Source organism: Vigna angularis, chromosome 9 (assembly GCF_016808095.1).
Source record: "Vigna angularis cultivar LongXiaoDou No.4 chromosome 9, ASM1680809v1, whole genome shotgun sequence".
Taxonomy (NCBI): Eukaryota; Viridiplantae; Streptophyta; class Magnoliopsida; order Fabales; family Fabaceae; genus Vigna; species Vigna angularis.
Window position 1 is genome coordinate 20,055,690 of NC_068978.1, and position 60,948 is coordinate 20,116,637.

Sequence of the window (60,948 nt, forward strand, 5' to 3'; positions counted from 1 at the left end):
TCCATCTTCTAACTCTCACTTTCTCTCTTTCTCCATATCGATTTTCACTTCTTCTCCATTTTGGTTTTGATTGGTGACAAAGATGGTATTTGAAAGATGAAGATATACTTGGACATAGTCTTTAGTTACAATCAGGGACAAATGCATAAACAAGTTAGGGAAGAGTCAATACTGGACAAACTTTAGCATATATAATTATATTTTTAAATATGTAAGTTTATATATATATATATTTTTTATAAAATTAGGCTATACATATAAAATTATTTAACAACAAAATTGAGTGGGTGGGGTTGCTTGCCAAACCTTGGAACTCATACGCTTTGAGCACGTTGCTAAAACATTGTAGAGTGTGTTTGGACTTTAGAGTTTGGGCTTCTAATATACCATTATATGATTCCTTCTTGCATATTTCTTTTTTCTTTTGTGTAAATGTGGTATAAGTGTAGGCTTTTTAACTACTTATAATTCTATTTTGTTCAGTAAGTATGAAAAAAGAATAGATAAACGATGGCAGGAGCAGAAGCAAGGGCTCTGTGGCAGAGAACGGCAAATAGTTGCTTTGTCCAAGAAGATGCGAAGAGAGCTCCCAAGTTAGCTTTTTTCCAATCTTCATGTGCAACATCAAAAGTGGTTGATATTGAGCCTGCCAGTACAGTAGATGAATCTGATCATATTGTAGTTAATGTTACCCATTTTAACAGGAAATCATCAGTTTCTAATCTGTCACCAGACTCTAAGTGGTGGTTGCATTTGTAGCCTAATTGCCAAAAGGGTCTAACATATGAACAATTAAACGGATTAGGTTGGAATTAAACGGATTTCAACATTCATGAACGGACGTCGACATCCGTTTGTCCTCAAACAGATAATGATATTCGTTTAAGAATACAACGCATATTCATATTCATTCAAATATTATTAAAGGATAAAAATGGAATGGGGAGATGAAGAGAACACTTTGCACTGGTGGAGGGAGTAACACCCCTAATTTGGATGATGGTTTAATTAAATATTAGTTTCTGGGTTATATAAAAATATGTCTGTTTTTTCATGATATATTTAATTAAATACCTTATTTAACGTGTAAAATATATTGCAATGAAAAGTTGTAATCAATAATTATACATAAATTATATCAATAATTTAAACTCTGCAATAACATCGATAGAAGAATATTAAAATTCGATTTAAACATAAAGGTAATAGATTAAAAATAGGATGATAAGGGAGTGATAGTGGCTTGAATTTGGCTATCACATCTTTATTTTTAAAATATAAATTAATTTTTATTCATGGTAAAATTTTTACTTTATCTTTATACTCATTGGATAAGGAGTATATCAATACTTACTTTTTCATTGTTTTAAATATTAATTAGTTATTTTGAAAAAATAAAATCACATAAAAAATATATGATTTCTTCTAGTTTAGGAGGTATGAATTTTGTTGAGAATGCTGCCTTTTATTTATTTTATGTGTTCTGCATAAGTTCATGGGATGCATAAGAGATTAGCCTTACAAGCACTTTTTATGTTAGTTGTGACTTTAATTCGTACAAAAAGGGAACTTTTTATACTAATCTTGGAACCGACATAGAAAAGTGAAAACTTTCTATATTGATTCTGGAACTAGTATAAAAAAGATTTTCTTCAGTAGTGTTTCGTACTTCTTTTTGAAGTAGAATTTAACTAACAAAGTTCTTTTAAAATAAAACATGGAAATAAAGAGAGAACGAACCTAAGATCTTGAACATAGAGAGATAGTGATTAACGAACTTTAGGTGGTCCAAATATGTTCTTATATAATTGATTATTAAAATTATATACATATATTGATTTGAATATATTCTTACAGAGCTAATAATGTATCCTACATTGACTTCAAACACTTCCTGAACGTCACCAACCTTCAATCTTTAAGGTATTCGTCTACCTCCTCAATACCATCCTCTGTAAGATGGAAGAGGGTTGTGCATGTAGAAGACACTCCAATGCTCAAGTCAACCTCTCACGTCAATAAATTAAAAAATGCATAATTAATGAAAGTGTTATTTATAGTATTGTTTATAGGTCCTTACCTGGATGAGTATGGTCTTAGACACGATGGCTCATTTACCTTAGTAAAGCGGAAGTGTTTGATCATATTCTAATGATAGCTACATGGTAGTCAATGAATTATAGGTATTGGCACTAGTGCAAAAAAGACCTTTAACGTCACCCTTTAGACGTCTGACCCTATGGAAGAGCCCAACGTCTAAATACTCATATACGTCGGCTCCCCCGAATAGACGCCAAAACTAAACGAAAAATTAAAAAATAATAATCTTTTATTCTATTTAGACGTCTGATCCCGCCACTCCTTCTTCTGAAGCACTTTAGACGTCTGTTAATTGGGGGAACTGACGTATAAACCCTAAATCCAAAAATTTAAAAAGTCACTTTTTGACTCCATTTAGACGTCTGATCTCGCCACTCCGACTTCTGAAGCACTTTAGACGTCTGTTAATTGGGGGAACCCCTAAATCCAGAAATTTAAAAAGTCACTTTTTGACTCCGTTTAGACGTCTGATCCCGCCACTCCGACTTTTGAAGCACTTAAGACGTCTGTTAATTGGGGGACCGATGTCTAAACCCTAAATCCAGAAATTTAAAAAGTCACTTTTTGACTCTATTTAGACGTCCGATCCCGCCACTCTGACTTCTAAAGCACTTTAGACGTCTGTTAATTGGGGGAACCGACGTCTAAATTTTTCCATTAAAACACCATGAACGCGAGACAACCGTTACGCGCACTCATTGTTCATCATCTTCATCGCGTTTTCTCTCTACGGGTTACGCTTTTCAGGTTCGTTTTCTCACTTTTGCACCGTTTTAAATTATTTTACTCCGATTACATCACTCTTTGATGCATTATCTTTCATTTGAACCGATTAAAATGTGTTTTCGTTGGGTTTTGGTGCAGTTATTCTCGTGTCTTTAGGCGGCGTTCTATGGCGGTGATTTCTTACGTTTTGTACTTCTCCAATTCCCTCCACTACGTTTTTAAAACCATCCAATAAAAAAAATGTACAATACATTCTCTTAAACTAAAATATAAAGTTGTAAATTGGAATCACCATGAGTTAGGAGCAACCTCAAAGACGTCTAACATGTATGGATCAAACGTCTATATAGACGTCAGACCTATATAGGTCCGACGTCTATAGAGACGTCTGACCTAAAGGGTTCGACGTCTCATTAACGTCACCCATATAGACGTCGGACAGAGATCAGACGTTAAAAGCCCAAAATAACAGACGTCTAAAGTCCTTTTTGCACTAGTGTGGTTTTGGTAGACCAACATGTAACCAATTAGACCGCTTAGTAGTAGTCACACGCCATGCAGACCAAACATGTTTAGGTGCATGTACTTACGACATATTCGTCCATGTAATATGCACTACATTATCCAAGGATGAGACCCATATATACTAGTATGTCTTAATGGTACTCAACCATATACAGTACACCAGTCCCCTAGTCTTTACATGTGACATGTTAAAGGATTGTATATAGCTTTAAAGAATAAAATTGGTAATCAACCCTCATCTTTTTACTTGTCAACCATGATATGAGTACTTGATAATTGTATTATAGAGCTTTGCAAAGAAAAATTGTATCTTTAGTCATAAACTTACAGGTACAATAACCCCCTAGCCTCGAGAAGCATAACGACCAAAAATGATGTGGTGAGGGAGGTGCAAAGGTATGACTGATGTGCTACACACAAAACGATGCATTACTTGGAAAAGGCAAAGTCAAAAACCTTAGTCCTTAAATTTGGAGAGATTTAACGATTGAGGAGGAAGAGTGGGGAGGTGAATCATTATAGAATTTCTTATAAGTAAGGGCTTCATTTGACCTAATTGATCACCAAGTTCCAAGAGATTGATTTGAGGTCGTTATCTCTATGAAAAGAGTTCGTTTCCAAAAGCCAATTACGTAAAAGCTAACTACTTTGAAAGGTATGTCCTGTAATGGATCAAACATGAGTTTTAGAGAATAGACGAGTAGCAATAGTAGTGCTAGTAGTCGGGTTTCAATGTCAACAATAGTAGTGCTAGTAGTCAGGTTTCAATGTTGTCAGATGTTTCTTCATCTAATGGCATGAGGGTGGAGATGAAGGTGATTATAAAGAATATGGAAGACACTATTGAGGAATTAAAAACCCTTTTAGGATGTCACGTGTAGTTTATAAAACATTCATTAACTTAAGAAAATTACAAACTTTGATAATAAAACTTTATTTAATTATTGCAAATGAAAACAAACCAAGTGGAAGCAACATTATTCCAAATCCAAACCATAAGATAATATTCAAAAATTACATTTTAAATAAAATATTGTCTTAATTGCATTTCAAAAATCCTTCATAAGATTTTCCAACGTGTCTCCTCGCTCTAGACAACATCAACATCATCTATAATATTATATGCCCCCATATAACAACACGAGTTATACGATCATCGCATATACACAAACAAATAAGGGTGAGCTAAATAGGAAACAATACCAGATAGTATGGAATAATCATACTCACTCACACTACTCAAAACATCCATTTCAATTAATGAATCTTACAAGATCCATATCACCTCCAAGTGATACCAACCAAAATCATACCAAGAACACATCACCTCCAAGTGATTCCAAACCATATGTCATTTTTTTAGCCTACTATACACAATCTGTTTTCCAAACAGGGTGGTTCGAGTCGTTCAACTATCATAACAAGGACTTGTCTCCCCTACTCCTAAAGGACTTACAATGCCTCACACACCGAGCACTATAATCAATTACAAACTGGAAACCTATGGCCAAAACATTCTTCCCTTGTCCACTACTTCACACAAGCTAAAAGGTGCAGTACTCGACATCTCATTTTCCCTAACCTTCACAGCCTCAAGTGAAAAGCAATAAACCCTAGCTTTACAAGTCACAACAATAAGACATGACAACCAAACATATCTTTCAACTTCACATTGAACAAACAAACATCACTCCACCACAATAGTAGAACCAATAACCAATATTACATCCATGTTCACGACAATCATCACAACAACTTAGCCAAAAACACGCATAGCCCGACAATCATGCAAACAATTCAGCCAAAAACACAAATAGCTCATAAATAATAAAAAATACAACTTGGAACTCATACAAACACCGCAAAAAAAAAATAAAAGAAACAACCTAGAAAACACAAGCACCAGCTCGACCAAGGTCAAAAACCTCATGACCGACCTCCAAAACACTTAGGCCAGAACAACTTGGCCAATACAACTCGCTAGAATAACTTAACCAACACAACCTAGCCCGACCTAAAACAACCTAGCTTGACCCAAAATAATAATAAGCATGGTAACACACCCAAATAACATGAATAGTCTATAAACATACTCAAACAACATGACAAGAATTAAAGTAGCATGACAACATAAAAATACAACATGACAAAGCCCAAAACATCATGGTAGCAATTTAAACAATTCGACACAGACCCAAAACATCATGGTAGCTTGTAAAACAACTTAGCATAAACTCAAAACATCATGGTGACCTTTAAAACAACTCGACACATGTTTTAAACATCAAGATAACAATTTTACCAACTCGGTACTGATAACGGTAATTCTTACCATTATCTGTGGTGCATTTTTATACCAAATCAACTCTCTTAAAGCTTGAAACCTACTTAATCCTCTCTTTTATCTAACTTTGTGAATAAGTTTAGTTTAGGTTACACTTAGGGGTTTTCATCACTAATTCCCTCAAATTCTTATAGGCAAATTTTGTGCATTGGAAGAGTATCAAAACCATCAAGAGTTGGAACCCGGGAAAAGATGCAAAAGCAATTATTTAGAAGACAAATAAAGGCAGTCTCATGCATGTGCGCCCCAAAAAGGGGGGTTGAGCCCCAATTGGTTCGCAACTCTCGCACTTGGGCGCCCTAGGAAGGGGGTTGAGCGCTAGTCTTTGCGCAACTCTCGCGCCTAGGCGCCCCAGAAAAGGGGGCTAAGATCGACACTTGCTGATGTGGCACCCTAGACCTATTTAAAGCTTTCATGCAACGAAGGTGGCATCTTTTTGGCGGCTGAAGCACGAAAACATCTTCTTGGACCTCTGGGAGCTAGTTTTGGGCAGTGAGAGCTCTCCATTCATCTTCCTTGGGTCTCCATCTCCTCCATTTTCTTCCATTGTAAGCTAAGTTCATTTTGTTGGGGAAATTATGTAACTATGAAACTCTCTTGTAAATGCACTTGTTTTGAATGAATATAAGCTTCTTTTAGTTATTGTAAGTGTTTATTTCCCTCTGTTAAAGCTTGTTGTGACTTGATCAACCATAGCATGATTCTTTGGTTTGCATAATATTGGGAGATATTGTGTGAACCTTGAACTGGACTAAACACCTAAAGGAAATTGTATCTAGGGATAGAACTTGGACCTTTAGTTTTCTTAAACCTCTTTTCTTAATGCGGATGAACTTGTTAGGTTTTCAAAGGGATTTGAGTTTAATGAGTAAGTCTAGGCTCTCTCTACCAAGGGATTGGGTTTGAGTAGATTAGTAGGTTGACTTGAGCAATTAAATGAAGAAGAAGTAAAGTGCATTTGCGTGTAGTAGGTAAAATCATTCCCCAACATTTCTTATCCATATCATCTTTAATCATTCCATTTCCAAGTGTTTTAACCAAAATAGTTCAATTTACAACTTATGCATTATGTTTATTTTTATTGCATCGAAATCACAATTAATGGAATCATTCTTTAGTCTAAATTAGTTAAGTAATTATACGATTGTTTAGTGTCACACGAGTCTCTTGGGATACATATCCGGTCTTACTGGTTTATTACTTAATACGATTCGGTACGTTTATCGAGATCTAAATAGGTACATGACTAAAACATCATGATAACAATTAAACACAACACGACACAACCCAATAATAGCATGTCAACACATTAACAACCCAACAACAACTTAAACACAATATGGCAATAGAACACACATCCATAATCATGTAAAAATAGATAAGTACAACATAATATATCATGGCAACATGTTAAAACCCAAGGTTTTGGGAGAAAAGGAACCCGTACACTTGATACAAGAAGGGATCACATGAAACAGAAAAGGAAAAGATATACCTCAAGCCCCTCCCTTGCTTGCACAACCATCACAAAGGGAAAAATAATGCAAATCAAGTATTCAATGTAGCTTATACTAGGTGACATAATAATTGAAAGGAAGAAAACCTCATATAACATAAACTTGTACAACACAAAAATTATGAATGACATGTAAGGATGGAACCAACGTGAAACAGTCCATGAACCAAGAGCCCAAAAATTTATCATGCAAGCAACAAATTCTCGCACCACACACATCACGGTCATCATGATCTCAAAAAGAGGACAACTGCATAATATATAATATAGCATGGACTTGCAACAAAATAACGTGAACTTGAAAGCCAACACATATTTAACATAGAACAAAACTAGAAGGATAACTCCCCATACCTTGGTTTCCACCAATGCTTTCCCTTAAACAGATAATGTCCTTCTATTACACCTTCGAGCTCTCACGAACCTTCACACAATTAATCTCTTTCCCTCACGACACACTCAATCTTTTGTCTCTTTTTCCTGATGGCTAGGGTTTCTATCTTAACAAATTATAGATAGTAGATATACCTAACCCTAAATTTAGAGTGTCTAGGTCCATTATTTTCAGAATATTTTAAGAACTGATATTATTTTAATTTCTGATTGATTTTGATTGCCAACTTATTTTAAATTTTCATTTCCTGCCTCACTTTCACACTAAGCCAAACTAACTATCACAATTACCTTGTCATACACATGCACAACAATAATTACAAAACAAAGAGCTATGAGAAAGAACATAATTCATGGGTCGAGGAGAAGAATGCCAAGTAGTCAAAAACTTGGAAGATTAGGTGCCTTAGTTTAGGACGAAACTTGAGGCCGATATAGTTAGGTTGCAAAAGTATATAATTATTTAGTATACCAACGGTTTCAACAAGGCAATTCATCAAGTCGAATTCCTATATCAGGAGGTCTCCTAAAAGGATGTGAGATTCAATGTAAACAAAGATCTTTGAAGGTCATATGCTGGATATCAACAAGATAACGACTACCAAGGCATTCAAGAACACAACTATGGCCGAAGATCTTGAGGTGAAGAGTTTAGAGAGGAGACCATCAAACCAGGTCCTTCAGTTGGTGTTTTCTACACCGAGACCACATTATCAGAAGTTTGCTTCTCCTTTTCCTTGCTAGTTGTTACCTCGACCTCAACCTTTTTTTCAACTTTGCATTTTCATCTCTCTAGGCATTAATTTCCTCAGCACTCTTCTTCTTAAACTCCATGAATTCTTGTTGCATCTTCACCTAAGCTTCCAAGATAACGGTTATGTCAATAGTGGAGGGTCCTATTTCTCTTTCTCCAACCATTCTGCTCCATGTGGACACCATAATGCTTCCTTCACTAAACTAATAGTTTCTTCACATAATGATAATTAACCCCATGGTAGGCGTCAATTGTTCTTTCAAAGCCGATAACATACCCTACAAAGACTTCAAACATTTCTTGAATGTCTCAAACCTTCGATCTTTAGTGTATTCGTCCACCTTCGTAAGACTTGTCTTCTGCAAGTGAGATTACTTGAGAAAGACACTTCGACGCTCAAGTGAGTCTCTCATGTCAACAAACTAATAAATGCGTAACTAACGAAAACATAAATCATATTCCTCGTAATAAGTGTTATTTATAGTACTATTTATGATGTTTATGTGACCTTATCTGGATGAGTTTGGACTTGGACCCAATGGTCCATTTATCTGAGTAAAGTGAGTGTGTTTGATGATACTTTGATGATAACTATAGGGTAGTTAGTGTGTCATTGGTATTAGATCGATATGTAATCAGTCAGGCCGTCTAATAATAATCATATATCATACATATTAAACATGTTTAAATATATCATACATATTAAACATGTTTAAATATATCATACATATTAAACATGTTTAAATGCAAGTAACTAGGACGTACTTAGCCATATAATATGCACTACATTGTTAAAAACAAGAATCATACTAATATGACCAATGGATACTCTCTTGTATACAGCTTGAAATACCTATAAATAAAAATCTTAATTGTATCGAACAGTAAAGCCCACTCCCTAGGAAGAACTCCTAGGTCAAAGTCAAAGTAGGGCGGTAAAGCCCTCTCAAAGCCGAACGGTAAAGCCCATTCACTAGGAAGAACTCCTAGCTCAAATACCGAGCGGTAAATCCCCTCAGCCGAGGGTAAATCCCTCTCGATGATGTTGAAGACCGAGCGGTAAAACCCTCTTGGCAGAGAGGTAAAGTCCTCTCGATGATGTTAAAAACCGAGCGGTAAAACCCTCTCGGTAGAGAGGTAAAGTCCTCTCGATGATATTGAAGATAAAGACCGAGAGGTAAATCCCTCTCGGCTAAGAGGTAAAACCCTCTCGCCAACAAACTGAAGTTATAAACCGAACGGTGAAGACAGTCCCCCGTGTACTATAGATCGAACGGTAAAACCTGCTCCCCAGGAGGAACTCCAAGGTCAAAGTCAAAGACCTAGAGGTAAATCCCTCTCGGTTCATGTTGAAGGTCGAGAGCTAGATCCCTCTCGGTTCATGTTGAAGGCCAAAAGGTAAATCCCTCTTGGTTCATGTTGAAGGCCGAGAGATAAATCCTTCCCGGTTCATGTTTACGTGGAAAGCAAACTCCTCACTACAGGAAAAACAACCTCCCTCAAACTCATAAGTCTTATAGTTAACCACGACTAAAGTCGAACGCTTAACTTGGACTTGGGGGGCATAATGTATCGTACCCAGCGGAGGTCGAATGGTTAACAATCATCACCGCTCGGTCCATCCACTCAGTTCAAAGATTCGGCTGCAATTGGGCCAATGCTTAAGCTATTCTTGGGCCAACAGTCCAGTAGATGATAAAATAATCAAAGAATATCTAATTAAAGATATTGATAAAGCAGGTTATAAATAACCAATCGAATTTTCAGGTAATCTGTTTATATCTTATTCTGTTTATATTTTATTGGGCTTGTATCAGCTCAGGATCCATGAGGTAAATTATAAATACAAAGCCAGAGCCAAAAGTCAGGTACGTTCCACCTACACATTATTCAGTCTCCACTATTCTCAAATACTCAATAGTGATAACCATTCACTAAACCAAGAGCCGAGGCTCTTCAAATCACACCCCTAACTTGAGCGACAGAGTGCCTTTTACAAGTACCTCCCCCTCCTGGAGCACGAAGACAACCGATCGACCAAGACCGACATGACCGAACGGTCCAGACTAAAGAAAGGCGAGCGGCTCAGACGATCCAAGTGTTCGAAGACGAGGAAGACATGTCAACAAAGATACGTCTCTCAGTCCCTCAAAATATCTACCGAAACATTAATCTATCAATCCTTCCATCGTCCATCCAATTTGGTGAGCCACCCTTTCAAATCCAACTAACATTAAAAGGTATAGTTATATAAAAATAATTCTTGTAACCTTTTTTTTTAATTGAACTATTATCACATTCTTGGAAGGGACGGGACAAGAGGATATCTAGTAAATAATGTGATATTAGAAAAAGGAAAAATTAAAATAGAAATATATAATAATAATAATAATAACAATAACATCATCATTATTGTAATAAAATAGCTTTAAATTCAATGTTAAGAGACAGTTTTGTAAACGTGAAATTTCGGCCCAATATATTTGATTTCAGTCTTTTAAAATTAAACTATTCAGCGACATGGTGGTTACCTTTTATAATTTCTAACAGAAAATATTGAATTGACCTGCCACTAATGGGAAAAACGTATATTACGTATTTATGTAGAATATTAGTAACTGTGATTAATAAAACGTTGAACCTTATTATACAAAAACATATATGATAATAATTTAGAGCAAGTAATAATTGATATAATATAGGCTGAATTTACGTAATTTTGAAAACTTATAAATCTAAATATGCTATTAAATTCGCTTAAGAATCAAAATTACACACGTTAAGGAAACAACAAGAATAAAAATTGGATTTAAGCAATAAGATAAATTTTTAGTTTTTTTAACATTATACTATTCGGTATTGTTTAGTCTTCCTAATTTTAAAACGTATTTTTTCTGATATCTCAAATATTATTTAAGTTACCTTTCTTTATTCTATAAAACTTTATCCAAACTATTTTGAAGATAAAGAATACTGTTTTTTTATCTAAACTATTTTGAATATAAGAAACATTTTTTTTATATAAACTATTTTGAAGACAAAAATACTTTTCTTTTATCAAACTATTTTGAAGATTAAAAATACTGTATATAAGTTAAAAATACTTTTTTCTTAAGAGACTAAAAGTCAAGTTTAATAATTTTTAAGGAATATTTATTATTTTATACACACTTTATATTTATTATTTTAGCTTCCAATTTTTCTTCTTCTTTATAAATACAAAAATTAACTTTTCTTTTTTTTTTTGTGACCATAAAATAAATAGATTGTCAAGTGGTGTGGTGCAGGTAAAAAGTGACATGCATTGTGTGATAATAAATTTACAGATGAAAAGAAAAGTGACATGCATTGGCACACTTTGCAGGAAACAGATGCGACAAGAGAGGAGAGGGAAGAAGATACCTTTCTTCCACAACCTATGAATCACACAAAACAACACAAAAGAACACAAACACAACACAACAACTACTAAACAAAAACCTTTGATTCTTAAGAAACACAACACATGAAAATGCATCCTTCTGTTCATTCTTTTCGTCGCTCATTCTTCTTCTGTTGCTTCCTCCTCCTTTCTCTTTTTCTTCTGCTCTTGCTCTTGGTGCCACCTTCTTCTTCATCATCTTCTTCTTCTGCCCCAAATGAAAAGGTAACTGTGTCACTCTACTATGAGAGTTTATGCCCCTATTGTGCTGATTTCATTGTGAACCGTCTTGTGAGGATCTTCCAAACGGATCTTATCTCCATTATCAACCTCAGATTGGTCCCTTGGGGCAATGCTTGGATTGCACCTGATGCTTCTGTCATTTGTCAGGTTACATTTCTTCCACTTTTTTTCTTTTCATATTGTTGAATTTTTTCTATCATTAACCTAATTATTGTAATGGGAAAATCTAGACTTAATTTTTAATATGTGTTATTGTTATTTTTAATTAAAATTTAGTTTTTTTTTCTTCTGATAATTTATAGTTATTATTAATGCAAACTTTTATTAGGAGGATTGTGAGTCAGAAGAGGTTCTAATTTTGATGAATGAGAATATTATATAAGTAGTGAGAGTTGGAATCAAATTTTATTCTTAATTTTGAATGAGTTTGGATAAATTTTTTCTTTATTAGAATTTTTAAGATGCCTTTTTGATGTATATATAAGTTAATATGTCAAATTTATTCTAACTTTTTTTCATTTATACATAAATTAATTTTAATTTATAGAAACATTTATATTTTTCTCTTAAAAGTTATTTGGGATAAGTTTGTGTAAACATACTTAGTTATGCTCTAAAATGTATTCTTGATTCATAAAGTCAGATACTAAATGTTGATATTTTTTAAAAATATAGATTTGAATATTAATTCATTGTGAGAATTTAATCTTTTTGAATTTTAATTAGTTGGCTACATTGTGATGATTAGAACATGCTTTTTTTTTATTGATTTTTACTTGTCATTTTACTATGAAATTCTCATTTGAACTCTTTGCACGATTTGTACAAAGTGGTTCCAGAACAAATCTGAAACCAGAAGTAGAAGTTATGATATTGAAAGAAAGTTGTAAGAGTTATGGGTCAATTTCTGGGATCCGTAAAACGTAATTTAAAGGCACTGTCACCCTAATAAATTCTTGCCCCTAAATTTTCTCAATTGATTCCTTGCCCGAATTCAATTCTTCAACAACCCACCACAATTATCAACCTTAAGGATAAGGTAAAAAGAAAGGAGTTAGGTCTAATGGCAAATACCCTTATTTGGGGCCTTTTAGCTCAGCCATCAAAAAGTGGATTGAGTTAAGATGGTCCACAAGTCCATATAAACTGAATTTTGTAACTTATTCTGTCATAAAACATGTTAGCGGGTTAGCAGATCCGCCAATTTTCAACGAACTGCTTTGCAGATTCATGTTTTGATTCGCCAACAAACAAACCAATTTTCAACAACTTTTGAATTAACTTTGCTTGTGATGATTAAAATCGTCGTCAACAATTGCTATTACCACAATACAAATTGAGGTGTTTAATAAAAACAAAATGAATTGTTTAAGAGCCAAAATGTGTATTCAATTGAAATCAATTGTACCCCATCACATGTAGCATTGAGAAAGGCATTGAAAACCTACAAATTTATTTCATGAACACCACCATATTCTTTTCATGTGACCCAGGTGAATCCACCAAAAACAACATGCTACTCAAAAGCATCGAATGAGAAAATGTGATTAAATATTAATAAATCAATGAAGTCCTAATTTTTTCCCAAATCAAATGGCTCTAGAAAGAAAAGAAGATTAGAAAAGCAAATAAGGGATGCAAACAAGATTAGAAAAGCAAATAAGGGATGCAAACGTAATTTTTCCCTAAACAAATTGCTTTGAGAAAGCAACTCTAATTTTCCTCCTAAATCAATTAACTCTTAGAAGAGATCGAGGTCTTGAAAAGTAGGATGAAGAAAGAATGATGCGATTAGGAGTATTGGTAGAGAAATATGTTTGCGTGAAACTAGTGTGTGAGGGAGATAATGTTATAAATGTCCAATAAAACTATGTAGAAGAAAGAGGGATATGTGCGTGATTTAGAATATTTTTTGAGCAATAACATGGAGTGAACCATTATGATTAGGCAGGTTGACAGGTTCAAAATTTTAACTTGTCATATCAAAATAAGGTCAGGTTGGTGGTTGATCCATCCGACCCGTTTTGTCACCCTTAATTAAAATATTCTTCAATATTTTATATTTTTAAAATTTATATAATTGCATTTTTTTTTTGTATATTATCATTTAAACTTAATTTAATCTTTTAAAATTTGGATTTTACAAGATGAGTTTTACATCTATTTATATTTATGATTTGACTTTAACAATACTCAATATGAATTTTTTATCAAATAACCTCCCTCTTTTGTTAGGAACATGCACTACAAAAACAAATTAGAATTATTAATGGGTAAAATCCATCAAGTAAATAAAAACTACAAATGACCTATCAATGACTATTTTTTGCTAAAATACTTGTAGATAAATTTGACCTATGTATAAAAAAAACAGTGATAATTATTGACAACCACAAATCATTCCTCCTAATTTTTCTCCTTCCTTTTTCTTCTTCTTCTTCTTCTTCTTCTTCTTTTTCTCCTCCTCCTTCTTCTTCCCCTTCTCCTTTTCATTCTCATTCTCCTTCTGCTTTTGTGGTTCTTCTTCATTTTTTCTTTGGGTTTTCTTATGTTCTTTTTCGGTTTTTCTTCTATTCTCGTGCGATTCTTCTTTTTCTTATGTTTTTTTTTCTTAATAATAAAAAATAGGAATACATAATTTAAATATTGTTTCCTATGCAAATATTGACTTTCAGATTGGATAATCTGAAAGTATCTTCCAAATTTCACAATTCAAAACATGTTGGTAATCTAAATATTCTTCTATCAATCCAAATGAACACATGAACAAGGGAGGACAATGATAAGAAGTGAGTGGTTGACAATAAGGGTGATGGTAGCAAAATCTTTTTCACATCCCATGAAGATTCAAGAAGAAACTATGGGGGTGTAAAACGAAGTAGCTTAGTGCAAGTTCAATGTTCATGCAATTTGTGTTAAGGGTTTATTCTAAGAATGACCAAATTAGGCATGCTAGCCACCCTTTTGTTTTGGCAGTTCTTCCTGTACCTCTACAAATTTATTTCTATGCTCTTATATAAAAAAATTCTTGTTTTGCCCTCTCCATATGACATAATCTAAAAGACTTTCAGATTGTGTAATTTGCAAGCCCAAAATGCCTTCTAGATTGACTTTGAGATTGTGCAATTAGAAATAAAATTTGACTTTCAAATTGTGAAATTTTGAACTAAAAATTGACTAATGGATTGTGCAATCTACAACCTATATTTTTAATCGTCTTGAAATTTTGGAAGTCAACTTTTACTTCTAGATTTCACAATATATAAGTCAATTTTAACTTTTGGATTATACAATTCAGAAACTTTTTTAAGGAAAAATAACTTTTAGATTACATACCTAAGTACAATTGCTCATTATTCAACCCTCTTTACTATCATATGCTCACGAATAGTAGACGATCATTGTAGGAAGGAAAAAACCACCACAATGAAAACACAAGGGTAAGCTGATGAAAAATTGTTGGTTTAAAATGAGAGCAGCAAGAAAAACAGAGAATGAAGGATTGAAATAGGAAGAGTATATAAATTGAATGAAAGATGATTGGGAACTCTTATATTATTCAAATGTCAATTGCGTACATTTATAATACTTTCCCTAACAAAAAAACTGACCAAGATAAAACATAATTGTTTTCTCCTAAAGTTTAGGAATAGAAAAGACTTATTCAATTAACAAAAATAATAAAGATAAATTAAATAAATTTGTCACATGCAACAATGTGCAGTTCAAAAACAAATATCTAACACTCCTCCTTGATTTTGCAACTGCAAACTCCAATCTTTTGTCTTAAGAACTCAAACTTGTTGACTGGAAGTGGTTTGGTGAACAGATCTCCAACCTGGTCTTCAGTTTTGCAATAAACAAGAACAATAGCTCCATTTTTCTGTACTTCTCTTAAGAAGAACAACTTAATGTTGAAATGCTTGGTTTTCCCATGAAATACAGGATTATAGGAAATAGCTATTGTAGCTTGGTTGTCAACAAAAACTTTTGTGCTTTCCTTCTCCTCCATGTTAAGATCAATTAATATTTTTCTCAACCACAAGGCTTGGTTAACAGCAGCTGTAGCAGCAACAAACTTAGCTTCTACTGTAGACTATGCAACAATTTCTTGTTTCTTCGAGCTCCACGAGAAAACACCCGATCCAAAGCTAAAATAGTACCCTGAGGTACTCTTCATGTCATCAATTGAACCACCCCAATCACTATCTGAGAATCCTGTTAACTTAAATTCTTCAGTCCATTTGAACTTGATGCCAAAGTTGTGAGTGCCTTTGACATATTAATCACCCTTTTTGCAGCCTTGAAATGCATTTCACTTGGGGAATGCATAAACTGGGATAAAATGCTTACAACATTTAAGATGTCAGGTCGAGTTGTTGTAAGGTACATCAAACACCTAACCATGCTTCTGAAATATGCTTGATCTATTTTTTCAGTTCCATCTTCCTTGCATAGCTTTTCCTTTTGATTCATTGGAGTGTTCATTTCTTTGTATTCTTCAAGTTTAAACTTCTTGAAAATCTCCTTGACATATTTCTTTTGACAAATGAAGACTTCATGTTCTCCTTGTTTGATCTCCATGCCAAGAAAGAAGGTCATTAAACCAAGGTCTGTCATCTCAAACTCCTCCATCATTTCTTTCTTAAACTTCTCTACAAGCCTTGTGTTGCTTCCTGTTACAAAGAGGTCATCCACATAAAGTGAGATGATAAGAATGTCAGTTCTATCATGCTTAACATACAGTGTTGATTCAGCTAAGGTTTTGACAAATCCCAACTTCAGCAAATGATCATCAATTCTACTATACCAAGATCTCAGGGCTTGTTTCAGCCCATAAAGAACCTTTTTGAGTAAATAAACCTTATCTTCTTCTCCTTCTTTCACAAAGCCTTGGGGTTGTTCAACATATATTTCTTCTTGCAAAAAACCATTTAAAAAAGTTGATTTAACATCAAGTTGATAAACCTTCCAATTCTTTTGAGCAGCTATAGCAAGTAACAACCTAATGGTGTCCAATCGAGCAACTGGTGCAAAGGTATCTGAGTAGTCTACACCAAAAATTTGTGCATAACCTTTCACTACGAGTCTTGCCTTGTGTTTGTTGATAGAACCGTCAACATTTAATTTAGTTCTATACACCCATTTGACCCCAATTACTTTTCTGCCTTGAGGTTTTTCCATAAGAATCCAGGTTTGGTTCTTCTCAATCATTGACAACTCCTCCTTCATTGCAGCCCTCCAATTTGAACTTTTCTTTGCTTCTTCATAATCTGTAGGTTCACAAACAGAAATATTGCATCTTTCATAAATCTCAAATAGCAATTGGGTACCTCTTACTGGATCATCATCTAGTAATTCATTTTGCCAGCTTTCATCTTCATTTTGTCTTGTGTTTGAAGATTTGAACTTCACATCTGTAGAAACCAGATTTGTCTTCCTTTTATCATCCCAATTTCATTCTTCATCTTCCAGAAAGTGAACATCCCTGCTAATAATTATTATTTTGGTTTGCGGCTGAAAGATTTTATAGGCTTTGCTGACTGTACTGTAGCCTATAAAGATACCTGGTGATGCTCTTTTATCCAGCTTATCTCGCTTGCTCTGTGGAACATGAGTAAAGCACAAACAACTAAATATTTTAAGAAATTTCAGAGATGGTTTGTAACCATGCCAAACCTCAAATGGTGTTTGATCGTTCAAAACTTTGGTGGGGAGTCTATTTTGAAGAAAAACAGTTGTATGTGCTGCCTCTGCCCAAAATTCTTTTGGTAAATTCTTTTCATACAACATGCATCTCGTCATCTCCATGATGTATCAGTTTATCCTCTCACTAACCCCATTTTTTTGTGGGGTATAGGGAGTAGTTAGTTGATGTTCAATGCCAGAATCCTCACAAAATTGATTAAATCTTTCAGATGTGTACTCAGTGCCATTGTCTGTCCTCAAAATCTGAATTTTGAAACCAGTTTCATTCTCAACCTTGGCTTTGAACTTCCAAAATATTCCAGCCATCTCTAATTTGTTCTTGAAGAAAAAGATCCAACACATTCTGGTAAAGTCATCAATAAAGAGAACATAATAAAGATTACCTTTCAATGAAGGTGTTCTTTGAGGCCCTACAACATCTGTGTGAATCAATTGCAGCTTCCTTGATGCTCTCCATATTGTCTCTGTAAAAGGTTTTCTACTTAGCTTCCCAAATTGACAGGCTTTGTAGTTTGAAGTTTGATTCTTAAGCACCGGAATATCAAGTGCTAGCTCTTTTCCACTCATTTGCAGTAGTCCTTGACGATGATAGTGTCCACGTCTCTTGTGCCAGATTTCTGTGACATTTTCCTTCAAAGAAAAAACAACCTGCTCCTCCTCCAATGGATTTAGAGAAAAGCTCTTTCCTTTCATTTTTACCTTAAACATATCTTGACCAACTGCATCTTTAATCAAACAATATTTATCTTCAAAAATAACTTTAAATCCTTTTTCAATCAATTGACCTACAGTTAATAAGTTCTGGTTAATTTCAGGAACAAAAAAAACATCATGAATGAACTTTGTGCCTGTACAACTTGTGATTGCAATTGTCCCCTTTCCTTTGACTGAGATATGATCATCGTTACCTATTCTGACTTTAGTGACATTAGTTGGCCTCAAATCTCTGAAAAGAGCCTTGTTGAAGGTCATGTGGTTGGTACAACCGCTATCTATCAGCCAACTTTCACTCGATTCACTGCTCAAGAAACAAGTAGCTACAAATAGCTGGTCCTCCTCCTCCTCCTAATCAGCAGCCTTAGCTTCTTCCTCTTGTTGCTGATTTTCGCTCTTACATATGATTGCTTCATGTCCCATTTGATTGCACTTGTTGCATTTAGCATCAGGTCTTTGCCAGCATCTGAATGGAGGGTGACCCATTTTGCCATAATGCTGACAAGGTGGGTAACTTTTCTTTCCACCTTTTCCTTTATCATAATTATTTGTATTGCTTTGACTATTGGCTGGATGATTCTTCTTGTAGTTTTTGGCTTGTTGGCTTTTGACTAGAAGAGCACCTTCAACAACATGATCTTCCCTCATCAAACTTTGTTGCTCTTGGGCTTGGAATGCATGTAGCACTTCTACAAATGTGATTTTAAACAAATCCCTTGTGTTCTCCAAGGAAGCAATAGATGCTTCATACTTTTCTGACACCGTTACGAGAATTTTCTCAACAATTCTGGAATCAGGAAAATTGTTGCCCAACAACCTTATCTTGTTGGATATACCCAACAATTTGTCTAAGTATTCTTTGATTTTTTCAGACTCTTTCATCCTTTGCAATTCAAATTCCCTCATTAAATTAAGCACCTACATGTTTCTTATTCTTTCATCCCTAGCGTACTCTTCCTTTAGATAATCCCAAATTTCTTTGGCTGATTTAAGAGTCATAATTCTTGTGAAGATGGTTTGAGAAACACCAGCAAATAGACATGATTTGACCTTTGCTTTTCTAGTTTTTCTCTCCTTGTGAATTTTGATCTGGGCCATGGTAGGATTATCTAGCAGTAAAAGAACTTCATACTCTGCTGCTACAGCTTCCCAAAGATCTAGAGCCTCCAGGTAAGCTTTCATTTTGACAGCCCAAAGATCGTAGCTTTCTCCATCAAAGACTGGAGCTGTAACTTGTGAGAAATTTGATTCAACATCCATTTTCACAGGTTCGTAAGAAAAGGGCTCAGGATACCAATTGTTGGTTTAAAATGAGAGCAACAAGAAAAACAAAGAATGAAGGATTGAAACAGGAACAATATATGAATTGAATGAAAGATGATTGGGAACTCTTATATTATTCAAATGTCAATTGCGTACATTTATAATACTTGCCCTAACAAACAAACTGACCAAGATAAATAGAATTGCTTTCTCCTAAAGTTTAGGAATAGAAAAGACTTATTCAATTAACAAAAATAATAAAGATAAATTAAATAAATTTGTCACGTGCAACAATGTGCAGTTCAAAAACAAATATCTAACAAAAATTAACAAGTTATGTGCTCACACACTTACTAATACAAAAACTTAAGAGACACATATATATCATACAATAACAATTCATCAATACAAATATGATCTAGACTCAATTTTAAAAATGACATGTATTAAGTTGAATGCTCATGAAGTCATACACCTATGAAATAACCTTGTAAAGCACTATAATAACCAAACTTGGTTCCACTTGGTCTAAAGTCTCTCATGATAGGGTTAATTTAGTATAGCCTAGTCAAAAATGTGTTCTCCCACACTAAATCTCTCTATAGAAACCTCCTTTAATTCGTACCACCTAAATTTCATTCTTTATATGCGTTAATAAGTTCAATAGAGTTAGGATGACTTCATTCTTTAGACTCCGACTCAGTATATACCCCAACACTAGACAATGTGACAATTCTCCTTATAATTAACCACATTCATACAATCTATAAATAAACCAAAATGTTTAATTATAATCCTCTTATAATCATGAAATCATCACCTTTATCACTTGAATCTCATTCATCCCTTCTCATAAAGCCTACATACGAGTTTAAAATTATGAAACAAATTGACTAAATGATGCATAATAGGCAATTCATCAATTACAAACTATGCACACCCCATGAGAAGCACTATCACTCATAGTGACCCAGAGTAGGTTATCTAAACAACATAGATACATGTAATGTCTATTTTGTTAATAAAATCATTTTCTATTTTATTTTTTTCTATAATTTATTTTCACCATCATCAATTTTATTTTATTTTTCTCTTAATTATTGCAGCATGGAGAGGATGAATGCTTCCTAAACACGATCCAGGCCTGCACTATTACAATCTATCCTGACGTGGTAGAGCTCCTATATAACAATTTTAATTTTCTCTTCTAACTTTGTAAACTTTATTTTACTTTTCTTTTAACTTTTAGTTTCTTAACAAACTCAATTCAACTCTAATTCAATCCTACAAATTATAAAATCGTAAAACGAAATTTACATTCATTTATCAGTTTCAATTGATACCTTTAAAATTGCTAAAAATGATTTTAAACAACTTAAAAAAAATCATCATACTAACCCTAAGTAGTCATGCATCTCATTTTCATGCATGGCTAATGCAGCATTTCAGATTCGTTGAGTGAATGAATTTAACACAGAATTACGATGCATGCAGATGCAACATTTCAGATTTATTGAGTGTTTGGAGCGTCTGAGTTTAGAAGGGAGACACAGGCAATGGATGAACTGCTTCCAAATGACTGGTTTGGGCACATCACCTATTGATTGCTACACAAGTGGCAACGGGAAAACTGTTAGTTCTTTTTATTTTCTAATTTCACTCTTCATTTCTGTTGTTAATTTATACGGGTAATTATTAATAAAATCAATAAATTTAATATATTAATAAGAAATATTTTCTGATAAAAAAAATATAATTTCATATTAACACCTTTTATGTGTCTACCAAGCAGATTCACCTAAAGTATGGAAAGGAAACATCTGAGCTTAAACCACCCCATAGATTTGTTCCATGGGTGGTTGTGAACAACCAAGCACTCCAAGAGGTTTGCGAGTGATGTCAAATTGAAGATTGCAGAACAGAACTGAATACTGAATTGTGGCTAAACTATTTTGCCTTTTCTTGTGGATGCAGGACTACAGAAATTTTGAGACCTATATTTGTAGGGCTTACAAAGGCAAAGTGAAGCCAAATGCTTGTAGATCATCATCCCTTACAGCAAGAACTTATGATGAGTCAAACGAAAAAGACAATAATTTCTTTATACCTGTTTGCTATGCAGATGAAGCAAAAAATCTGACCTTACACTTTGGCAACGAGATTAAGCAGTAAATCACCATTAAAATTAGGTGGGAATGTACTTTTAGTGTGGTTATTCATGTGGATGTATGAAGGTTTTATACTTTGGAAATAAGCTTAAGCTTCTTCTGACTAATCTATAACTTGAATTATGGAAGTGTAAATTATTATAATAAGATACTAGAAGGTGCAGATTTGTTTCATTTTAATTTTCTAATAATACACATTTTCAAAATGCTGAATTTTGTGATGTGAAAAAAATATAAGAAATTGCTACTACATTCGCTTAAATAGAAACTAAATAAATTGGAACATGTACTTTACACTTAATCAGTATTTATAATTTATCTCTGTAACGTGTGTATAAAACAAAAAGTCAGGGAAGAAAGAAGATAAACATCATCCCCATCTTTTTATTTCATTCTCGTGAGCCTTTACACCACCATTCTTCCTCTCTCGTTTCATCTCATCTTCGTCTCCAAATGTCATCCATTTCAAAATCAACTAGAACACGTAAAACCGTGTCAGTTTTCAACATTTTTATTTAGGAAGAGTAACAATTTTGTTAGTCTACATGCATTAGTGGAAAATATACTTTTTATAGCTAATTTTTATACCTATTAAAATTCATTAGCTATAGAAATTGATGTGGTGGCAATTTTGTAAATATGTGAAACTTTTTGGCAAAATTGTAAAAAATACAAATAGCTTTATACCGGTTGCAATGATAATAGGTATAAATAATCCTTTATTTTTATACCTCTTAACCTTAAAATAGGTATAAATTATTGATCTACACCACTTGAAAATTATAACAGGTATGGATTATTTACATATTCAATTTCTTTTCCCTCCCGCAACTCTTCTTCCTTAGTGCAATTTCTTTTTCGTTCTGTCTCCTGTTCTCCCTCCTTTCTTCCCCATCCTTCGTTCTCCCTCCTTCCTTCTCCTCCATTCTTCTTCATTCTCCTGCCATTGTTATCGTTCGTTATTATTATTGAAGTTGTCGAGGTGGTTGGGTGAAGCTATTGGTCCACGTTTGAAGTTGTTCGTCCGCGTTTCAAGCTGTGTAGGTGAAACCCTTGCCGTGGTGTGCCGTCGTCAGGTGGTCTGCCGTGGGTGGTACATTTTTATGAATTAGGGTTTATACTGATAATTCTTCTCCAAATTTTCTGTTAAGGCAATCAATTTCGCTTGTATCATTGTGTGCAAAATATTTATGTTGTTGCAGACATCTGTTTCGTTGTTTTATATGTTGTTTGGCTGAGGAAGTGTGCAACTGCATACATATTCTTTTAGATCTAAGCTAGGGTATCCCTCGGTGACTGCTCCATTATAAGAAACTAAAAACCTTATCCTAAAAGTAGTAGAGTAGAGAGGTTGGTGGCTAATATGGTGTTCAAGGTATTGAACTTAGGGTGCTACGACTGTTTTCTTTACTATTGTGAAGGCTATTCTTCATACCCAAAACCAACCACAGATTCATCAAACAGCTAGAGTAGCTTTTCGTGTTGCTCGTAGAAATCAGCACATCTGAGTTTTTTTGTATTCTTAGAAAGCCATTAACTATTCATGTCGTCTAATTAAGCTAGTATCATGGGTAATCTGAATAGCAGAATAGATCTAGCTAGTTAGCTTTAATTCTAATTTTACTTGTGTTGTTTATTTTGTACATCTTAGTTGATCAGGGACAAAACTTTTGATTAACTTTGTAAGATACTTTAGCTCACAAAGGAATAACAGAGGCAATTATTGTGGTATTATGTTGCAGACTTGTCATTTGAAATGCCTCTTATCGGATGATACTTTTACACCACAAAACACAAAATTTAATTTATTTAACTATTATATTTATATTATTAAAGAGGTGTTGAGTTTAAGAAGATCCTCAAACAAATTTTTTTCACTCTTATTTACTTTAAACAATAATACCATGAATTCCAAATAAATTTATACAATCACTTACATTCGTTGTTTTGTTCATTTTATTTTTAATTATAAAAATATGTTTTTGATAATTCCCTTATTCTTGAAAATAAGTTATCAAATAAATATATAATTATAAAAATATTAATTTTCAATGATAAAACATTCTTCAAGGTATCCAAATCACATGTGCAGTTCTTTTTTCAGCTTTGCCTTTTCCTAGTTTGATCAACTCACACAGCTTAAATTCGTTTCTGACCATTATACTAAGTAACAAGCATTTAAACAAGCTAGTTCTGCAATTTGGAATGTGAAGGAAAGGTCTGCAATGACTCTAGAACAGGTTGACAAGAATTTTAGCAATGAACTAATGTTAAACAAGATTAAAAACCAGAAAATGACTCACGTGGTATTAAGGAGTGATATTTATTCTCTTGAATCACATTTTGCTACTATAAAGTTATATATAATAGGAACTGATCATCAAGGACAATTATGGAAGTTATGTGTAGAATATAATTGTCAGTAGTTATGTATAAAGAGTATATATCTGACAGTAGGTTGTTTAAACAGGCGTGAAGTTTTTTGCTGTTTAACACTCAATATGTTGTTCACTCTAACTGTCAATGATACTTTGGTTAATCTTGGCTTATCTTTAGTAAATTTAAACGTATCAACTTGTGTACTTTAAATTTGTTTAAGATCCAAATTTCAAATTTCTTCCTTTGATGGATAGATCTTTGTTTAGTTGATATAAGGTAGAATTGCTACTCTCTTATATAACACTTTGAATCTAGTTTGGAATCTGAATTATGTGATGAAAACCTCTTGAAATTAGTCTTGGAAATGTGATTGGATCTTAGTTATGTTTAGACGTGAACCTTTGAGTTCATAAGTTCCTCCTTGTTTATGTTGGTTTGTTTGTTTGTTTGTTGAAGAAGTTAGTAAAAGTGAAGAAAGTTGAGAATACAAAATTTCAAGTGTTTGTTTGTTTGTGCTTTTCATATTTTTTCTTACTGGTTTTGGTTTTTTTGGGTTGTGTTGTGTGACTAATATGTAGTGTTATCTGTGTTGATGAGTGAGCAGAGAAATGAATTGTGGTACGGTCCAGACAGAGTGAAATACTTGGGACCCTTTTCGGCTCAAACTCCCTCTTATTTAACTAGAGAATTCCCAAGGGACTATGGATGGGACACTGCTGGATTATCTACTGATCCTGAAGCATTTGCCAAGAACAGGGCTCTTGAGGTCAGTCATTTTGCTTACACTGCTATGAAAACATTTCAGTTCTTCATATATAGGATCAAATTTCATAAGGTTTCATGTCAGCATAAACAAAACCATTCATCAAGTTTCTTTAACATGAAAAATATTTGCTTTTCTTGACACAACATTGTTGGCTCTAACTGGTTTTTCATCTAATCAAAGAAGCAATATCAGTAATGTTCCTTCATAAACATCTAGTTCTAGTATCCCTCCACACCATCAATTGCTCTCTGCAATAAAAGTCATCTTTCTTAAATGGCTTTTCTAATTTGCTTTAGATATAAATTCTAGTTGGAAAATGAATAAAATGCTCATTTCCCGTAAGTTTACAAGATTTTCTGGCTGAGATTTCATAATGTTAGAATTATTAATCAACCTTTTGGGATTAGTCAACCTTTGGTTCCAGCTAATCAAAGTTTAGTTCCCAAAAAATAATCAACTTAGCTAGAACTAAGAAGAACTAAGACAGGAAATCAGGAATTTTCTACCTTAAGTGGACCAGCTGAAAGATTTTATTCTAAATTAATATTTAAGATTAGTGAAAAGATTATATCCTGAATTGAGAGTAAAAATATTTCACTCTTCTTTTCAAGAACAGATTCTTGTATCTCAAATAATAAATCAAAGAAACTGGAAAAAATGGTCCATGAACTTTATCAATTGCATCCCCTGCTAAGATATGTATAATTTTTCATCTATTTTTATTCCGTCATTCAAGTAGGTATAATTTTTCATGCCAATTATTAGAATAAGAACCACAAAAGGGTTAATTTGTATTTTCTAATTTTTTTCTTCTTCTTTTTTAAGACATTTTTAAACTATAAGGATTCTTGACACGAAGAAGCATTCTTTGCCCAAGCTATCAGGTATGGTTTGTTTTACTTTGTGGCATGTTTCCTTTTGCTTGGATGGTGTGTTTAGTTGTGCAGGGGCTGTTTTTGGAAGTGCAGATTTGTAATATCTGGTTGCGCCAATCTCTTCCTTTGTAGGATTGCTGTTTTGGTACTTCCAATCATGAAATTATTGACTGGTTTGGAAGCCTGTTGAAAAGTGATTCCAATTTCACTGAAGCCTGTTGAAACGTGAACAAAGGTACTGTTCACATTTACTAAACAAAACAAACTATCGTTAATTATATTTCAGTGTAATTCAAATTTTTTCCATTTTACATAACAATAATTTTTTTCCTATAAATGTAGCCGTACATGCAATAAAAATAGACATATGTATATTAAAATTATTATCAAACAATAAATATAAATTAAAATGTAGAAACCAATTTAAGGTTAATATGATTAATTAAAGATTTGGTGAACAAGTCAGGTTAGTAAAACTCTAAAAAAGCACATGATAGATAATAACCTACATAATATAAGATCCCATCAAAACTCTACGATAAAGATATTATAAATAATATTGGTGAAGTTATGCATTCATAATTACATTTTTTGTGATTTTTTCATAAATATTTGACTTTGGTGTTAAAGTGTATTAACAAATATATTTTAGATCTATAAATACTTCGACTTAAATAAAACATATCAGCCTTCAAAGTAGGAAGATTTGATACAACTAGAAAATCATAACGAATGAGTATATTATGTGTTTAAATATAGCAAAAACATAATACTACTTGTATTTTATTTTACAAGGATATTAAGGTAGATATGAAAAAGTAAAAGTTGTAGAATTTTTTGTTGCTAACATAGATTTTAAAAAGTATATCATAGTATTTAAGTTAACAAATATATCATAGTTAATAATATGATGACTAATATGCTAAGCAAATTAACTTAACAATAAAAAATATCGCATCATTAAATATAACTAAATTAATATGAAATGTAAATTCATTTTATCTTAATTTTATCAACATATTCTTGAAATTCTCTCTTTCTTCATATGTCAAAGGGATATTTTTGAAATTCTCTCTGGCACTGATATGTTATGTATATCAATATTACAACTTTGGTTGTTGTAAGTAAATTTCTACATTTATGAAGTTTAAATATATTCAATATTTTATTCTAACATTATTCATTTTCAATGTTTAAGGTATTTACATCGGTTGACCATTGAAAAGAAGAATGATCACATTTATGGTTTTATTGACCCTGTTGCCATTCAAGGAGTTGGGAATAAAGGTGAAGAGGTCCAAAACTACCTCTTAGAGGCTTTTGTAAACGGAAAAAAGCAAGTGTACTTAGCACCTTATTTGCAACAGTAAGTATATAATTTTTATTAATAAATTTTATTTATGTAAATGTTATTTAACACTATTATTGTTTGAATCTACAGGGGTCACTGACAATTGTTATTAATTCTTCCTCAACAGTTTCTTATAGTTCTCTTATGTTCATTGCACAAAAAACCTCACACTTTGGCTATTAAAAATACACTAATATTGTAAGTTTTTAATAATTTATTTGTAGTGTAGACATATCTGATTTTACTAAGTTCTCATTTCAATGTACATTTAACTTTATAGAGTGGTTGAGGCATATTCAAGGTTGCAGGGAACACATATCGTCTCTAGAAAGAAGTTGTAGTTCATTGCACCAACTGTAAGTAGTTAATATTTCAAACTATAAATACAATTATAAATTTTATGATACTCTATAAATTTAACTTGTAGTGCTCACGTCAACCGGGAAGCTTTGAGTGCGGATATTATGTCATGAGGCACATGCAGAAAATTATATCCGCAAATATCGTTGACTCATGGAAATTGGTAATGTGAACATTTTATAACTAAGATATTAAGTTATTAATATTATAACTTTACTCAAACTATTCATTGTGTAGATATTTGATGACACGTCTCCAATGGAACAACATGTCATAAAGGATGTTCGGGAGCAATGGGCTACATTTCTTTTAACCATTTGTAAATGATTGGATGTTTCAATATTACATTTTGAGTTTAGGAACTATTTTATGTGTAATATGTTAAGTAACTATGTTAGGTAAATATAGTTAGGAACTTTGTAAGGTAGATATTACATTTTGATGTGTTAGATGAAAATAATATTAATTATTTTACTTGTTATTGATTATTTAAATTGTATTTTGGGATTGAATCTTATGCAGGTCTGAATATGGATAGTAGTACATAAAAATAAAATATTTTAAAAAAAAACTTCACTTTTTACACCTATTATAGCACCAGTAGGTATAAAAAGAAAATTTTCTCTCTAACATCGAGGATGACTTTTTATACCTGCTCCCATAGTATTAGGTGTAAATATAAGACTTTTATACCTATTATGAATAACACAGGTATAAAAATGAAAACTTTCTACACCGATTTAAAAATAGGTATAAAAGATCGTAAACTTTCTATACCCCTTGTTTCTATACCTACTAAAAAATAGGTATAAAAAGCCTTTTTTAAGAGGTATAAAAAACCATTTTTGTATTAGTGATGTATGATATTATTGTGTCAGGTAATCATGAACATGAATAAAAAAATTGAATTAACGTGTGGTTAGAAATTTTGAAATTAAGACCTTTGAAGAAATTGAAATATTTTCTAAGAATTGAAATTGCTCACTTCAATAAAGAGATTTTTATATCTCATATTATTGATTTGTTACGGGTAAAATGGCCTCTAAACTAGCAAGCACATCTATTGATCGAAATATAAAGTTGAAAAATGAAAAAGATTGTATGATTTTTGATAAAGAAATGTATCAAAAGGCTTGTAAGAAGACTTATTTATTTATCTTACACTAAACTTGATATTAATTTTACTAAGAGTTTAGTAAGTAGTTTATTTATCATCTAAAGAGTGTCCATTTACAAGTTACTCTTAGGATTGTTCTGGATTTGTAAGGTATATTAGGATGAGGAATTTTTTTAAGAAGAAACAAAAACATCAGTCTTGAAGCTTATATTGATGCTGATTATACAAGTTTATTCTTTTTTATAAAAGATCAACTATTAGTTATTGCACAAACTTGGTAACTTGATTGGAAGAGTAAAAACAAAGTGTGATAATTAGGTCCATTACTAAAGCAAAATTGAGTCATGGCTCAAGGGATATGTGAGCTATTGTAGTTAAAATTTATACTGAAAGACTTGAAGATAAAATAGGATGGACTTATAAAGCTATTGTCATAACAAATCTGTAATTAGCATAACCTGTAATCTAGTCCAACATCATAAAATCAAACATATTGAAGCGGATAGCCATTTAATTAAAGAAAAGCTTGACAACAATATGATTTGCACACCATGTTTCTTCTCAAGCACAATTTGCATATATACTTACCCAAGGGTTGAATTGCAATAATTTTGATGAAAGAATTATATCTAAGTCAGGAATAGAAAACACTTACTCATTAGCTTGAGAGAGAGTATTGAGATATTTTTGAAAATTCCTGACCTTATTTTTAAATTATAATTATGCATTTATTAGGCTTCAAAGAAAGGTGCAAACTTCACCATAAAATCCAATTTTACAAGGTTGGGTTATGTTTCAAATTCATTTTTTAACATGGTATCAAAGTCATAGATTAGAACATATCTTAGCAGAGTTTATATTTTGTTGGGTTTATTATTCATCCACACTATCGGGTCTTTATCAGACCACTACTCTCTAGTCTCATGCTCGAAATGTGAGTAGGGTGTGTTAGAGATCCCACATCAACTATAAATAAGATAGATTCCTAATATAAATGGGTGAAAACCTTCCTTACTAGTTTTTTTTGCAAGATTGAGTTTTACTTAAAATTCACTCCTTAATTGTAGTATAAGTCTTTCTTGATCCATGATCTCATCATTAAGTTCGTTATTTTTCTTTCTCTTTCTAAAGTCCACGTGCATGTTGATGTTTATAAGGAGAAATAACAATTTTAGAGTAAATTGAGTTTCGATATAATAACATAAGGTTTTGGATTCTTAAGTTTGGACAATTCCAAATTTGATTAACTTTTTCTTGACACTCTCCTTTTATCACGCGCTCAAAGATCCCAAGTTTATTAGGTTAGCAACTAATGGAAATTATTTTTCTTGTGTTATATTTTAAATTTTCTATGATTAGTTATTTGGGTTTTAACTTTTGATGAATTTTGATTTCATGTGAAATTTTAAACCAAAATTTGAAAGTTATTGAAAAGGGAAATTTGGTTGAATTTGAATTGGTTGTAGATAGTTAGTTTATGTGTTAAATAAAGTATAATGTTTGAAGTTTGTTAGGAATATAAAATTATTATTCGGTAATTTTCTTAAATGTTGATTTGAAATTTGATAGTTATTTTAAATGTTGAATTGATGTTGTGTGTGTTTGACACAATTTTGAAATGCAAATTTTCGGTTTCGCATATTCAAAACCTCTTAGTGAATTTGAAAGAGTGTGGGTTAATGAAATCTATATAGTAGCAAGTTAAAAATAATTACAAAAAAATGGGATCTGGTAAAAATGTGTACTAACCAACCAAATCCCGATGAGTAAGTTTCTAAAAGAATTTGAGTTTTTATTATTTACTTGTTTTATTTAAACAAATTTGATATTTATTGTTCTAATTTAAATTAATAAATCTAAGAGTATTTTGAATGTTTTTGTCGTTGTTTGAAATTGAGTTAGTGAAATCTGTTGGATTAACCTAGTTGAAGTTTAGATGTGTTGATTTGTTGATATATTAATGAAAGGATATTTATGGATTATCTTAAGAGGGAGTATATTCAAATTCTGAGACAAATGTTAGTCCTTATTAGACATGAAATATCTTCTCGAAGTCATATAATAACAAGTTCAAATTCTTGAAGATCTTAATTAAAGTCGAGCATGTTATAGATGAACTAATTTACAGGTGAGTTTATTGTATAACATGAATGCAAGGTTAATTTGTTGACTTACCTTTATTATTACTACTAGTAAATTTTAACTGTATATGGAATAGAAATATTATTAGCCTATCCTTCATGTTTTTGCTTTTGTTACATGTTATGTCTGTAATCATCATTTAACACTTTAAGTCCAAGATATTGCAATGCAAGACTTTTGAATATCAGAATTAATTGATAAATTAACTTAATTATGCAATTAATGTGAAATATTATGATCAATCCAAATATAATTTAATAAACTAGAACGATTTATTAATTATTATGAGAAATAATAATAAAATAAAAGGGATTAGGATTCTATTAAATAAGATATTTTTATCGGATTTTTTATGAATCATGGTTCTATTATTATTTATGTATATTAATGTATGAGAATCTTAAAATATTATAATGTAGTTTTCTAAAATGAATTAGGAATTTAGAAAAATTACAAATAACTTCCATTATATTTGACCATTTGACATGATATTAAGCTATTTTCATTTATTAATTTATATGTTCTTTAAAATTTATGACTTTTATAAAATTAGTTAATTTTATTTTAATTTGGTATTGTAACTTATATTATGGGATAAGATTGGGATAAGATATACCAATTATGTGAATAAGTTATTGATTTTATGTTTATATTATTTGATGGGAGAAAAATAATAACAACAACCAAAAATACTAAGGGATGCAACTTAAATAATTATTCCAAACTTATCCAAAAATTTTTGAGAAGCAATAATAATAGAAAAAGATTATTATAATAACAAAAGAGAATACAAATATTTTGAATGTGACAATTAAAAGGCATAAGCCACTAAATCAAACTCTACTGATATATATATATATATATATATATATATATATATATATATATATATATATATATATATATATATATATAAGTCAAATAAAATATACAAATTAATGTTTATAATGAGTTAATACATAAAAAAATAAAGAACAAGAAATCACAAATAGAGCAAGAGTTTGAGACTGATTCCTTAACCAAAAGTCTCTATGGTTAAATTGAAAAATCTTGTATTGCGAACCTACTATCAAAATTTAAGCTTTGATAAAATTGGTAGAAATTATAATTTTATTGAAATAACTTATTGAATATACCAACAAATTTTCTCTCTTCTAAGATCTACAGCTTACACATTCTCTTGACTTAAAAAACTCCTCACTATTTAGAGATTAAATAGTGAGACAAAATCGACAAGATTGGACCTTTAAGAAATTTGAGAACCCAAACCAATATTAATGACTTATAATTATTGTAATGTATAGTTATAGTACGTTACAACTAAAACGTCATATAATTAAAAGACATCAAAATTAAAATTTAACTAAAAAAGTTGGCAAGTACTTGCTCTCCATTCTTTACTTTCTTTTGCATACATAACTTATATACAGCAAGTAATTCTATTTATGCTGCACTATAACCTGAATTTCATTTGCAAAAATAACATAACGAGTTCTAAAACCCCCTTTCTTGATTGAAAAATTATACTAACATAAAGATATTATCAGTAACTTAAAAAAGCATTTACGTAAAGGAAGGTGAATGCTATTAATCCTATACCAAAGCGAGACTTTTTAAATAGCTACTATGAGAACAAAAGCAGAATGAAATTTCCTAAAGTTTAATTTGGAACTAGCCCTTTCAATATATTAACACACACACTATACATACAGACATATACATACCATAAATATAAGATAAGAATATCAACCAACCATTACCATAAATATTTCTCCATCACTGATAGGATTGAGAATTTAGGTTCAAAAGGGACAGAAATAAAAGAGAGAAATCCAAAACTTAGATAGGGATACCAAGAAAACTAGAGCCAAAAGAAAAAAAGAAGCTAGAAAGTAGGAAGTGGTAAAAGACAAAGGGAATATCTAAGCGTTTGTGGTTGGTAATATAAGACAGAGAATGGAGAAGGAAAAATTAACAAACAAAGAAGAATGGCTATGATAGCATGAAGCTTGAAACTTCTATTTTTGAGGAGCTTAGCAAAGTTAATACAACAATACAAAAATAAAGGCTTCAAGAGTGAATTAATAATAAACGATGATCATGCCTCATAATGAAGGTTTTAGCTTCTACTGTTATGGACATTGTTTTATTGTATTTATGAGCTTCATGCCCTCTAGATTTTACTTCAAAACAAAACCATAGATAAAGGCTTTTCTGCTACATTTTCTAAACCAAAATGGAAAGTACAATTTGAAGTTCTCCAACCTGACATACCAATTCTCTCTCCTTCTCTATTTCTCTTTTCTTTTTATTTTTCATCTCCTTCACTAAAGTTTGAAGTCACATCCTTACACCCTTAGTCACAGTAGAAAGTCTTTCTACAAGTATAAACAGAATGTTTCATTCAAAACTAGTTATCACCAATGCATTGATGCTAATCCTTTTCCTTTTCATGTATGAGTCTGAGGGTGCATCAAATTCTTTCGGTTTACTTAGTGTTGGTGATGGTGCAAACATCAATCAACCATTTGCTCATCAGAAAGTGAATCTGTCTGTGTACTATAACAGCCTTTGCCAATCTTGTGCACAATTCATTATTAAGGATCTGAAGAATGTCTTTGACAGCAATCTCATCAGCATTGTGAATCTTCGGCTAGTCCCTTGGGCCAATGCTCACATCAATAACAACAACAGTTCCATATCATGCCAGGTATAATTTTATCTTTGCTCTGCTACAATGAATTACACAAATGCTAGGTACATTCATTTAAGCATTTCTGGGAATAAAAAGTAAAGTAGTCTTACATAAATGCTAGGAATAGGAGTTATGGTTGTCTCTGCTATATTTCAGCTGCTTTAATTTAGTTTAATTTTTCTGATCTGTTCATTTTACCAATGTCTTTTAATTTTTGCTCACTAAATTATGCAGTCAATAAACTTCACTGTTGCAGTCTGGCTCTATTTCAGATGTCAGAATCTGCAATCCAAGCACTCACTGCAGAGAATACTTACACAGTGTTTGGTTGCAGGAAACGAGATAAAGAGAGGGAGATTTTAATATTTTACTATAGTTAAGTTAACTTTAGGAGAAAGAAAAGAAAGTAAACTTTGTGATTTAAAACAAGTATAATGATTAAAATACTACTATGTTTTGAAATTAAAATCTTAAAGGTGTGAAAGTAAATTAGCTTTATAAATCTCTTTTAGAATTTGAGTTGGGATTAACTTAATCCTGAAAGATCAAACTTCTAAAATAAAACCAAATTGTTGAATCAAAATTCCTCTCATATTGCTGAAAGATGACCCTGTTGTTATTTACATTTTCTCTGTGTTTAATAAACTGTAAGAAATTTATTATTATCAGTGACTCATACTTGTACACTGGTTGGCAGAATGGGCCAGATGAATGTGAGCTAAATTCATTGGAATCATGTGCCCTTAATCTTTGGCATAAAGTGGTAAGTAAACTATTAGAGAAATCAGACCTCTATGGTGGTAATTGATAATGATTTCTATAATTCTAATGATCTGAGATATCTGCCATAATATTGTAATGTAGGACATTCAATATGAATTGATCAACTGCTTTGAGTTTCTGGCAATTAGAGGAACCATTAACACATGGAAGGAATGTTTAGACCAGTTGGGTTTGCCTATGGAACTTTTTCTGAATTGCTTCAACATGGGAAATGGGACACAGGTTTCTTCCATCACTTTCATTCTATGGTCAGCTAAAACTATGCAACAGAGGAATGAACAAATTATCTTCTTCCATGACTCTGTTTGGTCAAGTCATTATTAGTGATTGTTAATCATGATATCTCTTAATTATGACTACAATGTTATGTAAAAAATATTAATGTTGTTTTCCACTTTGTATAACAATGATATCTACATCTTAAAAAGAGTCCAAACATCTTCTATTTCCATATAAAAATACCACTTTGTTTTTATAACTTGATAAATGTTTATATTATTGGAAATATAAGTATAAATATATAAAAATAAAACCTATTTTAATGTTTTAAGGTTTTGAAGAAAAAGTGGTGTGGATTTTATGTAATTTAGATTCATGTTTTATTAGTTAATAGAAACCATAATGATTTTGAAGTACTTAATAACTTGTTCTGGGGTTACATTGTATAATTTGAATTTTTATGCAGCTTGGAAAAGCATATATTAATCAAATTGCACATCTTTCCCCATCTCCTTCATTTGTACCATGGGTGGTAGTGAACAATCAACCTGTTGGAAAAGTTAGTACATTTTTTTCTTACTCATACTTTCTCATTCACCAACATTTATGATCTTTAGATTATTGAGAATATGCTCATCAATGAGTACTGTTTGTGAGTTCAGGACTATGCAAATTTTACACATTATGTTTGCAAGGCTTACGGAGGAGTTGCTGTTCCAGAGGTCTGCAAATCTCCTTTGAAATGAATGCTACTGAGAAATAAAATCAGTTATTTAATAATACAGTGTGTGTTGGTTCAGAAAAAGGCACATTGACTCTGCATAAAATGTTACATCTATAATAGTTAGTATTCATGAACAAGGTTTGTTGTAGCATGCAGAAAAAAGCAAAAAATTATCAGAAAATCTACCTTTTCCATTATTAAACTTGCATGCTAAATGGAAGTGTATTACTGATACATTCACCCTCTATTCCTCTCTTGGTCCCTTTCTCTTGAACAAAGTTAGTAGACATGTTAAAGAGGTAATTATTTATACAAGGAAGTTCTGAAAGAGTTTATATTCATATTGAAGAAACCTTAACTTTTAATCATTTTGTTCAATGGATATTAAGGTCAACTTTTCATATAGACAATTTTTTTTATGATTATAGAACAATAAACAGTATATACTAACAAGTTATTAGTTTGAATGAAAATAAATTAATAAGGTATTGAATTAAGTCTCCTAAATAGAAAAGAAAAGTTTATTTTTAGTTGAGCAAATGTTTAATCTCTTTGAATAAAATTTGAAATTGATTATGGTTGATAAAAGAAATATGAGCATAAAAAAACGTACTAAAATTTCAAAATTACTAAAAGTTTATTAATGATTTCATTAAAAAAAATTAATAATAATATTAATATTCTTTTTCTAGATTCATCTTCAACAATCACATTTACTAACTATTGTTACAATTGTACTATTCATAATAGTAATCTGTCTACTAAAATAAAGTATATTAAAAATTAAGATTTGTTTTTCATTCTTTTCTCTTACATTATTTTATATTAACTTCTTTTATTTTATTTTTCTATCATATATTTTGTTCTGGTTGATCAGTGTTTCAGTATTGTGTAAAAAATATTAAAAAGAATAAAAATGACATTAAAATATTATAAAAAATACACTATAAAATTGTAATTCCTTAATTAATGTTAATAGGACAATAGTTACTTTTCCTTTCTTATTTCTCTTCCTTGTTTTCCTCCCTAGTTTATCTACTTTCTACAACAATCTCACCTCCCATTGCGAAGGTGAGAGAAAAAAATTATTTACACATTCTGTTATTTTGCATTTGGTGTGTTATTTTGCATTTGGTGTAGGGCATACCACAAATTCCAAAATGAAAACAATTTTCTACTTACCATAACAAAAATACAGACCATAAATTATGATCATCCAAAATGAATACAATTTTCTACTTACCATAACAAAAATACATACCATAAATTATAATAATCGATTATCAAACAAAAGCGTAAAAATTTGAAGAATAACTTATTTCTAATACTTATTTTTTTTCAGATCTTGCAACATATTAGAAAATCTTTTGGGAGTTTTTGAGATGTATTTGGACAATGTTGTTTTAAATTGTAATTTTCCAACAACATTTTAAGTTTGAATTGAAATAAAGTTTTTCCCTATTGGTTTTAACGTTGCGTGTATTGAATAACTAAAGTTTTTTTTTTAATTCGCTATTAGAGATGTATTAGAGGTTATATTTTTTTATGTTAATGGATATTTTAATTCGTTATTCTTTTATTGTTTTCTTTATCTTTTTTCATCATCTAGTTTATTGGTATAATATAGTTATAATCAATCATTATTTCTGTTACGATTTTCTCGTTAAAAGACATGTAGGAAAGTTGAGGAAAGAATGTGTATTTAAATTGTCTTTGATTTTGATTTCTGAGTGATGCAAAACTATTGAATATTGAAATATGCTGCAGGTAGCAGAGGAATGAAGTAACAGAAAGAGAAAGAATGATCAATGGAGAGAAAGGGACTTTCCAGAGAGAAAGAATTTTCTTTTCGTACGTCCTCCCTTTTTCAATACAAAATTGTGCTATAAATGCAACAATTGCCTTGCAGAGAAAAAACACCTATGCAATTAAAATAAAGGAAAATGTAATGATAAATCTAATCATTTTCCTCTGCCCGATTTTCCCTTTTTATGGGTTGAAGGATATGTAACTGCATAATCACTAAGGTAACTTGGCTGGTGAGAGAATATTTTGCTTCTTTCCTCCAACGGTCCCATAGATGTAGGTGTTGTGGCAATAACTGGACTTGGGTCTAAAGGAGGAATGAGGGAAATGGGCCTTTCATTCCTTACAAATATGTTCAAAACAAGCTCTCCAGTTGAAATTTAAGGAGATCAAGGTTAATTTTTGAAACAACTTTTCCATTCTTCCTAGCTAAGAGCTAAAGGAATGAAGATTTCAAATCATTTGAAAAATGATGATTTGTATTCGAAACCTCCTTTTTTTATCTCACAAATGGCATCAATGTTTCAAACTCAAGTTCATTGAGATAATATGGTTAAGGTCAATCAACGCATCTAAGGTATTATTCGATTTTGAATGGAGTTTTGTGAGGTTTTGTTCTCAAAATGTGTCTTGAAAGGTTAAAGGATGAAGATGCATTTAACTCATCTTTGATTTCAACCTCTAAAGGATGTGAGACTAATAAATGTATTAGAACAAAATCTCTTAAAGTTTAAGGGAGATGAGCTTAATAAGTCTATTGAGATATCATCGACACTATCAATCACCAATTTTGAGGTACTATTTGCTTTGAAACCTGAAGTTTTGTCACAATTATTTTTCCTTAAAAAGCATCTTAAAATATTGAAAGATAATGTATAAGTGATGTGAGACTATTAAACATATTGAAACAAACATTTGATCGATATTTAAGGAAAATGAACTCATGTTTGATGAAATACCATGTTAATCACCACATTGTACTTAAAAATTCTTAAAAGGTGTACTTAAATTGTTCTTTTTCTCTACTTTTAAAGATATTAAATTAAATATAAAATTACAAAATAAATAAAATATAATATAAATTAAATTAAATATAAATATAAATATAAATTTAATTTTAATTTTATTTAACTTTGATAAAATATAAATTAATTTAGTTTTAATTAAATTAAATTTAATATAATATAAATTAATATTTTATTTTTATTTTTTGTGATTTATAAGCAAATATTAAAATACATCTTATCCGCCTAATAAATACTTATAAGTAGTACGAACTATTCATTGTAAATTTTTTCTGTAGATAACCGATATTTTTATCATTCTTAATGGTGTGAAATTGAGTTGGATTTTAATCTTTCAAATTAAAATTGAGATTTTTTATATTTTTGTAATTTGAAAAAAAAATTATGATAAAAAATATATTATAGGTTTTAAATTATTATATCTCATGACAACTTAATTATTAGTCGTTTGTGATCATTCCTCGTCTAACTTGAGAGTATATGAACTAATATTATACGTGTCCCTTTCTCGGGTTTTATATATTAAGTATATTTGATAAAATTAATCAATAAGCTAATTACAAGTTAATAAATTTCCTCAAAGCTAACCTGTTATAAAACAGAAGAAAACTCAAAACTTTAATTCAAGGGGAGTAAGAACAAATCTAACATTTATATTCTTTTTACTAACTTTTGGAAGAGTATATCAAAACATGAAAAGAGCATTGAAACAATAATGACTTTTAGTACTCTCCGAAGTTTTTTCTTCTGTGACACTTTCCTACATTAATTAGTTGACCTTATTATTTCTATCAGCCATTAAGATGAGGATTGTTCATTATGGTCCATTATCCATAAATACTGTTCCTCATGTTCGGGAGTTAATTAGAAATTTGTTTGTCATATTACGAAATAAATAGTGCAGTATTAGTTTTCTTTAAGTCACGATATTTTTAGAGGACCACAATGAGATGAGTAGGATTGTTTTTGTTTGAAATATAAAAATCTTATGAAAAGTCTTATTTCTTAGAGAGGAACTGTATAAATTTTTTTTATAAAGATTAAAGCACACAAGTACTCTACTATTAATATACTTTTTACTAATAAAAAAGCTTAGTTTTCTTTAGGTAAGAAAATTTTAAAAGGTATTTAATCTTGGGGTGTTTGTGGATTTTGAATTTGAACAGATTATTTAATTCATTTAAAAAATGTTGTGTCGGGTTGGCTTAGGTTTTTGCTTTTATTATTTTTAACTCAATCCAACCTATCTATTTTTTATGGCAATAGATCAAAATTTTGAGTAGGCCTTTTTTATTAAAAAATTTATTTTTCAAGTATTAATTTAATTAAAAAATATAATTTTTATAAAACTAATTCAAAACTTTAATTAAGTTAATAAGTCAAATAGTTTGTCAAAATCAAGATCTAAAATGAAAAACATAATATAATTTATCTAATTTATAAGTCTCGTTGTAGTCTGAAGCAATTCATTAAACTCTACTAAATTTATATAAAATAAACTGAATTAATTTGATGTTTATCGAGTTTGACTCGTTTATAAATAAAACTCAACCCAATTTAATTATATTAACTTAGGTCGTCAAGTAATTTCAATAAATAAATATCTTTTTGATGAGTTTATATTTATTAATTTCCTCATTTAACTTTTAATTTTAACTTGTTAATTGATTTTTGTACTTAAAAAATTAATTAATTAGAAAATTTTATAATTGAGTTTATTGAGAATGAGATATTAAAACCTGTTAAAAATAGATTTTTAGTTGTATAAATATATTTTGAATATTTTAAGGTGTTTTAATACAACTAAGTTAAGTTCATAAAGATATCAAAATAAATTGATTAAAGTTTTATGATATGATAAAGATAAATCTAAGAATGATAAATAATTAAAAGCAAAAAAGTCAAATCAAACACTGTATGAAGACGACAAGCAAAATATAAAAAAGTAAAGAAGTTTGACTGAGTCAAAATAAATTTGGTTAAGCAAAAAAAGAGAACAATAAACAAAAGTTAGATCTTATATTATCTTTTTTTTTTCACAAAAAGAGCTTGGTAAACCTTTAGGGGCTTAATTTCGATCTCTCTCACTTCTTTTAGATTCTCCTCTTTATTTTCTTATATTTTTATGCTATTTTTATTATCCATGGAATGCATAGCTTATCAAATTTGTAATTTCTTAATGGATTCTAAAGTTAATATGAAATAGTTTGTTTATTATTTTGATAATATGAATTAAAGAGTTTTTAATTCTAATTAAAAATATACTTTGATTAAATTTAAAAATTTTCATGTGATTGAATAACTTTTTGCTAATAATTAAGAATATATTTTGATTAAAAGTAAAAAATAATCAAAAATTTACTCTCGTTGATTTTGTACTTCATAAAAAGATAAAAGAATAAACATCATCCATCATAATTACTGACAAAAGAATAAACATCATCCATCATAATTACTTACAGATGACCAATAATAGAACCAAAATAATACACTCAAAATTTATATATTTAATTATTGTCACTAACACAATAAAAATTAATACATAAGTATATTTGTAACTAAAAAAAATCACACATGTTTAAAAGAAATTTATCTTGTTTTTATCTTCACAGGTATCTCTTATGACATCCCAAAAATACAGTCATAACTATAAATTCAGAAAAATCACATTTAATAATAATCTCAAACAGTTTTCCACTAAAAATTTAAAATTTTAGAAACGAACGAGCGCTCAAGGACGAACGTCCTTGAGTACAGTTACAACATAACGAACGAACGCGCCAAGTCGCACGTCTTACAACAAGAGTTACAAATGAAGTCGAACGCACAAATAAAAACCTGACCGAACGGTTTACATGGTACAAATACCGAACGGTCAAACTTAAAAGAAAACGAGTGAGTAGGTCGAACAACCACTCAGTTCAACAACTACACTACTAGCCAAGCGTCTCATTGCTCGGTCTTCACTTCCACATCAACCAGGTTCTCTTCGTTCAGCGCCTCTTCCAAACGCTCGTCTCCCTCTGCTCACATCCACACAGATGATCATTGCAATGACAAGACGGACGTACATGACGAGACAACACAAGGAAAAATGCAGGGTAAGCTTATGTAATTTAACTCATGCATCAATACACAATTCAGATAAACAGTTCACTGTACCCAAATATATCAACGCATGCCTTCATCAAATATCAACACACTTAGACGTATGTACAAAATAAAACTCAACACGACTGACTGTCCGGACTGTATGAAATCTGTGTAGCTTCGGTGTTCTTGCACCCGGGTGATGTAGTAACTGGAACTCTCATCAGCTGCCACCCGAGGTTAGCCCTATCTGTCCAAATAACCACCAGGACTAGGACCTCCTGCCGTTCCCACACATGACATACCCCCTCTACGTGAGGACGAGTACTCACGGAACATCAGGATGAACAACCGGCTAAGCTTCCCACATTCATACTTTACAAAATCTGAATAATCAAATTTTGAGTCGTTCCTCCCCGGAACGCTCGTTCAACATTCATACTTTCATTTCATCTCATATACTGTTCATCATTCACTATTCATCATACATTCATACTTTCATTTCCTTTCATATATTGTTCATAATTCACCATATGTCAATCCATAATCATTTTCATCATTCATAAGTAAAACACCAAAAACTGAACGTTCTGTCCCTAAAGAACAAGGACGAACGCTACAAGTTAGAGCAAAAGACGCTCGTTCGTATTAGAGTACGAACGACAGAGAAACAGTTACGTTCTGAGTAAGGTACTGTTCATTGGACGAACGCTATTTCGCAGGAAAAGAGTACGAGCGCTCAAAATAAAACCGAGCGTCATTCAGGACGAACGCTCAGCATAAACCGAGCCTCATTTTGAGCGAGAGTTCAGTATAAGGCCGAACGCCATTTAGGGCGAGCGTTCAAAATAATAAGACCGAACACCATTTAGAGCGAGCGCTCAGTATAACCGAGCACCATTAGAGCGAACGCTCAGTTCGAGACCGAGCACATTTAGGACGAACGCTGAGTTCAAAACCCAGCACCATTAGAACGAACGCTCAGTGTGAGACCGAGCACCAATTTGAACGAGCGTTCGATATAAGACCGAACACCAATTAGAACGAGCGTTCGGTATAGGACCGAACACATTTTAGAACGAACGTTCGGTATAAGACCGAACACATTTTAGAACGAGCGTTCGGTATAAGACCGAACACTCCTAAGTACGATCGTCAGGTGTGAGACCGAACGTTTAATAACTTAAAGTAACAGAATTGATAAATATACTAAGGGACTTTTGAAGAAGTGTTTACGAACGGTAAAATACACTATTACACATATACATATAACAGAAAGGAGTTTATCAAAATGACTGGGTACAACAGTGTTTGGCCGAACGCTCAAGCAAGGTATCGCAATACGAGGACGCTCGTCCTCAGCCAGAATTTTATTCAAATGGAGTCAGCATTTCAGATATGTTACAAGAGAAAAACCGAACGGTCAATGACCGTCCAGAACGAACGCATATTATCAATGAAAGTAAAAACATGGAATTTGTCAAAGAATACTCAGATACAACAGTGCTTGGCCGAACGCTCAAGCATAGTCTTTAGACACGAGGACGCTCGTCCTCAACAAGGGATCGATCCAAATGAACGAATCCCACTTCTGTTATTTTCATCAGAAAAACCGAACGGTCAAAGACCGTTCAGCAACGAACGTACGTGATGATTGGGAGAAATTCATATTCGAGTCTCTTTTATATTCCAGTCCATCTCTCATCAAAATTTCATATTTTTCATGTTTACCACATCAACGAACGTTTCATGTAAATCAGTCACATCAAACATCATGCATAAAACTTGTACAGTAAATTAACGAACGTTCATACAATTCCATTTCATTAAACATCATACATGATACCCATCCAGTCAAACAACGAACGTTTCAAACGATTCATACATATCATACATCATTCAATTGAATAACGAACGTTCACACACAGCATGTATCAAAAACAGTTAAATTAAATAAGCTTCCCTTACCTGGAAATGAACGAACGTTCAAAGACGTTCAAAGACACTTCTCTACTACAGATTCCCCGCTAGTCAACGCTCGTTAATCCAACAGCTTCACTAACCGAACGTTCTCTCTGGAATCCTGGATGTCGTGCGTCCTTCCACAGCACCGGAAAATATGAATCGGAGGAGGTAAACTGGGTGTTCCTCAGAGAGAGAGAGAGAGAGAAGGAGAAAATTGATCTTCAGAAACGAGAATGAGGGTGTGCGCAGAGAGTGAATTGAAACTCTCAGATTTTGCTTCCCATTGCTTGCCGGACGCACGTTCCTAGCCTGACAGCCACGTTCCCAGCCAGCGCACTCCAACACGTTTCTGACAGCCCATGCTGGACGGTCGTCCACTCTGAGGTTGCCACGCGTCTTCCACTACCGCCGAACGCACGTTCGCACCATGCCAGTCAGCTTTCCACCAGCGTTCCTGACTCACCTTCACGTGCGGCAGCTGGCGTCCATTAGTGGGTGCGTCAGACGCTGCAGCCTCCACATGCGTTGCTGATGTGGCGCGCTCTCCTGCTGCCACGTGGACGCACGTTTTCTGAGGCCTGACATCTCTCCTTTTATCAGTTTTAAAAAATGAATTTATCTTTCATTTTTTTAAATATACCCATCTTTTGAAAAAAAAAAGTTTAAGAAACAAAAAAAAACATGTGAGAATGGGAGAGGAATAAGATTTTGTGGGAAACTAAAAAACACAATAAGAAAATAAAAATATCTTAATAAATATTTTTATTCTTTATTATATTTAATTTTATATTTTTTAATTTATTAACATTAAATTTACGCTTTATAAAAATAAAAAAATACTTAATTTAATTTTTATCAAATTTTTAATACAGATTATGTATTATCTAATTTTTTTTAAAATAATTTAAAAATTCCTTTTATATATATTCCTTTTAAAAATTCCTTTTATATATATATATATATATATATATATATATTTGGGTGTCATGACACCTCAATTCCTTTCGTTGTGAGTATAATAATATTTAATTAAAAATATACTTTATTATAATTAATTTAAAAGGTTTTTATTTTGAATTGATGATGATATACTTTGATTAATAGTTTAAACATCAATAAATTAATTAAGAATTTATTTGATTAATTTAAAATTTAAAACAAAAATCAAATAAATAAAAATTTTGTAAAATCAATGAAGAATTCTATTTGAAAAAAAATAGAATTCCCATTATAATAATATTTTATTGTATTTGATTAATTTTTTTATTGTAATTTTTCTTAAGAAATAATTTGTTAGAAATGAATTCTAGTTTCGATGGAAGATTTTAGGATTGACCTTACCTTTTAAGTTTATTAGTTGACAATCCTAAAATTGTTATAATTTAGTAGTGTTAAATAGATAAATATTGTTATCAATTTGTTATAAACTTATTTTTAAGTTTGTGAAAAATAACTCTAATTATTGCATTTGAGTGGACTCTTAGGCACTTTGATTTTATTTAATGCGAACAAAATATACATACATTTTTTTAATCTTCTGTAGAAAATAAAAATAAAATAATATATATATATATATATATATATATATATATATATATATATATATATATATATATATATATATATATATATATATATATATATATATATATATATATATATATATATATTATGCTATTCACTCAAACTATACAATTGTTCATTTATATACAAAATAAATAAAAGGACACAAAACATGGTGTGGGTTTTACATAAATGAAACCTGTACTTATTTCTATCAAGAGTTATTTTTTTTAATAATGTTCTTACACCATTAATCAATTAAAAATATTTAAATATTTTTAATTGGTTAATATATTTATTATAAACATATAAATACTTATTATTTATAATAATTTATAATTAAATAATAAAATATTTTTCTATAAAATTAAATTCGAAAAAGTGAATAAAAAATTGTTTCTGCAAGATTCTATTTTTCGGAGGTCATTACTCAAGTTGAAATTAATCATATATTTACAATTTCTCTGTAAAAGTTAGAAGTATAAATGAAAAGGAGACAAAAGAATGCACACAAAAATAAGGGGAAAACAACACACAGTAAAAATAAAATGTAATATAAACAGTTCAATTCTATGGATATACTGATTCCTCAAGCATAGGAACCTCAATTTTAATTCTGTCATGCATGATGTAAATTTGACCAAGCTCAATATCATCTTAAAAAGATCCCTATGTTATTTTCCCATAAAATAAGGGATCTGAAAAAGTTCTGGTCACCAAAAGCTCTTCTTAAAATGGTTAGGATTACAGGGAAAAGTAAGTTTGATTTTACTATAAAATTTTCATTAATTCTTAAATACGAGATTTTGAGTTTTGATCAATGATTAAGATGAATTCTCTCAAATAAAAGATTAATGTTAAATATTGTTTCGGTAATAGGGACTGAGTCGTCAAACACCTCCACACTTTGCTCTTCTAGTCTCTCTGTCGTTCGGCCTCGCTTCCTATTCTTCGATCCACTCTTCACTGTCCGGGAGAACCTGTCAAAGATTCTCCGATGCCATAGTCAGCCTGAGATAGTGGCATTCTCAATAGAACAATAATAAATGTGTAATGAACCTATCTACCACTCACCTTTGACCTGTATTTATAGTTTTTGCTATGGGCTTGGGATTAGTGAAAAGAAAATCACGACCCAAATTCGGCCCAATAGCTTTTAGCAGCTACTTACTTTAATCTTAATCCTAATCTGGTTAATTGGCGGTATGGCCGACCGGCCCCCTGATATTAGGTCTTACAGCCGGCCGGCCCATATGGACAATCTGGTTAATTGGCGGTATGGCCGGTCGGCCCCCTGATATTAGGTCTTACAGCCGGCTGGTCCATATGGGCAATCTGATTAATTGGCGGTATGGCCGGCCGACCCCCTGATATTAGGTCTTACAGCCGGCCGGTCCATATGGGCAATCCGGTTAATTGGCGGTATGGTCGGCCAGCCTCCTGATATTAGGTCTTACAGCCGACCGGCCCATATGGGCAATCTGATGAGTTGTTATTCTTCCGGATGACGAGTGGTAAGGTCGCGTAATTGGGTAGTCATTAGCCACACAGACGTCCGGCTTATACGTTGCTCGGTCCCCAGATGACGAGTGGCAAGATCGCATAATTGAGTAGTCATTAGCCACATAAACGTCTGGTCTATACGCTCCCGGTCCCAATGGTACAAATATCAAATTAAATTGGTTTAAATTATAAATCAAAATAAGCCAATCTTAATAAATTTAGACAAAAAAAGTCAATTCTTTTAACCCAAAAAGTTTCGTTTAAATGGAAAAAACGACAGCGAGAGAAAAAAAAGTCAATTAAAAAGTTTTCTAATTAAACTTTTTATTATTTTGATAAGTACAGAACAAAAATTATAATTTATTTTCTATTTTTTATTAAAATTATTTCTCATATTATATACACCATCGTTAAATATTCCATTAAGAAAATAAAAATAAAAATATATAAAATAAATTATAAAAAACTTTATAAATAATATAATAAATATAAAGAAAATATTTTTCGATTTAGTAAATTAATTTTAAAAAGCATATTATTATCGTATAAAAGTATTTTTATTAATAAACACTACTAATTATCTTACATCTTATGCTTTTATTGTAAACAAATTTATATTAAATAATACTTTTTATTTTTAACTTTTTTGTCTTTTAAATAGTTTAAACAACAAAAACCCGATGGTACACCTTTCTCAGAATGTTACTCTTAAAAGAGATACTGTAGAACTTTTTTCTGTAGAATTTTTTTCTTGTCATGTTTGTGAACATGTGAAGCATTATGTTCGCACAAGCAACCAAAACGAAAATATCTATGTCAATTGCGGTCTCTTGCAGCATCACAGATAATTTCTAATCGAAGAAGACTTCAAAGTTTAGTTCTCATGAAATTTATGGCAGAGAAATTTCAGCCCCATTTTCAACCACTTTCTTCTACACCACAAATGATAATAATGGTTTTACTTGTTCTCTGATATATCATATCACTCACTTACATGTTATTTGGCATTTATACATACTTTTCTTTCTTGACCTTGTCCACTTGCTTTGAACCTATAAGTATATGCTTGGCATACATTTTTTGACATCAAAATTCTCAAATGGCTCCAAAAACTCTCTTTGGCCTCCTCATCTTTCTCTTTCTCCTTGTTTCTTCCACTGCTTTATCCTTCACATTCCATGGCTTCAATGAAAGCAATATCACCCGTGAAGAGAAAGCAAAGATTGACAACCAAGGTAGACTTGAGCTTACAAGAAGAGAAAACAATATTGTTGGCCATGCATTCTACAACGAATCCATCAAAATACTTGACAAAAATGCTTCAGTCCAGCCAAAGGTTTTCTCCTTCAGTACATGCTTTGTTTTCTCAATTGTGTCACCAAGCGCTGGTCCTGGTGGCTTTGGTCTTGCCTTCACAATAGCTCCTTCAACACGATTCCCACAAGCTGAAGGTGGCCATCTTCTTGGTCTTTTCAACTCCTTGAATGATATGAACTCCTCAAATCACATCTTAGTGGTTGAGTTTGATACAGTTAATGGCTACAAAGATGCCACTGACACTGTAGGAAACCATGTTGGGGTGAACAAAAATGGTATGTCCTCAAATATATCCGAGCCTGCTGCTTACTTTGTAGATGGCAAAAAGGAAGAGTTCAACATGGAGAAGGCTGACGCTGTTTGTGTTTGGATTGAATATGATGGTGAAACAGAAATACTGAATCTCACAGTATCCCCTTATTTGGAACCAAAACCAAACAAACCTCTTATATCTCAGGCTGTTCACATCAAATCTGTCATGAAGGAGAGCATGTTTTTTGGTTTCTCTGCATCAACAGGTAAGAGGAAGGCAAGTGCTCATTATATTCTGGGGTGGAGTTTTGCATTGAATGGGGTTGCCCCTCCATTAGATTATGCACTACTTCCAAAGCCACCACCAAAGGAGAAACACTCACAGTCTTTTCCTTGGATCAAGGTTATAATTGGCATGTTGTCTGCTTTGACATTTACCTTGTTGTGCCTTTTTCTTTATGTGACACTCTATAAGAGATACATGGTATTTGAAACTCTTGAGGACTGGGAAATGGATTGTCCTCACAGGTTCAGATACAGAGATCTTCACCTAGCAACAAAGGGGTTCGTAGAGAGCCAACTAATTGGAGTTGGAGGCTTTGGTTCTGTGTACAAAGGGGTGTTACCCAGAACAGGAACTGAGGTTGCTGTTAAAAGGATCCTGAGAACTCCAGCCAAAGGAATGAGGGAATTTGCAGCTGAGATTGAAAGCTTAGGAAGATTGAGGCACAAGAATTTGGTGAACCTTCAAGGGTGGTGCAAGCAAAAGAATGATCTCCTTTTGGTTTATGATTACATTCCAAATGGGAGCCTTGATTCTCTCCTATTCAGCAGAAGCTTTGTTTTGGATTGGAATCATAGATTCAGAATTCTCAAAGGTGTAGCTGCTGGGCTGTTGTATCTGCATGAAGAATGGGAGCAAGTGGTGATCCATAGAGATGTGAAATCTAGCAATATTCTTATTGATGGGGACTTTAATGCTCATTTAGGTGACTTTGGCCTAGCAAGGCTTTATAGCCACGATAAAGAGTCACACACAACAAGTGTGGTTGGAACCATAGGGTATATTGCACCAGAGTTAACTAGGACAGGAAAAGCATCTACAAGCTCTGATGTGTACGCATTTGGGGTCCTACTTCTTGAAGTGGTTGCAGGAACAAGACCTGTTGGTTCATCAGATCAGTTTTTCTTGGTGGATTGGGTTCTCGAAAATTTCCAACTGGGTCAGATTCTTGAAGTGGTTGATCCAAAGTTAGATTCAATTTATGAGGAAGAGGAAGTAGAATTGGTTCTGAAATTGGGTCTGCTATGCGCTCAAAACAAAGCTGAGTATAGACCTTCTATCGAACAAGTGACTAGGTACCTAAACTTTGATGACCCTTTTCCTGATATCTCTGATTGCAGATACTATGATTCTCAAAGTAGCACGACAAGCTTAGGGTTTTTAGAAGCCATGTCTACGGGTAAGACTTCATCCTCGTACAGTTTACCCTCCATTGACAGGAGTACAATGTCCATAGAAGCTGGCAGATAGCAGAAGAATATCCATCCAATTTGTTCTTTAATTTCCTTTCACCATATTAATTCCCATTTAATTGTTTGTACCTACTACACTTACTTTATCTTTCACCCAATTTATGAGACTTAACTGGTACGTACTGATCATTTTATTTTTACTAGTCTTTGATTTAAAATGATCTAACTAAAATGTTTAGTAGTCAAATAAATTTTGACTTCTGATATTTAGTAAAATTTAGCTTCTTGAGTTTGAGAAATTTGATATCTTCTTTTTCACGGATTAGTTTGGTCTTCTCTTATTCTTTTAATAATTCTTTTCATAGGATAGTAAGTGATAGATGTAAGAACTTAATTAAAATGTATAAATATATTATGAGTAACAAACTTTTAATGAAAAAAAGTTATTGTTTTGGCATGTGTGGAGTGGTCCGAATCAAGTATATATTTACATGAACAGGACGAGTACAGCCATTCAGAAAATGATCCATAGACTTTTGAAAAGTAAGAGTTCTTCCTACACCAACTCTCCATTCTTTTTGCATTCCATATTTTTTAAAACTTCTAAAACTATTCTCTGCATTTCAAAATATCTTATACCTTATTTTTTTTTCAATAAATTTTAAAATTCGTTAAATTTTTTTTTTCAAAACAAATTTTGAAATCTATTTTTCAAGTCATTAACTAATTTTGAAAGTAGTTAAAATTTTGAAAAAAAATTCAATAAATTTTTTAAAATTTATTGAAAGATTTTTTTTCAACAACTTTCAAAATTTGTTAAAAAGTTTTTCGAAAATTTAAACAGATTTTAAATTTATTTTTGGAATGGTGCTAGAGGGGAATATGAATGATGCAGGGATAAACACTCAAAAAGTAATAAATTTAAAATGTTCAAAAAGAAAATACTAGTCAACTAGATTTGATTTTCAAGCTACCTACGGCACAAGTCAACAGGAGAAGGAAAATGTATGAGAGAAGATAAGAGTTTTCGAATGGAATAATCTTATTTGATGAATCATTAATAAATACATATAAAAGACTTGGTGGGCTTTCTTGTTTATATATCTTTTATATAAGTTATTTTTATTTAATATAACATTTCCAACTTTTTTAATTTTTAATGTGGTACATCCTATAAGTGCAGTTAGTTAATATCTGTCAATCCACTCGTAAGCTAAATTCTTTAGTTTAATTTATAATCTGTTATTTGTGTGAGCAAATGCAATAATGTATGAGTGATTAAAAATATAATCATTGGTATAATTGGAACCAATTTGTTTTCCCACTAGGTTGTTTGATTAAGGTTGACACATGGTTGTTTTTCCAATTTGTTTTGTTATTTTAATATTATGACATGGTTCTTTACTATATCATACATATTCATAAGTATGTATTCACTTTAACCTCTTATTTTACATGTTTAGGTGCTTTAATATTTTAGAAATACAATTTTATAAACATGAATTTGAAGTTCACAATTGTTTGGGTCCCTTGTTAAATTCTATCATAGAATTTAAAGATAAGGTTATATAGGTTTGGTAATAGTTTAACTAATTATGGAATTTTATATTGTGACGGTCATGTTAGAAAGTAAACAAAACTAGAATCAGTTTATACTTTTTCATATAAATGGTTGTAAATCTTACACAGTAGACTAATTAGAAAATTTCAGTTTCAGTACCTTGCGTATGTGCTTTTGTTTTCTCTCTATCTTGTTCTTCGTTGTTCTAGTGTGTGGGCCATTCTCTAGCTTGTGGTGTGCGATTGTCTGTGAACTCTAGTAGAGGCGATTTCTCCTTTTTCTCTCTCCCTTTTCTATAAACACAGAGTTGTGTTCTTTCTCTCTCCAAATCTAATATGGTATCAAGAGCATAGGTTGAACAGATCCTGGTGTGTGAGTGTGGGTGTGATTGAAGACTGGAAGTGTGTGTATCCAGGAAAGAAGGATTCTTTGGAGCATGTACTTCGTTAAAGTTGAATAAGGAAAACAAAGAAACTTCAAGATTCAAGCAAGAAGGAGATGACAGGTTTTGAAGGGATACATGGGCCTTTACCAGTATTTGATGGGAAGCTATTTGATGACTGACGCATCAAAATGCAAGCCATTTTTGGCTTTCAGGATGTTTCAGAAGTTATAGAAAAAGGACTGTCTGAGTTGAGTGTAAAGGCCATTGAAGAGAAAAAAAGAAATTACAAAATGTAGGTGAAACTGGACAGTAAGGCAAGATTACTATTGTATTAGTGTGTCAGTTTAAAGATCTTTAACAAGATCTCCAAGGCTACCACTACTAAAGAGATATGGGACATCCTGGTGAAGACATATGGTGATGGAGACAAAAACAAGAAGGTAAAATTGCAGACTTTGAGGAGGCAATTTGAAGTGCTGACAATGGATGAAGGGGAAACTATGGCAAAGTACTTTGACAAGGTGCAGGAGTTGGTAAATGGAATGAGGGCCTGTAAGGATGGGATTTCTAATCAATATGTCTTGATAAAATTCTAAGAACACTAACACCCAAGTTTGATCATGCGGTAGTTGCTATTGAAGAAAACCGTGACCTGGAAACTCTGGAAATTGAGGAGTTGCAGCACTCATTAGAAGCTCATGAGTATCATATCAATGAGCGCAAACAGTGCCAAGAATAGGCATTGCTAGTCAGGTCTCAAAACAAAGGAAAAAAGGTGTTTAAGAAAGGCATTAAAGGTAATAAGAAGCATAAAGATTCATTGGAACAACAAGGAGAGAAGTCCAGTGAATCAGTGAAAGGCAAGAATCAGAAGTCTGGTGGGTGAGTGGAAGTTTGACAAGAAGAAAGTTAAATGTTACAATTGCCAGAAATTAGGCCATTGTGCAAAGGAGTACTGGAAGGGAGAAGTAGAAAAAAATAAACCTAAGAAGAGGGCTAATCTGGCTCAGGAGGAAGAATCCGATTCAGAAGCAGTAATGCTGATGGCCAGCACTGATGAAGAAAAACCAGAAAATACTGTGTGGTATTTAGATTCTGATTGTTCCACCCACATGACTGGGATAAAAAACTAGTTTGTGAGGATGCAGGAGGTTGTACAAGGGAAACTCAAATTTGTAGATGATAGGAGGAGTTTGGCTGCAGAAGGTTCTGGCAGGGTTGTCTTGAGAGATGGGATGGAAGTGAAGTGATAATTGAAGAGGTATTGTATATACCAGGTCTGAAGACAAATCTACTTAGTTTGGGGCAGCTGCTGCAGAAGGGGTATGTGATGAAAATGAAGAACAATTGTCTCAGCATTTTCAACTAGAATAAGAAGATTGTTGTGTAGGCTCAGTTGTCACAGAATAGAACTTTCAGAGTGGTGATGAATGTAGTAAAACACCAATGCTTTACTGCAACAGAAAAAGTGAAGAATGGTTGTGGCATCTTAGATTTGGGCACTTGAATTTTAAGGATTTATCCCACTTAAGCCAACATATTATGATGAGTAGCTTACCAAAGGTTAAAATACTAGAGACAGTATGCAATGAATGTATTCAGTGCAAGCAAGCCAGGGGCAGTTTCCAGAAATTCTTACCGCAGAAGTTAGCAGAGAAGCTAGGGGTGGTTTATTTAGATGTTTGTGGTCTTATACAAACATAAACACCTGGGGGCAGCAAGTATTTTCTATTGTTTATTGATGATTGGACTAGAAAATGCTGGGTTTACTTGATTAGGAGAAAGGGGGAGGTGCTACAGGTGTTTCAGAAATTCAAGTGTCTTGTTGAGAGACACTGTGGGAAGAAAATTAAAGTGTTGAGAACAGATGGAGGAGCAGAGTATACCTCCACTAAGTTTAAAGATTTCTGTGAAAAGGAGGGGATAGTACATGAAGTTACCCCTCCCTATACACCACAACACAATGGGGACAGTAGAAAGGAAAAACAGAACATATTAATATGGTTAGGTGTATGCTGAAGAGTAAATGATTGCCTAATTTCCTATAGGGAGAGGTTGTACTGACAGCCACCTATATCCTAAATATGTCTCCAACAAAGAGACTGGATGTCATCACACCTGAAGAAGCTTGGACAAGGGTAAAACTAGATGTTAAGCATTTGAAAATATTTGGCTCTATATGCTATAAACATGTGCCTGACCAGTTGAGAAAGAAGCTAGATGATAAAGGAGTGTCTCTGATTTTGGCGGGATATAATGATACTAGAGGATACAAGTTGTATGATCCTATATCAGGAACAACCTGTATCAGCAGGATGTTGTAGTAGATGAGGCTGGGATGTGGTAGTGGGCATCAAATGAGCATCAACCATTGTGTTGGAAGATGAACCTACAGTAGTAGAGTCAGATGTGTGTAGGAGGGATGATAGTGTTAGAAGGTCATCCAGGATTACTCAACTGCTAACACATCTGAGAGATTATGACCTGTCTTATGATGCAACAATTACATCAGAAGGTAATTTCATTCATTATGCTTTAATAACATACGCTGAACCTGTTGAATTTGACCAGGCTATAAGAGATGAAAGGTGGTATAAGGCTATGCAGGAAAAGATAGACTCCATTGAGAAGAACCAAACATGGATATTGACAGAGTTGCCTCCCAACAAGAAGCCAATAGCACTGAAGTGGATTTATAAGTCAAAGATAAATCCACAAGGTGTTGTGATTAGGCACAAGGCCAGATTGGTGGCCAAAGGATTCCTACAACAAGCTGGAAAAGACTACGAAGAAGTTTTTGCACCTATGGCTAGAATAGAGACAATCAGATTGGTAGTCTCCTTGGCAACATAGTTTCACTGAACTTTGCATCAATTGGATGTAAAGTCTGCATTCTTGAATGACAACCTAGAGGAAGAAGTGTATGTTGTTCAACCTCAGGGTTTGAGGTCAAAACGCATCCAAACAAGGTGTATAGGCTGAAGAAGGCTCTGTATGGGCTTAAGCAGGCTCTAAGTCCCTGGAATCAAAGGATAGATGGGTTTAAGAGCAACATTGGGTTTGAGAAATGTGTCTCTGAACATGGGTTGTATGTACAGTGTTGTCAACACAATGACAAAGCAGAAAAGTTGATAGTTTGCTTATATATGGATGACCTGTTAATCACAAAAAGCAGTGAGGAGAAAATCTCTGATTTCAAAATCCAAATGTTAAAGGAATTTGAAATAAGTGATTTGGGAAGGTTGAGCTATTTTCTTGGGATTGAGTTTACTAAGACTGATGGTGGAAATGTGATGCATCAGTCAAGATATGCATTGGACATGTCAAAGAGATTTGACATGCTCAATTGAAATTATGCTCAATTGAGGCTGGAGAAAGATCCTGAAGAAGGAGTAGACCCTACAGTTTATAGGAAGATGGTTGGGAACCTAAGGTATCTTTGTAATACTAGGCCTGATCTTAGCTACAATGTGGGTGTTATAAGCAGGTACATGCAGAGTCTGAGAATTTCTCATTTGAATGCTGCTAAGCGCATCTTAAGGTATTTGAAAGGTACACATACATATGGAATACCATTGCCTAGAGGAGAACCAGGAAAAGAGGTACAAATTACCTCTTATTCAAATGTAGATTGGTGTGGGGATAAATGTGATAGGAAGAGTACAGCTGGGTACGTTTTCTTCCTTGGAGGAGCACCAATTTCATGGAGTTTGACAAAGGAACTCGTGGTGGCTTTATCATCCTGTGAGGCAGAATATATTGATGCTTGTGAAGCCCCTTGTCAAGCAGCCTGGCTGAGTTCACTGATGAAAGGGCTGAAGGTTGGTTTAGTTGGAAAAGATGAGACTACTTGTTGATAACAAGTCAGCCATTTATCTAGCTAAGCATCCTGCTTCTCATGGGAGAAGAAAACATATAGAAACCAGGTTTCATTATATTAGAGAACAAGTGAGCAAAGGGAAGTTAGAGGTCGTACACTACAGATCCGAAGACCTAATCGCAGATATACTAACCAAACCACTTAAAAGAGCGCTTTCTAACCCTTAGAAAGCAGATCAGGGTGGTAAAAGTTGAGATCAGTGAAGATTGGTTGAAAGGGGTTTCGAAAACCTAGGGTTTTCGTTGCATGAAGGATATGAGCTCGAAGAAAGGGTTTTTCGCGTGTTTAATTGGTGAAAAACGTTTGTATGATCAAAAGGAAGTGTTTTTGCCGATTTCAATCGGTGAAAATTGTTCAGATCGAAGGAGGAAAGAGTTTCACCGATTCAATCGGTGAAAGGAGGTGTCTTTCTTCAGAAAATGTGTTTTTTTGGTTAAGATTAGGGTTTTGTTTAGGGAGGTGTGTTAGAAAGTAAACAAAAACAGCATCAGTTTATACTTTTCATATAAATTGTTGTAAATCTTACATAGTAGACTAATCATAAAATTTCAGTTTCAGTACCTTGCATGTGTGCTTTTGTTTTCTCTCTATCTTGTTCTTCGTTGTTCTAGTGTGGGTGCCATTCTTTGGCTTGTGGTGTGCGGTTGTTGATACGACTGTCGCGGTCATACAAATTTTATACAGATTAAAATGCAGTATAGTCTAGGATTTGACTCCTAGGTCGTCTCTCAAGGACCAAACTGTTGGTTCGGGTTTTCAGTCAATTACGAATTGGGGGTTTTGATTGTTTTTGTGTTTTTATACGCAGAAAAATTAAATGATGAAAGCCGTAAATTCACAAACAGTAAAAATAACACAGTGAATAGTAAAAACGAAATTAAACAATAAAACCAAAATCACAGTGAAAATAGAATGCGGAACAGTAAACGGCATAAAACGGTAAACTGATTACGGTGACGGATAAAAATTCAAACAGATTTACACGGTGAAATTTTTAACAATAGCAAAACATTACAGAATACACAATAAACCAAGATTTGAATTAAAATACCAAAAACAATATACGCACAGAAAGCATACATTCATTGAAATTCAATTTTTACAGTGCAAATGCTTCCAAAAATCATCTCATGTGCCATGACTGATTTACTTTGGTTTGATTGAAAATAACATTTAGAACTCATACATCAAAAACCGTGGCATTCAAACATCATATCAAATTCATTTTGCTAAGCATTTAAGTGATAACACTCCTACACACTTCTTACCAATTTTGAAAAGAAAAATAAATTATCCAAATGAACACAATTCCAGCCAAGGTACTCTTTCTTAAAACAACAATTGAAAGACAAGATTAATACAAGAAAATGACACACATGGACTAAATGCTAATGAAATTTTAAGAAGAAAGATGGTTGCTTTTCTTACAAGCAAAAAAAAGAAAGAGATTCACGTAAGTTTTCAACAATTAATTGAAACAAGAAAAACTAAAAAGTTTGACACTGGAAATGGATTGAAAACAACCGAAACTTCACTTGTTACACGTCCAAACAATTCAATTTCTTCTCCTACCAATTTTAATCCCCTTTTTTTACTTTTCCTCCTTTTACTCTTAAGATCATTAACAATTATTCCTTACACCCTTAGTTAACCGTGAACACACATGCACAAACCATACAATCAAAGTTTCATCAAACAAAAGGAAATGAAGAATGAAAACTAATGTACATTGCAGTGATTTTTTTTAGCACAAAACAAAACAAAGCAAATATTCCACAATGAAATTAACTTGCACAAAAAAGTCCGTGACACCTATATTCCCCCCTTCACCTCCAAAAGATGATTGAAGTTTTGTCATTACTCCGTGTGTGATTACTCCTTCTTTTCTGCATTATTCTGCTCGTGTGCCCAGATTACAATTTATAAAATACATAAAAGAGTTTAACAACAATTGAACAAAAGCATAAGAAAAAGATAAACAAAACCAGATTGGAATTCAACAAGAGCTCAAACTAGATCATCCTCCATTCCTTCCAGCAGTGTGGTTTCTTCCCTCTGCAGCAGTTGCTCACGGCTCCTCTCATTACTCAGAACCAGCTTTCAAACTCTCGGCCTCTCCCCTCTCTTCCAACTCAGTACAAAAGAAATTTACAAAAGGAAAACCAAAAGAAGCAAAACCCAAAAGAACCGAATAGAAAACCACTCAAGAACTTGCACTCAAACAAAAGCTCAACTCCAAATTTGAACTACAACTTCAACTCAATAACTTTCCAAAAAACAAAAACAAACTCTGCAAAAACCGAAACCCAAAACTCATTCTCCAAAATCAGTACAAATAAAAAAACCAAATGAAACCCCAAGAACCCAACTCCCAAAACCGAACTACTCTCCCTGGACGTCCGTGACACCTATATTCCCCCCTTCACCTCCAAAAGATGATTGAAGTTTTGTCATTACTCCGTGTGTGATTGTTCCTTCTTTTCTGCATTATTCTGCTCGTGTGCCCAGATTACAATTTATAAAATACATAAAAGAGTTTAACAACAATTGAACAAAAGCATAAGAAAAAGATAAACAAAACCAGATTGGAATTCAACAAGAGCTCAAACTAGATCATCCTCCATTCCTTCCAGCAGTGTGGTTTCTTCCCTCTGCAGCAGTTGCTCACGGCTCCTCTCATTACTCAGAACCAGCTTTCAAACTCTCGGCCTCTCCCCTCTCTTCCAACTCAGTACAAAAGAAATTTACAAAAGGAAAACCAAAAGAAGCAAAACCCAAAAGAACCGAATAGAAAACCACTCAAGAACTTGCACTCAAACAAAAGCTCAACTCCAAATTTGAACTACAACTTCAACTCAATAACTTTCCAAAAAACAAAAACAAACTCTGCAAAAACCGAAACCCAAAACTCATTCTCCAAAATCAGTACAAATAAAAAAACCAAATGAAACCCCAAGAACCCAACTCCCAAAACCGAACTACTCTCCCTGGACGTCCGTGACACCTATATTCCCCCCTTCACCTCCAAAAGATGATTGAAGTTTTGTCATTACTCCGTGTGTGATTGCTCCTTGCCTGAGTTAGAGGGAAAAAGAGGTGGGATCGACTAGAGAAGTCTCCTCCACCACTGCGTTCACCAAAGAAGGATTGTTGAGGAAGGGTTTCAGTCTGTGCCCATTAACCTTGAAGCTTTCTGCTGTGGATGGTCCTTGGATCTCTACTGCACCATAAGGAAAAACATTAGTCACAATGAAAGGTCCAGTCCACTTTGATCTCAACTTACCCCCCATGAGTCCGAGCCTAGAGTTATACAATAAAACCTGTTGGCCAATCTTGAAGTCCTTTCTAACAATTGAACTATCATGGAATTTCTTTGTTCTTTCTTTGTAGAACTTCGAGTTTTCATAGGCCTCCAATCGGATCTCATCCAGTTCATTCAGTTGCAGCTTTCTTTCCTCTCCAGCTTGTTCCATTGAAAAGTTGCAAGTCTTCACAGCCCAGTATGCCCGATGCTCAATCTCAACTGGCAGATGACACGCCTTTCCAAAGACAACCCGGTAGGGAGACATCCCTATCGGTGCTTTGTACGCAGTCCTGTGGGCCCAAAGAGCATCGTCCAACCTTTTGCTCCAATCTTTCCTATTGGGCTGTACAATCTTCTCCAAAATCCTTTTAATCTCCCTATTTGAGATCTCCGCTTGCCCATTTGTTTGGAGGTGGTACGGTGTAGAAACTCTATGCGTCACCTCATACTTCTTTAGCAAGGCTTGCATTGATCTATTACAAAAATGGGTTCCTTGATCACTAACAATTGCTCGGGGCACTCTAAACCTGCAAAAGAGGTGAGATCTAACAAAATCTACAACAACCCGAGCATCGTTAGTTCTGGTGGCTCTAGCTTCCACCCATTTTGAAACATAATCAACAGCGAGGAGAATATAAGAGAAACCAAAAGAAACAGGAAAAGGACCCATAAAATCTATACCCCAGACATCAAATACCTCACAGAACAGCATAGGTTGTTGAGGCATCTCTTGTCTTTGTGAAATCGATCCTCCTGTTCTCTGACAAGGCTCACAGGTGCTGCAGATCCTCTCCGCATCCTTGAAGATGGAAGGCCAATAGAAACCATAGTCAAGCACCCTGCGAGCAGTTCTTTGAATTCCTTGATGACCACCCGGTGAGGAAGCATGGTAGAATTTCAGGACCGAGTCAATCTCATTGTCTGGAATACATCTCCTAATAACCTGATCACTGCACAACTTCCACAGGTATGGGTCATCCCAAATGTAATATTTAGCATCGCTTTTAATTTTAGCAATTTGAGCTCGAGATGCTAATGGAGGAAAAACATGAGCAACCAAATAATTCACAATATTTGCAAACCAAGGAGTAGGGTGGGAAAGTGAAACCGTCAACAAACTTTCATCAGGAAAGTTATCTGAAATAGGCAAAACATCAGCTTCATCCTCAGCTCCTTCAATCCTGCTGAGATGGTCTGCAACCAAATTATGTGCTCCACTCCGGTCTAGGATTCTCAAGTCAAATTCTTGGAGTAGCAGCACCCACCTTATCAGTCTTGGCTTTGACTCAGCCTTTTTCAAAAGAAACTTCAGAGCTGCATGGTCAGTGAATACAATAACAGGTGACCCAAGCAAATATGATCTAAATTTATCAAGAGCAAACACAATGGCTAAGAGCTCTTTCTCAGTGGTGGTGTAGTTTGCTTGAGCAGCATCCAAAGTCTTGGAAGCGTAGTAGATTACTCGAGGCAGCTTATCAATCTTTTGCATCAAGACGGCCCCCAATGCATAATTGGATGCATCACACATAAGAACAAATGGGGCTGTCCAATCTGGTGCTTGGATGATCGGAGTGGTGGTCAAAGCTTCCTTCAGGCGATCAAAAGCCTGTTTGCATTTGTCATCAAAATCGAAATCAATGTCTTTCTGCAGTAGTTTGGACAAGGGAAGTGCTTTTTGGCTGAAGTCCTTGATGAAGCGTCTATAGAAACCTGCATGCCCAAGAAAAGATCGAACCTCTTGCACGCAAGAGGGATAAGGCAATTTTGAAATCACAGATATTTTTGCAGGATCTACCTCTATTCCCTTACTAGAAATGATATGCCCTAGAACTAAACCTTGTTCTACCATAAAATGACATTTCTCAAAATTGAGGACAAGGTTTGTTTCTATGCATCTTTTAAGAACTTTCTCCAAACTATCTAAGCATGTATCAAATGAGGATCCATAAACAGTGAAATCATCCATGAATACTTTTATGCAACTTTCAAGATAATCGCTGAAGATGCTAAGCATGCATCGCTGGAAAGTACCAAGAGCGTTGCATAGACCAAATGGCATCCTCCTATAGGCAAAAGTGCCAAAGGGACAGGTGAATGTTGTTTTCTCTTGGTCCTCAGGAGCGATATTGATTTGAAAATAGCCAGAAAACCCATCAAGAAAGCAATAATGAGACTTACCTGCCAGGCGCTCCAGCATCTGATCAATGAATGGCAGGGGAAAATGATCCTTCTTAGTTGCTTGGTTAAGCCTTCGATAGTCAATGCAGACTCTCCAGCTGTTCTGCACTCTTGTAGGAATCAACTCGTCCTTCTCATTCTTGATCACTGTGAGGCCAGTCTTCTTGGGAACAACATGAATCGGGCTAACCCATTGACTATCTGAAATGGGGTAGATGATCCCAGCTTGCAGAAGCTTGGTCACGTCCTTCTTGATGACATCCATAATCACGGGGTTCTGCCTTCGTTGTGGTTGCCTAACTGGCTTTGCTCCTTCTTCCAAAAAAATCTGGTGCATACAAGTGGATGGACTGATG

General features: G+C 32.9%; 6 protein-coding genes across 7 annotated transcripts; 5 read left to right on the forward strand and 1 right to left on the reverse strand.

Annotated features, from left to right (window-relative positions):
• The first annotated feature begins 11,732 nt into the window (after window positions 1–11,732).
• On the forward strand, window positions 11,733–22,050 carry LOC108346352 (gamma-interferon-responsive lysosomal thiol protein). The gene is given in 6 exon segments (XM_017585422.2): window positions 11,733–12,169; window positions 20,815–20,880; window positions 21,203–21,340; window positions 21,501–21,593; window positions 21,683–21,850; window positions 21,852–22,050. Coding segments are annotated over 6 exon segments (882 nt in total). The 5' UTR covers window positions 11,733–11,863; the 3' UTR covers window positions 21,963–22,050.
• Window positions 22,051–33,029: 10,979 nt separating this feature from the next.
• Window positions 33,030–37,259, forward strand: LOC108347001 (gamma-interferon-responsive lysosomal thiol protein). Of its 2 annotated transcripts, XM_017586092.2 has the most exons (6): window positions 33,030–33,576; window positions 34,259–34,324; window positions 34,426–34,566; window positions 35,030–35,122; window positions 35,226–35,285; window positions 37,055–37,259. In XM_017586092.2, the coding sequence occupies exons 1-6, from the start codon at window positions 33,262–33,264 to the stop codon at window positions 37,067–37,069; spliced, it is 690 nt and encodes a 229-aa protein (XP_017441581.1). In that variant the 5' UTR covers window positions 33,030–33,261; the 3' UTR covers window positions 37,070–37,259. The 2 variants fall into 2 exon arrangements, with proteins under 2 accessions (XP_017441581.1, XP_017441580.1); XM_017586091.2 differs by lacking the exon at window positions 37,055–37,259 and having other exon boundaries at window positions 33,036–33,576; window positions 35,226–35,534.
• Window positions 37,260–47,319: 10,060 nt separating this feature from the next.
• Window positions 47,320–49,539, forward strand: LOC108347132 (lectin-domain containing receptor kinase VI.4). Its single transcript, XM_017586275.2, has one exon. It carries the CDS (start codon window positions 47,339–47,341, stop codon window positions 49,340–49,342), a length of 2,004 nt encoding a protein of 667 aa, XP_017441764.1. The 5' UTR covers window positions 47,320–47,338; the 3' UTR covers window positions 49,343–49,539.
• A 1,879-nt stretch (window positions 49,540–51,418) lies between these two features.
• LOC108346619 (uncharacterized) lies at window positions 51,419–54,580 on the forward strand. The gene is made up of 7 exons (XM_017585683.1): window positions 51,419–51,522; window positions 51,574–51,763; window positions 52,160–52,314; window positions 53,009–53,156; window positions 53,279–53,534; window positions 53,614–54,062; window positions 54,239–54,580. Exons 1-7 carry the CDS (start codon window positions 51,419–51,421, stop codon window positions 54,578–54,580), a joined length of 1,644 nt encoding a protein of 547 aa, XP_017441172.1.
• A 66-nt stretch (window positions 54,581–54,646) lies between these two features.
• Window positions 54,647–55,087, forward strand: LOC108346620 (secreted RxLR effector protein 161-like). The gene has a single exon (XM_017585684.1). The coding sequence runs from the start codon at window positions 54,647–54,649 to the stop codon at window positions 55,085–55,087; it is 441 nt and encodes a 146-aa protein (XP_017441173.1).
• A 3,103-nt stretch (window positions 55,088–58,190) lies between these two features.
• On the reverse strand, window positions 58,191–60,668 carry LOC128193915 (uncharacterized). Its single transcript, XM_052868110.1, has 3 exons — window positions 59,797–60,668; window positions 59,319–59,415; window positions 58,191–59,204 (listed from the first exon to the last, which is right to left on the reverse strand). Exons 1-3 carry the CDS (start codon window positions 60,609–60,611, stop codon window positions 58,191–58,193), a joined length of 1,926 nt encoding a protein of 641 aa, XP_052724070.1. The 5' UTR covers window positions 60,612–60,668.
• Window positions 60,669–60,948: the final 280 nt, after the last annotated feature.

Bases quoted from the DNA above. Each gene is read 5' to 3' on its own strand.
- LOC108347132 (XM_017586275.2), top strand. From the start codon at position 47,339: ATGGCTCCAAAAACTCTCTTTGGCCTCCTCATCTTTCTCTTTCTCCTT.
- LOC108346619 (XM_017585683.1), top strand. From the start codon at position 51,419: ATGCAAGCCATTTTTGGCTTTCAGGATGTTTCAGAAGTTATAGAAAAA. The intron at 53,157-53,278 runs GTACATGAAGTT...AATTTCCTATAG, and splicing joins TCTGTGAAAAGGAGGGGATA to GGAGAGGTTGTACTGACAGC. The intron at 53,535-53,613 runs GTATCAGCAGGA...TTGTGTTGGAAG, and splicing joins TCCTATATCAGGAACAACCT to ATGAACCTACAGTAGTAGAG.
- LOC108346620 (XM_017585684.1), top strand. From the start codon at position 54,647: ATGGTTGGGAACCTAAGGTATCTTTGTAATACTAGGCCTGATCTTAGC.
- LOC108347001 (XM_017586091.2), top strand. From the start codon at position 33,262: ATGTTTCATTCAAAACTAGTTATCACCAATGCATTGATGCTAATCCTT. The intron at 33,577-34,258 runs GTATAATTTTAT...ACTGGTTGGCAG, and splicing joins ACAGTTCCATATCATGCCAG to AATGGGCCAGATGAATGTGA. The intron at 35,123-35,225 runs GTTAGTACATTT...TTGTGAGTTCAG, and splicing joins ACAATCAACCTGTTGGAAAA to GACTATGCAAATTTTACACA.
- LOC128193915 (XM_052868110.1), bottom strand. From the start codon at position 60,611: ATGCTGGAGCGCCTGGCAGGTAAGTCTCATTATTGCTTTCTTGATGGG. The intron at 59,416-59,796 runs GTTTGCTCTTGA...TAAAATTAAAAG, and splicing joins AAAGAGCTCTTAGCCATTGT to CGATGCTAAATATTACATTT. The intron at 59,205-59,318 runs GTCCTGAAATTC...AAGGATGCGGAG, and splicing joins CAGACAATGAGATTGACTCG to AGGATCTGCAGCACCTGTGA.